This window comes from Melopsittacus undulatus, chromosome 2 (genome assembly GCF_012275295.1).
Source record: "Melopsittacus undulatus isolate bMelUnd1 chromosome 2, bMelUnd1.mat.Z, whole genome shotgun sequence".
Classification (NCBI taxonomy): domain Eukaryota; kingdom Metazoa; phylum Chordata; class Aves; order Psittaciformes; family Psittaculidae; genus Melopsittacus; species Melopsittacus undulatus.
Window position 1 is genome coordinate 24,049,394 of NC_047528.1, and position 72,089 is coordinate 24,121,482.

Sequence of the window (72,089 nt, forward strand, 5' to 3'; positions counted from 1 at the left end):
GCACTCTGGGATTTTTAAGTGGAAATATCTCCTTACTTCACCCAGGCCCCCAGAAGAAGGGCAACTTTAAAGAAAACAAAAGTCCTCAGGGAAGGCAGGTACATGAATTATTAATTTCTCAGATACAAGGGGGGCAGCATCCTCACCATTGTGCACTGTGTAGTCAAAGCACTCCTGAGTCTGTTCATAAAGAAGCAATACCTTCTCACAGCAAAACACTTGCAGTTTTGAGCACCACAATTATTTGCTTATGATTCTTTATAGAATTTTAGAATAGTTTGAATTGGAAGGGACCTTCAAAGGTCATTTAGTCCAACCCCCCCACAATGAGCATTGACACCTTTAACTAGATAAGGTTGCCCAGAATCACATCCAGCCTGGCCTTGAATATCTCCAGGGTTGGCACATCCATCACCTTTCTGAGCAGCTTGAGCCAGTGTTTTCCCACTTTCTTTGTAAAGAATTTTTTCCTCATATCCAGCCAGAATCTCCCCTCTTTTAATTTAAACCCATTACCCCTCATCCTGTTGCAACAGCCCCTGCTAAAACGTCTCTCCTCATCTTTCTTATAGGCCACTTTTAAGAATTGAAAGGGCACAATATGGTCTCTACAGAGGTTTCTGTTCTCCGGGCTGAACAACCTACTATTATCCTATCTTGGCTTCTTCATCTCATATTATTCTTTTCTCAGGGAGTGGTTCATACTTTCCTTATTTTCCTTAATTTGTGGGAAGTTTCCTATCTGCTTACCTCCACTACAAATTCAAAACATGTGAAGAGCTCTAAATATCCACTTTACTGCAAAATCATAGGAAAACCCTCACATCCTCAAATAATCTCAAAAGCAAAGAGTAAAATGTGAAATACAGAAACATAAAGACATATGCCCACTTTTCAATTGTGAAAATGCAGTATAAGAAAGAAACCAAAAGCTTTGACATGGGAACTTTGGAACCCTCACCTACTAATTTACTAATAAATTTCGTGTATTTCTGGGGTGAGGAGAGAGGTAACAGTCTAATTTAAGTGCTTAAACACATGAACTTATTTAGGGTCAGTAATATTTTTTCTGAAAGTCTCTAAAAATCATTACTTTCTTCATGCAATAAAGGACTACTCCTCTTTTTCTGGAATCCAGGGAAGCAGGACAAGCAGTCTAAGGAAGCTGCTTCAAGGGATTTAACAACGGAACTGGAGAAATTTGATTTTAAATGTATTTCCAGTCACTTTCTGCTAAAGAGAGGCAAAATACTTTCAGGATTAAACACACACAGAAAAATGTACTGGAAAATGTATTAGAAAATTATAGTCTTTCTACATCTTTTAAAACAACTTATAAATCTCAGAGTCCTGTCCAAAGCCCTTTAGTTCTGCTAGAGTAAATGAAAACTCAGGAAAGAAGAGAAATCCTCTATGCACATTATTTGTGCATAGAGTGTATGGTTATTAAATATGGATTGAACATTATAATAATTTAACATTATAATAATCTAAGTCAATATTTGTTGACTTCTCCAGGCTTTTAGGATGATTTGCACAGTCCTTATAAAACATGCCAAATTGCTTTCAACATAATTTGTTTCACTGAGATCTTTCATGTAGGAAATAATCTAGACGGGTGTATATATAAAGTTTTCAGTTGTTTTAATTTTAGTTTTCAGCATACATCAGATATAGATAGATAAATTAAAGATCAGGAGAACAGCAAATAGTTAAACAACTGTATCTTGTAGAGAAATAAGCTATACTGTGGTATGACCTGTTTTTTTCCCCATTTAAGTAAGCTCCCTAAAAGGTTGTTTCACATCAAAAATATCTGTCTGTGCTTCCTCAAGTCAGAGGAGAAACTCAAGTGCTACCAAAAGCTGGTTTGTCTGTTTGGGAGGACCTGAAGTGCTGATGAGCACTGCCTTTTTCCATCAGTACCACTGTGGCAGTTCCATGTTTTTCAGACGATTAAAGGTAAGGGTGACCGTTGCTCATGGTTGTAAACTAGTTCCTGTCTGATCACCTTTGCTCTGTTCTTTTCTGAAATCAATCTTTTAATCTGAGAGTGCATAAGAACATCTATGGTGCCAAGAAACGCATGCAACATGACCCCCTTCCACAAATAAATGCCTGTAGGCAAAAGCCAACTGCCATCAGATTCTTTAAATTTCCACCCATTTTTACATTTGCTAATTAGATAATTTGCAGCTGATTAGGTGCATTTATTGTACCCTACTCTTCACAGGGCCTCCTTTGTCTTGTGCTAGAGATTAAGAACTGTGTGATCTCCACAAAAATAACCCCAATGTCTATTTGTATTTAGGGAGTTTTAGAGGTCTTTTATCTAAGAAAAAAAGCTGTGAAACAGGAGGTGAAAAAAGAACATGATAGGAATTTTAAATAATTAAAGCCCAGATCACTTTGCTTTTCTCCCTCAGACTACACTGTGATTATGGAAGCCAACTATCACTTGATTCGCAAGGTCTCAAGTTCTGGCCATTAGGTAGCACTCTTGATTACTGACCTTTGAAACAACACTTTTATAAAGAAAACCTAATCAGCAGCTTGTCACCCCTTTCCAATTTGCAACTTTCTTGCCCTAGCAGGGCAATATATCTATGAGATTTTAAAGGTATCACCTTTGGGTGAGTGCCAAAGAATCACTTCAGTCACCCTTCCTTTTACAACAGAGATGATGTCATTTAAATATTTATTCTTCTGAGGTCATATATTCCAAAGTACATTTAGGGAACCTCATACCACTGGTTAAACATAGATTTATTTACATTACAGCATTTCCAAAGTAGAAGTGGTTGAAGTAACCCAGCGAACTCACAAACACACCACCCCAGCTCCCAAATGTCTGCTCAGACCACATCATTCAGGCTAACCTAGCAGTTAGGATTTTATCACTCTCCAACCTGATTAAGAGACATAAGCAAGCAAAGGGAACAAAATTCTCCTCTGTTAAAGGAGCCTTTCTCCCATTTCTGTTATATAGCATATTCCTAGCCCACCCAGTGTCAGAGATCCAGATCCTTTCTTTATATACTTTTACAGATACCAACTGGCTACCTAGAGCCTGGATGGCCACAGCTGTCTCTCTTTGCTCTAATGCATATTACTATACAGGAATGATAACTTCTTTACTCTTCAGTAACAGTTGTATGCTCTCAGGTTTCTAGAAATACCTGAGCAACTGCAATCTATCATTTGCTTTGTTTAAAGACAGAGTCAACAATCAATATGGGTATTTAAAAGAGAAATAAATTAAATCCACCTTGCTAACCATGAAATTACGTATGCATGTGGTTAGCTCTAAACTAGAGTGTCTTTTTAGAGTGTCTTTTATATATATTCTATATATAAGGTAGGACTGAAGCCAAACAGCCTAGTTGCATGTTCTTTAACCTTGCACATCAGTACAAGACATAGGTCTGGATGCATATGTATACCCTAGTAATATAAAGGAGAGTGACAACTTACTTGTCTTCACCATGGTCTTGTGGACTTTGTGTTTAGGATGTAATAACTGTTATCTGGCTAGACTCCAAAACCTGAATCATAACTCAGGATATGTCTCTAAATCTATTAAATTTTTTATCATCATAGAAAGCATGACTTCCCTGAATTTGTTCTCAATTCTCATTTATTAATTGATCACTCCTTCCAATAACTAAAATATGAACAAAGATGACTTCTACACCACTTTTCAAACAGAAAGGTATAAAATACCTTAATTTCTTTACATTGAATCACATAAAAATGCTAAAGACAAATTAAAGGCCACACTCATCCCTTGGGAACAACATCTGACTTTGTCAGGGCAACTGGTCTGTCATGACCTGTTTTTAGAGTGATTTTTAAAAAAGCAGCCTAAGAGCCTACATAAAAACTTGTATAATTTTATGGTACTCACAAAAGTAGAATATTACCTGACCACCTTCTCGGCTAGAAACATTGTCTGGGGGGAAAAGAAGATTATTACTGATAATAAGCTGGCTGGTGAAATAAATAAATGATGTCTGGAACAACAACTTTTAGGTCACAATTTCTTTTTACAGTACAACTGAAATAAAAAGACTATGTCTCAACTGATAGAATTTACAGCAGGTGTAAAGTTGTCGTGATTTTAAATTTAACACTGAAGAGGGAGATATTTCTTTGTTAGCACAGTAACTTCCTTTACCACTGAACAGAAATCAAACAATATATAGCACAACCTTCCTGGCTGCAATGTGTCACATAGCAGTTCCTGAATTTATTAATTCATGTAGCAGTTAACACACTGTGTAATGCAAGTCCTGTGGTACACATCAAGATACCCTATTCTGTTAGCTAATCACTATTTATGTTTACATCACATCACCATTATGGACCACCACCTTGATATTTCAGCAAATATCAGGAATTAGGAATCACAACAATTTGACTTTTAAAAATATTTTAGTAGTTGTCAGAAATGAAATTATTTCAGCACCTTAGCCTAACACATTATGGTTTTAGCACATCAGCACATCAGAGGTATTGTTACTCTGTTACCTACTGAACAAGAAACAACTCATTTATCTATTTACTTATTTATCCTGAAAGTAAAATTATTCACATTCCAATCTCTTCTGTTTCAGTTATCAAACCCCCATTTTAGAAATGAAGCCTCTTTTGACTTGCATTACTGAAAGTACTGGAATCTTAATGGAGAGGAAATAGATACTATCTTAATGGATAACAGGGAAAGACAAGGCAGTTAATTTTATGTGGTCTTCTCTTGCTAATCATGTCAATAAGAATATGCAGAAGCCTACCTCTTGAGGAACAGACAATGACAGGTTCATTTAAATACAGGTTTTGGTGCTTATTTCAGGACTCAGGATCTTGGTAGAATATAGAAATGTCAAGCAGAAGGGCTATCAACCCACCGTACTGAGAATCAGGTATCCTTGGACCATACTTGAGAGATGTTTGTTTGAATTTCTTTAAAATGCCTCAAATAAAAAAGATTCTCATCCATTCCTAGGCCATGGAAAAGGGTAGCAAGAGAATGATTTGTCTAAATATGATTAGATGGAGTCCATCTGACTTGAAGGATAGACCAGAACATGGTAGAGAAGAACACAACAAGCATGGACCAGGTTTCATTTTTCAGTCATCTAGTGCAAGACCACACTACAGAGTACACTGTACACAGGATATGTTACCTAATCATAAATGTACTCCCAGAATGGTTTGTATTCATACTAGGCTGTGGTATAGAAAGCAGCTAGCAGGTAACTACTGTAATTTCTAGGCTTGCAAGTGGTTATATATGACACATGTTCTGCTGATGCTGATGAAGCACAACCTATGTGCTAGGTACAACTGTCTCTGAAATCTTATCTGCACCTTACTTATAATCAGCAAATCAAGACACGGCATGGGAGAGATCTGCAGCAGTGCAATTAAATGTTTCAAGCGCCATAAACAAGTGGTATACAAGTGAGCAATTCTGAGATCACAGTTTTGGATAAAGTGAGGATGTGAATGCTGCAAGCACAATCCCCCTTTTGGTAATGAATGGATATTTAATGATGATGTTGAATGTTAATGATACTAATTGATTTGAATAAGTTGTTTGAGAGATAAACCCACTCATTTTTGAGCTGCAGGAGTTAGTAAACCAGGTAACACGACTATCGCCTTCAAGAGTTGTCACCAAAATGCTTAGCAGAGATTATAGCCTAACCTGTAAAGGCTGCAAGAGGACTGTTGCAAACCTATCTATATCACATACCTCGCATAATCTGGCTGTACATTAAACAGCTAAGGAAAAAAAAAATTACCTACAGCAAAATGTCAATAACTAATTGACACGGACTTAATATAGTGCTGTGCTGCTATACTGGTACAATGCCATTTAACACACCAACAGGCAGGCAACAGGAAGACAGAAGAAGGATATATGACAGCTCTTCCTAACCTGGTATGACCACAGGACACCAGCACACAGAACTGGGCACAATTAACAAAAATAAGCCCTTGTAACCCATTTGGTCTTCCCAAACACTGCAGTAAGGCCAGGGGAAATCAGTAACAGAAGAGAAAGCTGTCAGTGGTTCAGGTTTGTCTTTTGTGATGTTCAATGTCCAAACACAAATAAAGAACATAGACATGGAAGCTGATGGAAGTTGAATGAATGGATGAAGCTGATGGATGCTTGTATGAAAAGAATAAGTAAACAATGAACAGCAATGAGCAGAAAGTGTAGCTCAGGTCAATATAAATTTCTGCACAAATTTTAGAAAAATGAAAGACAAAGGGAAAAGATATTTTCTCAGGTTATATGCAATAAGGATGAAAACAAAAATTAAAGCCACAAAACAAGGACAATGCAAACAAGGAGTACCTGACTTACATCAAGGCATAAATAAAACTGAGTGTGTGGTGTGAATACTCTCTCTGGCTAATCAAGCCTGGAGACGGAAAGAGAGCTTCGTGCAAATAGGAAGTTGTTAATCAAATTTGAATGAGAAAAAATACTGCAAAAATCATTGAATCATATGTAGTGTTGCATGGGGTTGTTGTGGCCCAAATGCAGGACCCAACAGTTTGCCATGTTGAACCTCACACAATTGGCCACAGCCCATCAATCCAACCTCCTGGATCTATAGTCCAAATCCCTCTGCAGAGCCTTTCTATCCTTCAGCAGAACACTCACAGCCAACATGGTGTTGTCCGCAAATTTACTGAGGGTGCACTCAATCCCCTCATCCAGATCATCAATATTTAGCAACACTGGCCCTGATACCGAGCCCTGAGGGGTATCACTAGTGACCAGTCGCCAACTAGGTGTAATGCCACAATTTGCCAACACTCTTTGGGCTTAGCCATCCAGCCTGTTTCAAGTCCAGTGAAGAATCCCCCTATTCAGGCTATGAGCAGCCAATTTCCCCAGGAGAACACTGTGGGAGGCAGTGTCAAATGCTCCAAATAAGTCCAAATGCACAATGTTCGTGGATGACACCAAGCTATGTGGTTTGGTTGATACACTGGAGGGAAGGAATGCCATCCAGAGGGACCTTGACATGCTTGTGAGGTGGGCTGATGCCAACCTCTTGAAGTTTAACCATGCCAAGTGCAAGGTCCTACACTTGGGTCGGAGCAATCCCAGGCACAGCTACAGGTTGGGCAGAGAAGAGATTCAGAGCAGCCCTGCAGAGAAGGACTTGGGGGTGTTGGTCAATAGGAAAATGAACATGAGCCAGCTGCAGTGTGCACTTACAGCCCAGAAAGCCAACTGTATCCTGGGCTGCATCAAATGAAGCATGACCAGCAGGTTGAAGGTGGTAATCCTGCCTCTCTACTCTGCTCTCATGAGACTTCACTTGGAGTATTGAGTGCAGTTCTGGTGTCTTCAACATAAAACAGACATGGAACTGTTAGAACAAGTCCAGAGGAGGGCCACGAGGATGATGAGGGGACTGGAGCACCTTCAGTATGAAGACAGACTGAGAAAGTTGGAGCTGTTCAGCCTGGAGAAGAGAAGGCTGTGTGGAGACCTCATAGCAGCCTTCCAGTATCTGTAGGGGGCCTACAGGGATGCTGGGGAGGGACTATTCATTAGGGACTGTAGAGATAGGACAAAGGGTAATGGGTTAAAACTTAAACAGCTGAGGTTTAGATTGGATATAAGGAAGACATTCTTTACTGTGAGTGTGGTGAGGCACTGGAATGGGTTGCGCAGGGAGGTTGTGAATGCTCCATCCCTGTCAGTGCTCAAGGCCAGGTTGGACGAAGCCTTGGGTGATATGGTTTAGTGTGAGGTGTCCCTGCCCACGGCAGGGAGGTTTTAGCTTGATGATCTTAAGGTCCTTTCCAACCCTAACTATTCTGTTTCTATGATTCTATGCTCCTAGCCTTTCCCTTATCAACCAGGTGGGTCACCTTATCATAGAAGGAGATCAGGCTAGTCAAGTAAGATATAATGTATGTACTAATTTATCCTACAAGCAGCGAAGAGACTGCTCTTTTTTTACACTTCATCAATTAACAGAGCACAGTCTGCTCAGCCAGTTGGATGTTAAACCATTTACAATCTTAGTTCTGGTTAACGGAAATCCCTCATAGCAGAAAGCATGTACATAATTATTTGGATAAATAAAAGCCATATTTAAGTTAGGCAAACACACAGAAATTCAAAACACTTACAACTCAAAGTACTAGGTTTTAGCAGTTCATGGTTAACCACTGTGACTGACGAAGCAAACTTGTGTGATAATAAGCTATAGTAATTGGTAGTTGTAGAGAGCGATAAGGTACCCCCTAAGCCTTTTCTTCTCCAGACTAAACAACACCAGTTCCCTCAGTTGTTCCTTGTGGGAATGACAGAGCAAACGTGAGATAATGTCATGACCCAGGCCACAGACTGTTTGATGTCAAATCAAAAAATACCTGTTCAGGGTATTCTCTTCATTCAGCACCTCCTATAATTAGTTATTCAGGAACAGGATTTTTGATTACATAAAACAGAAAGGTGTATACGAATGTCACTGAACAGGAGTAGATGTTGGGAAATGTCTAAATTAGCTCCACCTGATACAGGGAATCACAACACAAAAATCTGCTTAGTTTTAGAGAGGAAAACAAAAAACCCTGGTAGTAACAACTAAAATAATAATAATTAGCAGGGGTCTCTAATTAACTAGAATTTATTCTTTGACTCACAACAGGAAGATACTTGCAAGAACTAGTGTTTTAAGAAAGAAAAGAATATTGTTGCTTAGTAACTCTTACCTTAGAAGATACATGCCTTCTTGTTTATAATGTCCATAACCCGAGATTTCATTTTTACTCTCCATATTCAAGACAGTGTGGGATGAGTTATAATTATGCCTTTCTTAATCTCTGAAGGGAATCTATTATCTAAAGGGAACTCAACTGTAAGAATGAAGTTGACATGGTATACAAGTAAGTCAGCTTTTGACATAGTATACAAACCTACTAGCCTTAAAACTGAGAATATTATTTGATTACAATGATGACTGCTTTTCAATTGCAAGCCTTTAGGAGCTAGAGTAAATAAAGAGAAAAAAAAGTAACTGCAAAGTGTGCTGTGCACAATTTATTGTGGTAACATCGTAAGAAAGAGCAGCAGAAATGGCAGGGGATTTTTTCCTAGTGAATAAAACCAATGAGACTTATTAGTTAGTCCTTAAATAATGATACTGCTCTTTTAATATAGATAATATTAATTTACTTTTATTTCTGCAATTTAATCCCACATCATATTCTACATAAACTATGGTGCAAAACCAGAGCTATATTTCATTGATTACTTGCTTTTATGTGAAGACTTATATCTGAAACTAATTAACAGTTTAACTTTGGAATCTCAGTTCTTTGCACATACAGAACCAGCAGACACAAGATGTAGGTGCCTGTGAAGCAGGAACACCTTGGTAGGTAGAGTTACTACAGGGGCCTTTGAAAGACTGCCAAAATCTGAGCTGCTAGGAATAAATCAATATGACAAAAAAGTGGGGTTGGGGGGTTGGGAGACTGTGAAGAAATACCTGATGAAGACAAAGAAAACTGACAGCTTAAGAGCTGCATTAATTCATAACAACTCTGAAGTTATCCCTCCTGTTGGTAATATAGGAACTATTTAGTTGCTACTGAAAACCACTAACTTTACACTGCCTTACATCAGTTACCTGATGAATTATTGATCCCTTTTGGTTGCTGAACTGGAAGATTTTTGCATCAAACAATTTCTTACCTGTGTGCTGTTATAACTCTACTACAAGTCTGCCCTGTTATTTGGCAGGCATGCAGTCCTATTCTAGAAAAAGACAAATGTTCCTTAGTTCATATGGCTTCTTAAAGCCATGTTTTCCATCAAAAAGATCCTGTTGGACACCAGTAACTGTAGTTTACACCAATATGTTGGAGGTTTAGGTGACCTCAGATATTCACGCACAGTGATAACCTTGTCTATCATGCCCTGTTTTTCTTTCACAACGAATACAGATCCAGATCCCACACCACAGCCCTTCGTCACATCCCAAAAGGAAAAGTTTGTGGCCAGAAGCACTTTTCTTCCAAACAGCATTTGGGAAGAAAGATGTGACTGATCCAGAAATAGGACTGATATTTTGAGGTATGGAATGGCTTTACAAGGACATGAGAAAAAAACAAAGCCCAACTGTGCAACACAATAGTCACAAGAATAAGGGCACCTACATTTACAACACTGATTTTTATTTAGTAACAGTGGGGTTGGGCCCTGTATTATTGCTGTGATCAAGACAAATCAACTTCCTAAAGAAAGCAAAGAAATATATCTTAGATGTATTTTAATTTCAAGGGCAAGATCTCAGTCCTGAAGAAGCCCACTTACTTAGACTCCTTGGCCATGACAAAAGCCCTATAGACTCTCCAATGAGTGCAGGCAAACAGGATGAGAAAAGGGAATTGCATTTGCTTCTGAAGAGTTGTAGCAGCAATGGCTCTTATACTACCAGAAAGCAAATATTTACAGATTCTGTGCCTGATTTCCTATGAAAGTAGAGCTGACACAATCTCATCTGTCTTATCTGTGCGTAATTTCCTGCCTTTTTATATGTTTTAAACACTGGCCAGTTTCAGTGAAAAAATCTCAAAGTTACTAAATCCCATTAATTTCATGCAAATTAACAATGTGGTGGAGGAACAGATTTGAATTAGCTAATGGACTGAGGAGAAGCCTGTCAGGTGAGCTCAGCATTATTATCAGACACTGGGGAATCCACAGGTCAAGAAGCTGTGTAGATGAAGGCAACTGTTTAGCTCTCTAGCATAGACCTGAATTAAAGCTTTAAGAGGCAGCGACTAGTGCCATGTCTATTCTGTTGTGATGCAAAATTACTGACACTTTAGACCCCAGACTGGTATATAACTAATATAATCCTCTCACACATTTTATGTAGGCTATACCTTTGTAACACATATATATATGGAGATATTACACCTACCCATGTTGAATCTAGTCTTTTTTAATATCACCTATAGTGGCCTGCAAAATTAAAGAATCCAGGTCATGCTGTTGATAAGGATAAGAGCAGGGAACAAAAAGTGTCTGAAAAGAAAATGAGATTGTCATATTCAAGAGAAGGGAGATCATTATAAAAGAGTTCTGCTCAGAAGAGAGCGTGAGATGAGAAGATTTGCCAGAACACAGAAAAAAAAGCAAGCAGAGCACTTGCCTGCTGCTCTGTGCTGTGGCTACAAGGAATTCAGAGAACTAAAGCTACTGAAGGTCTGGAGACGATTTTACACTAGTTGAAATTGTTGGCATGATTTCCTCTGTCACCATTAAGAAGATGTATGAGATACATTATGAAAATATTTTGGATTTCAGAAAAAGTGATGTCTCTTTTCCATATTCAATTGATTTAAACACTAGCAGAGGATCCAGTTTTAGCTGTAAAAGAAATTTAAAAACCCAATAGTCAGCAGAAAATGTGAAAGAATACAAATTTTAACAAAGAAGAAAAGTCAGTATAAGACTATTTGACATAGTTCAAAATTAAAGATACATAGTAATGTAGCCATGGAAAAAAGTCTCTGTATACAACCTTTTTCTCTGGTTTCTGGGGTCTAAAAAAAGCACCAAAATATTTTAGTACGGGCTGGAATGGTGTATTCACATATGCCCGTGTATTCATATTTATATATGTGTTGCTCTTCCAGCACTACACATGTGCAAACATTAATGTATATGTGATATATATACACTTGAACCCCAAAATGCAAGTATTTATAAATCATACATTAATATACTAATATATGGATATTCATTTTTTTCTTTTTGTGAAGGGGAAGCATGGTAATGGTCCAAATACAAACCAGATGTAAACCAGCAGAAGAAACACCAAACAGATTTAATCTCTTCTGAAGCCCTGGTTGATATTTGTCAGGTTTTTTGACACCTGTCTGTAGGGTTAAGAGTTACCACATGCCTTTAAGACACAATCTGCTGCTGCCCTGGTTTTATTTCTTGAGGGTGCTAGTGGGGGTAGACAGTGTTACCTGCAGGAGTTGTAGAATATGGGGTGCCTGAAAAACGTTATGAGGACATTAAGACTCTTGAAGACATTGCTGCTGGGTTAGCTGGCACTTGCATCCTTGCAGGATCAGCACAGAAACCCCTCTTCCCCTTTGTTAATTTCCTTCTTAGGTCTATATTTATCAGATTTATCAGAATCTTTTCAGCTCTGATTTGAAGTTTTTCTTAATACATCCAGAGAATGGCACAAACCATTCCTACCCCAAGAGCTCTACTAGTAACAGGCTGCTATTTAGCCTAAATGAAAAAGAAAAAAAAAATCAAAACAGAAAACAGAGTTAGGGAAAGAGAAAAAGTCACATGCACAAAAGCAATGCTTTTTCTCCCCTTGTTCAAATGGAGCTGAGAATAGTTAAGACAGAGGGGTTATCACCCCAGCTGGACCAGTAGTACCACATGAAAACCTCAGCCTGATTCCCAGGGGCTGATGGCTAAAAAAGGAAAAGGCTAAAGTGCAGATCAGTCAGTGTGCTGTATAGCAGCAAGAGTAACAGCTAATGTATAATTCAATAGTGTGTTAATTAGTAGAACATAGATTACAATCTCTGGGAAATGACAGAAGGAATAGTTTCTCTTTGAATTTAAAAGAGTTGTAAACTTGTGCCTGAGAATTATTTAACAACAGATTTCCTTCTATCAGATAATTAATAATTTATCAGTTTTAAGAACAGAAAATTTTGAAAATATTTCAGTCATGAACCCCTGACTTAACTGGGTTATTCTAAAGATCTCCACATACATACCCGCAAATAAAGATACTTTGGTTTTCATAGCAGAATAAGAAAACCATTGGGAAGAAAGGGAAAAAGGTTCACTTCAGAAGAGGATTGTCACTCTCCAGAAGGAGTTAAGCCTCAGTTTAACCACATTAGCACCAAAAAACTGGAAGAAATATTTTTGTTTTTTAACTTAACAGAATTTAGCTTGAATTTTAGTGCCTGCTGCCTGAGTTTGTCAGCAATTCTGACTGACCCCGAAATGTTAAGCACCATATTGCTGGCATGCGAGATGCCCTCTGTTTTCTATGGGCACTTCCTCGTACCTTTAGGCCACACTGAGAACAGTTTTCCCAGAAAGGTGACCCTCTGGCAGTGCTCCCTTGGCTCCAGGAGTAAAAAATACTTCCCACTTCCCTCCACCCTGCCAGCATATATTCTTTTCCTTGATGCCAAATACACCTGGTAAACATCTATACTGTCATTTTACACTAAGATGACACCATCTTAATGTAGAGGAAGCTCTTAGGGAATGCTGCTTAAGTCCACTTTCACAGCAGTTTCCAAGCATGGCTATGGCCTGGGAAGGATGCTGGCCTCCAATACAGCAGCACAGAGCACCACGAACGCTGCCCAACAGCCCACTGCAGCCCTGGGCTCAGGTAGGTAAGCAGCCCTATGCACCAGAAAAATTCTATCTCTTTGTAAGCTTGTGCCAGGGCACAGCACTGCAAAAGCAAGCAACAGCAGCAGCAGAAACTATGATGCAAAAGGCAGAGAAAAGACTTGATTGTTCCCAAAGCATGTATTGGATAAGCTGACACCTGCCAACTCCAAGACAGAGAGACCAATGCCTAAATGGAAATAGCAGTGGCAGCTCACCCCTTGGCTGGGCTTACTGTGCTCAGTAAATTGGAGATGCTGCTATTGACTGAAGAGTGCAGAGCAGGTCTTTGGGCTTTTATCAGAAGTGCAATGAATCTTTGGGAAATGCAGCTTCCCGGATGAGGGATATGGAGCAATGCTCAGCAGGGCTTTGCAAATAGTCTCAGATTACAGAACAACTTCACTATCAAGCCATGTAAATGGGTTGATAACTAAATGGCAAGAAGAGCAAGGATTAACTTTGTGCCACAATAACTTTTCGATCAAAGAAAGCAAGCCAACAAGCAAAATAAATTTAAAAAAAAGAAGAATCGTTTCATTAACAATGGATTGGAAAGAAGGAGACAGTTTAAAAAGTCTTGACACTTGTCCAGCTGATTTAATGGAGGATGAGTTTGTTCCTTTGTAAAAATAAATGCCTAAAGAAGAATTCAGCAGCACAAAAATGATGGGTTCCACTAGGGCTCACCTGTATTTTACAAAGAAATCTCCAACTCTTAAATCATGTGTGCCTCACCTCTTCCCTCCAATGCATCTTAAAAGGATTTATGGGAAACTCCTGCCTGCCCACGCCTGGCACCTCATCTGCCTTTTTCCTCCTCCTGAAACACCAACTCCACTGACGGCACATCTTTGCTGCATCAACGCTGGTCTAGTACGGTAATTCCTTCCCAAGCACAAGGACCAAACAGCACAGGGAAAAACCTAAAAATGAAAATGAAGGGCTGACATAGAATCACAAAATTGCAGAATAGTTTGGGTTGGAAGAGACTTTCAAAGGTCATCTATTCCAACACCCTGCAATAGGCAGGGACATCTTCAATTAGATCAGGCTGCCCAGAGCCACATCCAGCCTGGCCTGCTATAGTCCTCTTGGACTAACCAAACACTCATGTTGGTGCTGTTGCTCTTCAGCTTCCTTTTCCATCTACTCCCCATCTCCCTCTGATGTAATCCATCTCACTCAGGCTTGCAAAGAGCCACATGTGTCTTGGGATAAAGAAGTAATAAGTTAAGGAATGAATAACACTACCCAAAGAAGCAAAAGCTTACAGCAATGGCTATTCATTATTTATTTGTTATCATCAAATTAATCAGTGATCCTTGTCTTTCATGAGATTGCTTTATAACTGTCTGCTCTATGTCTTTTATGAAAAAATTAAGACATCCATTACAATAAAAGTGCTTGCACTTTATGTTTTCAAGACACTTTAGAAGCATTATATTAATTATGTAGTGTACATTAAACTCTTTGCAACAAATAGATTGTTGTTTTCTGACATCCGGAGTGCATGTAGCATAAGGATAATAAGAAGAGGAGGGCCACAAAGATGATCAGAGGGTTGAAGCACCTCTCCTATGAAGGCAGGCTAAGAGAGCTGGGGGTGCTCTGCCTGGAGAAGACAAGGCTCCAGGGGGACCATAGAGCAGCTTCCACTGCCTAAATAGGGTGACAAAAAAGCTGGAGAGGGACTTTTTACAAGGACAAGTAGGGATAGGACAATGAGTAATGGCTTTAAAATGAAAGAAGGCAGATTTAGATAGATGTAAGGAAGGAATTCCTTACTATGAGGGTTGTGAGGCACTGGAACAGGTTGCCCCAAGAAGCTCCATGAGGCATCCAGGTTCAGCTCCACATCTTTAGGTCCCCTCACCACCCTCCCAGTCCCCACAACTCCATTTGCTTCCCATGTGCCATCATGGTGTTCACTTGGAAGAGGGGACACAAAACCCTACTGAAGCTGCCATTTCTGCACGTGGCAGGTACCCAGGTCTTACACAGAGCACTTTGATCTATGAAACTATTAAATTACATTTTCCTGTACTTATTTATGCAGCATGCTGGGTGCAATTTAGCTTGAAGAATGTATCAATGTTAATTAGATGTTGTATTATAAGAGATGCAATTCTGTCACCAGTCCATGTTTGACTGCCACTGTCCCATTGTCATTGCTGATGTGTTTTTGATAATCAAAAGTGACAACTCTAGCCCAAAAGCCCCAAAAGTGGCTGAAAATCCTAAATGGTTTTGAGTGATTTTTTTTTCATGGCAATATGGAACTTGGTTTCTCTGAGAAGAATCAAATATCCTTCCTTTGATTTGCTTTGAATGGATGGGAGTTTATTGATTCAACTCCCTTAAAATTAATGGCTGAGTGAATGCATGTATGACTGGTAATTTTATCATCAGCTACCACCCTGCTTAGCTTTTAATAAAATAATGTTGAATGATCCTACAATCAGGCTTTGTATTGTCTCCAAACTTGGAAACACTGACAAAAGCCTAGAGTCAATATGCTGTTTATTACTTTCCTACATCTTATGCCCATTTCTGCCTACAGTGTTATCTGAAAGCCAAAAATACTCTAATTTACTATTATCTGTACAGTGGTAGTGTTTGGAGTTCATGCAGCCTCATCTCATCAGCAGGTTGGCTGCTATGTGCTTGGCCATATTCAGCCCTGGTTGTAGCTTTGCCTCACTGTGAAACCCCCATACAAAGGTTCTCAGGGCTGTTTCCAGGCTATGATTTGCTGCTTTCTCAGCACTCAATCAAGCTCAGATTGCCACTTTCTCATTGATATCCAATGTTTTAATGGAAACATCTGCTGATACATCTTGTATTACATGCATACCAGGGGACTGACCATAGCTTTGGTTTTGGGAGGCATTGAGAGCAACCAGCACTTTACAAGATTGGCAATAATAGTATCAAAACTAAAACCCAGCTCATTTTACTCCCAGTCACCTGCAGCAATCACAGGACACTTCAATTGTGATATTTTATAATTATATACAAATCTTATGTCACCCATCCTACTCTGGTACCTACTCTGCTTGTGTAAACACATTTTGCTCTACAAACTGATGAATATCAGCATTTTGTGGATGAAATTTAAGCAATAATTTTGAAAGTAGAGGCATAAATATTTATGACAGATTTAATTTGTAAAGTTTATTGAGTAAGGTTTTTATTTCTTGTAACTGATGTCACATCAGAGGAATTGATTTGATTTCTCCTGAGTTGCTGTGGATGCATACTACTACTATTGATGAGTTGATTAAAAAAGAACTTATTTTTCTTCAGTGTGCAAGACCTTGATGATGAACACCCATTGGCTAAAGCAAAATAATACATCTTTAAAATATGTATAAAATTAAAGTTCATAAACTTTATGTAAGGTTTGTTGAAATTTGCATGTATCTAGCTGATTATTGGCATTAGTCAAAGGAAAAATATCATTTGATTGTTTCAGTTACATTCAGAAGCAAATCAATCTCAGAGTTTTCAGCTACTGGAAAGAAAAACACGAGGGCTGCCATGGTTTTCAGAGACTATTCTGGCTGAAAGGAGATTGAATATACCTCAGAGAACAACAATGATATTCAATCTTAAAGTGAACCTATTTGATTAATAGTAGACAACCATATGAGACGGGTTTGATACCTCTTAATTTCAGACATAGCCTTGTTTTCCTGACACACATAACACAACACAGCAGTAAGTAACTCTGTCTTGCTCCTCCTTGCGCAAAGTTTTGGTCACTAGGGCTGTGGATGTAATTTTAGTTACCACAGTGATTAGTTTCTAAAGAATCTGCAGTCTGTAAAACAGGGCATTTCCCTCCTCTGACTTGCATGTAGTAATTTAATTTTTCTACTTAGGTGTTCGTGCTGTGCTTTTGTTTGGAGAAATGTAAATTTCATTAAGTGCCTTCAACATCTCCCAGAATAAGATTAAATGAATGAAAGAATGTTTTTAACACAGAAAAAAATGTTTTTAACACAGCTGGGAGGGATAAATGACGAGAAGAGGCATATTCGTAAATGACAATTGACTTCCTATAGAAGCAAACACACTTGGGCTCTAAGTTGGTTACTGTCTTAGCTGTAGATGGCAGCTTTAAATACTATAATTATTTCCCAAATTACGAACAGAGATGTATTACAGAAACTCAAGTATCCTGGTGAGGTTTAGGAGATAAATTCTGGCCTTATAATCCTACCGTGGGATATAGGGTAAAAAAAACCCAAAACCAAACAAACAAACAAAAAGCAAAAACAAACAAAAAATCACCAAACAAAACAAACAAACAAAAAACCAACAAAAAACCCAACCCAAACAAAACAAAACAAAAACACAAACACACACAAAAACTACCACCAAAAAACAGGGGGGAAAAGCAGAATTTTTGCATTATGAGATTTTGCAGAACTTTGGCAATGTACAGGCTTTCTCTGCTGCAGTCTTTATATGCCCACCTGTATCTTTGCAGCCCATGTAAGGGTAAGAAGTACAGGGAAGTAAGATTCTGTGATAAGGCAATGTTAAAACTGTTTTGAAATGTGTGTATCACTAGCACAGTTAATTTCTTGTACCTGGATGTTGTATAACTTGTTCTGGTTTTAGACCTCTGTCCTTTCACCAAGCAAAAAAGTGTTATTTCAGGTACATATCAACATGCAAAATTGGCAGAAATATCTGTAAATTAAAAAAAGCTAAAAACAATTATAATTCTGCTATCAGCTAACAACTTAGTGCACTCCAATGAATACGAAGCCAGGAGGCAATATCACAACCCACATGACAGAAAACAGGAACAATAATTTGATAATTTATTTTGGAGAAAATTGTAACACCTTTGCTTTAAATCAAGGGATAACTTTGAATTTTGATACACCTTTTTGTAAAGCAGTGTCTCTGGTATTTGCACAAAGATTTATGTCAAAGTAATCAAGCAAGCTCATAGGATTCCATTCGCCACAGGGTTATTGATATAGCCTGCCAAAAGTATACTGCTGCAGTTTAGAGCCACCATGCACATTTAATACTCATACATTTGTGAAGCTATTTGACATGAAAAATGTTATATTAGTCCATTTGACATGGCACAGTTGACAGATTGAGACAATCAGTTTTCTTTCAGATAAACTAGCAAATAACTAGAAAGTGGTAAAGCTGAAGACTTTGGTCATTACTGAGCTGGCCTTAATGGCAGCAAAATACCTTGCAGAAAAGTCTCCACTGTATGCCTCACATTGAATGCTTGTGAATTTTTAGAACTGATTCCAATACCTTTTGGTTTCCTAGGAGGGAAAAACAATAATTACATTCATATATTCAAATTATTTCCTAGGAATTCATTATTGATGCACAGCAACAACTAATTTGCTAATATTAACAAACTTATACAGGTTAATAGTTACTTCAACAGAAATACTAAAGCAAATCCTTCCTTTATCTGTGATGCTATTTGCTGAGGTCTTTGCACCCCTTACACTACACTATGTCTAAAACTCGTAAGGTTGACTAAATAGCATTGACATTTTCTTGCTTCCAAAAGTCAAATATTTCACAGCTCATGTAAACAGGGACATGAATTTGCTTTGCACTGATAGTCAGGTCTACATACCAAGAAACCCAGCATCTTGCTACTATGTATTCACATATGTAGGTGTATAAATGTTTTTTAGACCCAGCCAGCAACTCAGTACCATGCAGCTGTCCACTCACTCCCCTCCTTTCTTCCCCTCTGTGTAGGATGGGGAGGAGAAGTGAAAGAATGTAAACCCCCATGGGTTGAGATAAGAACAGTCCAATTAGCAAAATAAATTAAAATATAGTGATAATATGGAACTGATGGACAGGGGTAGAGCAGTTGACGCCATTTACCTGGACTTGTGCAAAGCGTTTGACACTGTCCTGTACAACAACCTTGTCTTCAAATTGGAGAGATATCAATTTGACAGATGGACCACTCAGTGGACAAAGAACTGCCTGGATGGCTGCACACAAAGAGTTGTAGTCAGTGGCTCAATGTTCAGCTGGACACCAGTAATGAATGGTGTCCCTCAGGGATCAGTGTTGGGATCGGTCTTGTTCAGCATCTTTGTTGGTGACGTGGACAGTGAGATTGAGTGTGCCCTCAACAAGTTTGCTGATGACACCAAGCTGTGTGGTTCGGTTGACACGCTGGAGGGAAGGAATGCCATCCAGAGGGACCTTGACACGCTTGTGAGGTGGGCTGATGCCAACCTCTTGAAGTTTAACCATGCCAAGTGCAAGGTCCTACACTTGGGTCGGAGCAATCTCAGGCACAGCTACAGGTTGGGCAGAGAAGAGATTCAGAGCAGCCCTGCAGAGAAGGACTTGGGGGTGTTGGTCAATGAGAAAATGAACATGAGCAAGCTTCAGTGTGCACTCACAGCCCAGAAAGCCAACCGTATCCTGGGCTGCATCAAACGAAGCATGACCAGCAGGTTGAAGGTGGTGATCCTGCCCCTCTACTCTGCTTTCGTGAGACCTCACTTGGAGTATTGTGTGCAGTTCTGGTGTCCTCAACATAAAAAGGTCATGGAACTGTTGGAACAAGTACAGAGGAGGGCCACAAAGATAATCAGGGGACTGGAGCACCTCCTGTATGAAGACAGGCTGAGAAAGTTGGGGCTGTTCAGCCTGGAGAAGAGAAGACTGCGTGGAGACCTCATAGCAGCCTTCCCGTATCTGAAGGGGGCCTACAAGGATGCTGGGAAGGGACTCTTCATTAAGGATGTAGTGACAGGACAAGGGGTAATGGGTTAAAACTTAAACAGGGGCAGTTTAGATTGGATATAAGGAGGAAGTTCTTTACTGTGAGAGTGGTGAGGCAGTGGAATGGGTTGCTCAGGGAAGCTGTGAATGCTCCATCCCTGGCAGTTTTCAAGGCCAGCTTGGACAGAACCCTGGGTGACATGGTTTAGTGTGAGGTGTTTAACAGAAAACACAAGTAATGCACAACACAATTGCTTGGCAGCCTGATCTGAGCAATGATCTGGGCCTTTCAAGTAGCTCCCCTCAATTTATATACTGGGCATGATGTGCTGTGGTATGGAGTACCCCGTTGGCTAGTTTGGGTCAGGTGTCCTGTCTCTTCTTCCTCCTGGCTTCTTGTGCCCTTACTCACTGGCAGAACATGAGTCTGAGAAGTCCTTCATCAGGATAGGTACTACTGAGCAACAAATAAAACATTGGTGTGTTATCAGCATTGGTCTCAGATAAAGTTAAAACACAGCACTGCAACAGCTATTAGGAAGAAAAATAACTGTTACAGCTGAAACCAGAACAGTAAATTACAAGAGAGTAACAAATAAATGTGTCATTAAAAAAGCTAGTGGAATAGCAATTCCATGAAAAATCAGATTCTAAAATCAGATTGGCAGAGGGTTGGAACTTGATGATCTTAAGGTCCTTTCCAACCCTAACTATTCTATGATTCTAAGTAGTAATGGTTTTGTTCTTGTGGTAGAGGGCGAAAAATGCACCAGCCGAATGCCTTCAATTAGTTACGAAGGACAACTTGGAACAGAAATTTTAAACCAAATAACAAATTCAGTTTCTGAAGCTTTTCTGCTAACAGTAAGAAACAGCTACGAAATTGAATAATTTTATGGATTTCAGTATTGGGAACCTGGCTCAGGAAAACTATCTTCCAGATGGAGCAATGAGAATAAATCAGTCAAGCATCCTATAGGGGGTGACTGCTTGTATAAGGCTTGGTCTCTCTTGCCACTCACGTGAATCACTGGTACCCCTCGAACTGCACATGCATAAAATTATATTAGAAGTGAATCATCTACAGCATGCAGCTATTAGCCCACCATCCTGAACTGCTAAATCATCTTTCTCAATAATCCCCTGAGTCTTCTCAACAGTGAAGTGTTTAGTTTTGTTCCATTTTATTGTCTAATACCAAATCTTCAGGAAACAAAATCTTTTTTATAACATCTTCCTTTGGAAGAGCTTTCAATTAGCTTAGCACACCAGAAAGGACATTGGTGAACGGGATGAAGAGTTCTCATCAGAGACGTCAATACAGGTCTTGCCCTCCAAATGCTGCCTGTGTCTCCCCCTACAGAAGTGTCCCTCCATACAGCTTGGGTGATTTTTGAAAATAAGAGTAAGGTTTTCCAAGCTAGCAAAACCTGAAAACAAGGAGTCTAAGACTAAATTCAATCAGACTAACAAACTACAGAACATTGTATTAATGACAGAATTCACATATGGCTAAGAGCTGTGTTACTCTTTCTATGTTGCCTTGGATAATAGGCTTGATTGTATTTGGCATGAGCCTGGACTGGAAAGAATATCCCAGAAATCTGATATATAATCTGCCTTTCATGAACAAATCTATCCCTCCAAATGGCTGGATCAGGCATCTTCTCTCACTGTTCCAATTTATACTTCAGCAGAGCTTTGAGCTTTCAGGCCTCAAAGGTGCAACATAGGAAGAACTTGTCTGTTAGGCTTCCTCTGATCTGAAATACAGTCAAAAAGCAATAGCAAAAAAGAATTACATTTGGATAAATGCACATAAAATTGAGTGAGAAAGCATGACTATCCATATCCTGAGTTTTCTGTTTAAAACCTGGGGAGAGACTATAAAGGAGAATCTAAAGAAGCAGGAACAATGAGAATTGCAGTTTGTAAGTAGTTTAAAGCATGGCTGCACAATATAGTATATATTATATGTTTGCTTTAGGGTAGGAGCGTAGAAAACTGCAAAGCTCCTTTTTCTACAAGGAGATAAGCACTTCCAGCTTCTCTGTCAGTCTCTAACTGTCAGAAGCTTATGCTAGAAGCTTCTCTATCAGTTTTATGCTTTAGCATCCTTGACTGCAGTCAAGGGTCTGATGTCAATGTCAATGAAGGACTCTCATCATGAATTACCACATGCATAATTAGTGCTCCTCAGAATCAGATCAAACTTATCTAAACACTGTCTCAATCAAAAAGCCTGTGACAATTGCACTTGCCATTATCGTAACTGAGTTTTGGGGGGAAAAAACAGCTTTTGCGCCTTTTCTGCATCTTTGGTGTCTCTGGACAAAGCTAACCTGTGATTATTTGCCTTTGATATTATCAGACCCTGAACCAGTAGGGAATGCACTTCTTTTTTTCCTGGCATTTCATACGTGAACAGACCACAGAAAAAGGCAGGAACAGCTGCTATTTCTTCATTCTTGGTTAGTAGTAGGAACCGCATTTCATTACAGGGCTGAGTTGAAAAGCCAATCTTAGAGTGTATGTTCCTAGGCTGGCATGTATAGATGCACTTAGAAGCTGATACGTTATCAGAATTTTTCTATCCCAGTGTTGATGTCATAGCATTTTATGTTACCATTTCTCTGAAAAATTACCTAAGGTTATCACACAGTTTATAGCTTTCCTCTGATTCTGATGAAACAGGGACACTGCTGGGAAAGGCAATGCTAACCTTCAGGGACAAAATAAAAGCAGCAGGCATTGACCTTTGAGATGGTAAAATTATAAAAAAAAAGCCTCCCACTTCTCTGAAGTATAATGAACTTTCTTCCTTTACTCTGATTTAGGTTTTCCTCAGCTCAGAATCTATTGCTGAATAAAAATTTGGCATTTTTGAGTTTCTGAAGCAGGTCCAGAAAAGGGCAACAAAGCTGGTGAAGGGTCTGGAGAACAAGTCTTATGAGGACTAGATGAGGGAACTGAGGTTGTTTAGTCTGGAGAAGAGAAGGCTCAGGGGTGACTTTATTACTCTCTACAAGTACTTGAAGGGAGGTTGTAGTGAGGTGCAGATCAATCTCTTCTTCCAAGTAACAAGTGATAGCACAAGAGGTAATGGCCTCAAGCTACACCAGGGGAGGTTTGGATTGGATATTAGGAAAAATTTCTTAACTGAGAGAATAATCAGGCATTGGAACAGGCTGTCTAGGGAAGTGGTGGAGCCACCATCCCTGGAAGTGTTCAGAAAGTGTGTATATGAGGCCCTCAGTGGTATGGTTTAGTGGTGGTTTTGGCAGTCCTGGTGTAATGGTTGCCTTTTCCAACCTAGTCAGTTCTATGATTCTATGCATACACATGCTACATTATAATTGCTCTGCCTAGCAAATCTTCTTGCATCTTTATTAAGACCAGAGGTCATTAGCCACAAGACAAGAATCTCCAAGAAAACAAGTTTTTGCAGTTCCAGTGCTTGCAGTACTGTATATTCCCCATAAGGTATATATGAATTTCATGGCCTTTAAAATCAAGTGCGGCTTTCTCATCTGGCTCTATATTACAAGATTTATTGTTGCCTATTTATGCACCCCAATTCCCAGAAGAAGCAGCAGTGCTTAGACATGAGAAGACACCACTGACTGGCCTTGGGCATTATCTGTGTACTTAATGTACTTCTCCGTAGGTATGTTCCAGACAAAGAGCTGACTTACAAACATTTAAGAAAATCCACAATAAATGTTAACTATTAACAAAGGTGATACATGTCAGTGTTTCATATGAATAAGGTGCTTGTCCTTTTATTAGCATGTGAATATATTAATGTTATACAAGTGACACCTAGGGAAATGAATAGTCTATTATACCACAGGGCTCTCATTAAAGATAACCTTTCCTGAGGTTGCTCAATGGTGAAGCTCCTAGGTGGATTAGTAGGAAGCATGAAGAGAATGAATGAACTTCGTAGTGACTACTTTTAATAAAGACTGCAGGTAATTAACAAGACTAAAGGCATCTGGAGAATTGTAAGTCTAATAATGTTCTAACAGTATTTTTAAAAACATCTAATGATTGAGTCAATTGAGCTTTACAAATCATTTAGCTGGTCCTGGCATTAAGAAGTAGCTTTTATGTGATGGAGGAATTAGAAGTTAAATATTGGCTCAATAAGACTTTTCTTATTTGCAGTGTTGGCCTTTATTAAATCATAAAATTTATGTAAATTGTAGTGCAGAAGTCTTTTCAGTATCAGAAAACACTACCTTGCAAATTCATTGGCTTTCAGCCACTGTGTTCATAAAAAAGTACAAAACAAAATATGCACTGAAGGCATCTGAGCACAAATCCAGGCACTAAGGGGACATTCAGGGTCAGGAAGGCATTGTAACTTGCTGCCTTCCCCTGGAGCTCAGAGAGGAAAGCCAGTATTTCTGGGGAAAGGACTATCTGTCCAAACAGCAGAGAATATCTTGGCTCTTAGTAGACCTGTGTTCTCTGTATGTAAATGTTTAGAGTGAAGATTCAAGTGGACAGATGAGGATCTGGATTTTCCAGGGTGGGATTTAATTCATTCAGCTGTTCTGTGCCTATATCTTCCTAGAAATGTAATGAAGCAACCCTTTCTGATGAAGTCCCTAAGTTCCCTAGATATTCAAAAGGAGAAAGACAAATGGCTTTAAGGCCATCAGAAAAGGTCGTGTACACCTAATTCACGTGCTCAAACTTAGATGAGTAAGAACTCCCTCTGGAGGTTTTCACAGTCACCTACTGCTTTTTATTGACAACAAAGTGAATTTAAGCATTTCAGAAATACTGATCTTCAAAGCCTTAAAATACAGCTCTGTTTGATGCATAATTGGGGTGAACTGCATCCAACCATGCACTTCAATAAAAAATTACAGTATCTTGGTGAGGACAAAACAGCCAATACAGATTCTAACTATTAAATTAAAGGGATAAATTTTGATATAAAATTTCTTTGTTGACTGATTTCATAACAACAGAAAAAGTTCTGCATTTCACATTATAGAAGTTCACAGAAGGCTGGGATTGTATTGGCTTCTCCAGTCAAAGTTCCCCAAGCTGTGGCATACCTAGAAGGAATGATAAAGCAGAAAATACATAGCAAAGCCAAGCAGACATCATGGATATAGCAACTGTTGGCAGACACTCCAGCAGACTGCGGGAATTAAGAAACTGTTTCCTTACTTCACTGCCTAATGAATCTGATCAGGTATATAATAATAATAATAATACAGTATTTCCCATATTTTTCTGTATTCTAGGGCAGAAAAGCCATTAAATCTACTAAGGCTGTACCATCTCATAGACAGCCTAGCAGCAGCAGGAACAACACTGAGCTCTGGAGGCCCAAGTGGAGCAGGCATCAGTCAAGCCATATTTCCTCAATGTTCATGCCTTTTCCAGGCAAGACCCTCAGAGGCAACCATACCCATCTAGAGCACTCTCCAGACTTTCAACCTGCTGCTCTGACTCCAAGGCAAAGTCAGTATTTGGCTGGCTGTAGCTGCACTTAAAATTAAATAAAATAAAATAAAGTGGCTTTGTAAGGACTTTGTGTTCTCACCATCTGAAAACTCTTCATGCATTCTGCTTTGCTGTTCCTTCATCCTTCTTTCAAACCTTCTCTGGAAAGATGTGTCTTCCTGTTCCTCTTCTTTTGTTTACTGCCATTAGTGGAACATCTTAACTTTACAAAACATTTTAAGATTCACTTTGCATGAAAGACACTGTCCTGAGGAAAGACCAGCTCATATTGTGCTATTTGCACAGAAAGCAAGAAAGGGCAACAAAAAGCAACTTAATTACTTTGGAGCTTCAGTGCTTTCCACTACCATGGCCTCTGCATGAGATCCTGACGCAGCCACCAGCATTGACTGTAAGAGGCAGGACCTTGCTGACAACTCCTCCGGTGCTGCTTTAACCAATGTCACTGAGCAGCTCACAGCAAATGAACGAGCTGCCACAAAGAGCAGCAGGACATCAATGATGTAATGCAAGCTACATAAACATCAGGAAATATCAGTGACCTCCAAAAATCATAAAAGCTTTTCTGCATCCTTTTCCTCTGTTGAGCAAAAGTGTACCTTCTTCCAGAAGTGCTGTTCACCTCCTCTCAAGAGGTGCTTTATTCAGGAAAAGAGTGAAGAATCAGAGCACAGCTGCAAAAATTGAATTCCCACTCATTGCCTAAGTACTGATATCTTTTTGTAGCTACACAAGCTAGGATCATGTAGCTACATTATATAGGTCAAAATTGTGAGTCACACTGGATAGACCTGGATCTGACTTCTGAGTTTCCCTCAGAGCCCAGGATTGCTAGTGACTATGCCTGATGCTGTGGGGTAAGCGCATTCATCAGTAGGAAGCACTTAGGATTTTCTTAATTCTTCAATGGATTAGGTTTTGAACTAAAATCCACCAAAGTGAGAAAAATCCAAGAGATCACAATTTATCTTTAGAAAGCACTGATTTATTTTTGGCCAGTGCTAGCAACTGCATACCTGGCTTACCAGCCACTTCAGTATTTGCCTTTCCTTCCTTTCTTCCTCCTGCTTGACCTTAGGGGGAAATTCTTGCTGCCTGTTCTAGCTTGTAATTCCACCGGTGGAATAACGGGGCTATAAAAGAAGCATTTCTCATGGGTTCTTTTTTAAAAGATGTAAACATTTGCATTTACCGTTTTTGCTTCTCCCATCTCCTTAGAATTTTGCACCTGGACCCCTATATATATGACAAAATCAATGTTGAGAACTTTAATTCACCATCTGTTTATACCCAGTGACATCCCAGGCACAGGACTCACACCAAAGAGACCCCTAGTCTGAGTACACAAATAAGAGAGAACATAGCAAAATGTCAGCTCTTTTTTTTTCTTTTTGGTGTGGTTTCTGCAGGATCCTTCCCCTCTAATCTAGTCATTGACAGTTCTGTAGTAGAAATCTACAATATTTCCTTCCTCACAGTTTCAACAGACTATGTGTGTTATTGCCACAACAGCTCTTGCACTCAGCAAGTCCACTACCAAATGTGCCCTTTTCTGCAGTGGCTGCAGGTTGAACTGAGCCACGTTAGGGATATAATAACACTAACTGATACTCTATTCTTCTTGAGTTCATACACCATACGTGTCTTTCCAACCCAAGAAGAAAAACCTAAAAAAAACCCAACAAAACCCACAAAAACACTGGCTTTCTTTTTCACAGGTGAAATATGGAAAGGGGACTTTCGCCACTTGAAAGCCAAACCCATATCATACATATCTCACTGCATTCACAGGTTACTATCAGGGAGAAATAAGGTTCAACCACTGACATGTTTTAGAGGTGGACTTGGCAGACCTGGGGTAACAGTTGGACTTGATTTTAAAGGTCTTTTCCAACCTAGTTGATTGTACAATTCTGTGATTCTATGATCCCTTGTGAATGACTTTCCCTTTAAGATTTGCCTTTTATTTATTTATTCATATGACTTTTTCCTCCAAAACTTCGTTTCATGACATCCCAAGTTACTCTTCTACTGAAACCACATAGAACTGTATCAAAAAGAGCACATCCCACAGAAGTGCCTCTGCAGCACATTATGAACTGTGTAGCTCCCAAAGAGCAATTTTAAATGAAGAACCTTTTCCAACATCCTTTTCAGAACTGCACATGGACATTAGCCAGACAGAAGACTGAGCTGCAGAGGGTGTATTAAACTCTCCATCTGCTCTTCACAGGGCTCATCATTGATTTCTAACCCACGGTAAAGTCATTTGGCCAAAAAAATATCATAGTGAATGAGACAAGTGCACCAGAAGCCAGCTGATCCTTTCCTTACACGGTGTCTTGGGAAGGAAATGCATCCAAGCCAGCCAACATTTTCCCATTATTTGATTCCAGAGTATGTGATAGCTGTAGGTAAGCCACTCCCCAAATGAACTAGCGAAGCCAGATTATGTTCTCATTTGAACTGCTTTATAAGCATTATCTCGGTCTTGGCATGACTATTAATTCACTCCCGTGTAAACGATGTCGAAGTATCCTCAAGGGCCTCAGCAGCTGTCCTGAAAACTTGGAAGAGTTTTCAGAAAGACACCTGCAAGTTTCCAAGTCCCAGAGAGGTTGTTTTTCCAACTCATTCCTTTATTGTGCCCAGCTCCGGGTTGTGGTCCTACAATTTGCGCCCCCGCAGACTCTCTACAGCAAAGGATCCTCCATTACCCATGGGCTGCCCTGCCCAGCTACATGTAGGCTCCGGATGCTCTCTGTAAATGGACCAGCCTGGGGAGCTGTGGAGCCACACCGTTCACCGGTATAGGACAGCCGTGGGGCGGCAAGAGTCGGATGTCAGTGCGGGTTTGTATGATACCCGCTAAATCTCAGTGACTTCCATCCTGGCAACGCCAGCGAGGCGGAGGGATTTCGCCCCTCTGCAAGGGAGCGAAGCTCCCTGTCCGTACTCGGCCGCAGGGCCGGCAGCGTGTGTCCCACCGCCCGCGCACAGCCACTGCAGACCCGCGGCAGGGGTCGGGGCCGGCGGGCGGTGGCAGGGACGGGCGAGGGGAGGGCAGTGGGCGGTGCTCCCGCCTGGGCCGCTCGGGACAGCGGCGGGAGGGGAGCCTGAGAGGGAGCCGGGTAGCGGGAACGGGAGAGGGAGCTGGAGCTGCAGCCGGAGCCGGGCGCGGTGAGCGGAGCGCGGGTGTCTGCGGGCAGGAGGGTGCCTCACTGCCGGTTCCGCTTAAGACGAACCGTTCCGGAGCGGTCTGGCTGTGTCTTTTTTGAAAGGTGGTCCGCACTTCGGGCTCGGGTGCTGTTTCTCCCTCTGCCGAAATCTCGGTGTGCTTCGTCCGGTCGAGCCTCGCTCAGCCGGACAGCTGAGAATTGTTGCTCGCTGCAATTTGTGCAGCACCGGCACCCGTTCCGCTCGATGCCCGGTGCGAGCGGTGCCTTACCGAGGGTAGCGCCTGCCCTCCGTGCCTCACTGACTGCTACTGCTGCGGGGTTCCTCCCCGTGCTCGGTCCCCCGTGTAACCAAGGGCATTCGTTGGGTTTTCACATGCCTTTCGCCTAGGTGTATGTTAGGCCTGTGTTTGCTTGTTCCCAAATGCTTTTTGGAAAGAACCTTTGTCCTTACTTCGTGGGTCGTCAGAGTGCTTGGATGGAATTGAACGCTTCCTCGTTCCAGAGAAACTGCTTGTGCTGGAGGCAGAGAGGGGGGCGTAGGGACAGCGGCTGGGCTGTTCTGCTTCTGGCGGGAGGGATGCCGAGAGAAGGGAGGCACGGGTTGATTTCCATGTGTGAAGGATATTGCAGACTGGGGGTTTGGTATTGCAGACCGTTGGGTCGCCACTGTACATTTCTGACTATAAGCATAGATTGCCATCCGTGAGCTCTTTCACATTGTTTGTGGGAAGATGACGGGAAAGGAATTGCTCCCTCTGCAAATAAATTGTAAATGCCCATCCAGTGTACTGGGAGCTGAGCTTAGACAGCACAGTGTAGAAAAATAAAGCAGGGTGGATACAAAAAAAAACCGTGCCCTTTCCAAACTCTTTGTGTCTAGCTAAAAGCTGCAGGCTGTTACAGCTCTTAGTAGAGGTAATAAAGTTTGGGATAGAAAGAAAGTGAAACAAACTCTTCTTACACTTGCAAATGCTAAACAATTAGAGGGAATTTGTGAAAATAGTGGTAAAGGGCTGAGCATTTGCTACACTGATTAACATTTATGTAAGCAAAGACAATTAGGAATGCACCCTCGGTATTATTGAATTTAATTCTCAGGTGATTATAGCAGAATGGGAGAAAGATAAATAGAAGAAATTTATAAAATCTGGACAGTATAGGATGCGGGTAGTTTTATTCTGGTAAGTCATCCAGGTGGAGAGCTGTTGTCTGTTCCCTTGTAATTTTGCTTTTTACAGTCATTTTGCCCCATTCTAATGTTTTTTGTGCCTGAACAGGCAGAAACAAAGGGCAGCCTGAAACCACCAGCCCCTTCTCCCTGCTCTAAAGCCTAGAAGCGCTTTTCCTCCTTAGGGGTGGTTGCAGATGCTTGTAGCTGGGTACTGGCTGTGTTTCTTCCCCACCTCATCCTCAGACTGGGTCATCCATATCACCTGAAGTGTTTGGAAGAGAGTTAAGAATGTCACCCTCGCCTCCCTCATGTTTCCCTTTCTTTCCACTACTCTGTTGTGCAGGCTTGCGTGCCTGCAGACTGCTGCTTGCTGTATCGAGTACGTGTGCATTGCTGTTAACAGGAGAGAAATGCTGTAGGACCTTCAGATGAGGGAAAGGGTTCCTGGGTTATTTCAGCATCCAAATCTACTCTAGTACTATCACCAAGTAGGTGGGTGTATGTATATGAATATATTTGGTTTGGGAAACTATTGCTGCTCGCATTTTGTTAACATTTTCAGATGTAAAAGGCTGACTGGTATAGCTTGTGTCTGCCAAGTATCTTGGTTCATAACTGGGTCTTACTGTTGCAGCACAAATCATAAATTGTATTCCATAAATTCCACATCTGAGGCAGGAAACAGTGCCATTTTCCCCCCAGCCTCATCTATGCAAAAGCAAAAGAGGAATCAGCTCAATGATAGAGTACATCCAGGAGTTACTGAAAAGTCTGGTGTTTCTGATCGGTTTGAGACTTGGAATTTAAATACCAGAAAGTCAAGACATTTTCACGTCTACCTCTACTCTCTTGCAAGCACTCGTCCCCTTGTGTTTTCATGACTGCGGTTACCTCCTTTTCCTGGTTTGCACAGAGGAAATCCTGTTACGGCATAGTCGATCCATGGCGCTGCTGCAAAACCCCACCTTTTAGCCTGCATTTCCCCACTTCTGCTGCTCCCCCTTCTCCCCTGCATTGGACATGTCAGTCGTAGGCTTCACTTTCAAGTGCCCTCAATAGCCTCCCCATATGTCATGTACCACCTCTCCTGCTTTACCAAGACATACCCCTGGGCTTTGATCAGCCTGTGCTCTCATCATCTGTCTCCCTCAACGCAAAGGTTATAGCTTTCACCGAGCTTCATCTTGTAGCTTTATAGAGGTACCCTGGCCATTATTTCATTAATTTCCTTGATATATCCCAGCACATTCACTTTTGCTGTGATGCCTTCATCAGCTGTCTGGTGAGGTACTGAGACAAGCCCTTGCCTGTGCTGCCACCATCCCTGTCACTGGAGTTAGTCTAGCTCTGGATATGAGCACAATAGCATCTTTTAAAGCAAGGACACCTGAGAGGCAGTGTCACGCAGAACACTATCTAGCACCAGCAGAAGCTCTCCTTCCATAGTCTACACTATCCTCACTTGCTCTTTTTGGCATTTCAGGTGCAACCCTGCCCCCTTATGCTTACACGTTACAACGTTGCACTGCAACTCCCTTTGCAAGAAAGAGTGTTGTCCCTTTGCATAAGTCATTGCAGACTGTTTTGCAAACAGTGACAATATGACAATATTATGCACACAAATACAAATATGATAATGCCAGTTTCTTTGTCAAGGGAGAGCATGCAGCCTGCATTGTAAAATAAGGGATGGTGTGAGGATGGAGAGCTTTTCTGTTATACCATTGAGAGGAAAGAGAATTGAAGGTTTTCCTATGTCTGTCTGGGTAAAGCAGGCTGAGACACCTGAGTTGTGAAGCAGAGTTACAGCAAGCAGAGTTACTGTGATAGCACATCTTTGCATAATATTCCTTTGACATTTAAGTTCATGGTACATAGCTGGTACTGCATGTGCTTTTTTGGTTTCTGAAACATGATGATGCATTAACAGAACCAAGTGAACAAAATTGTCATGGCTTTATGTTGTGTCAGGATTTCTAAGGAGGTTAACATGAAATCTGCTTGACATTTTTGGGTTTGATGTGGACCATATACTTTATTCCTATAAAATACATTGAAGCCAGTGTTTCAGCTGAATTTTATTATAGGAAAGTGTTTTCTTATTACCCTGGATTCCACTTAGTGGGTCACAACTTCATTAATTAAGGACTAATAACCCTATTGACTAGAAAGCTAAGGGCCACTTACTGTTCAGCAGAGCCCCTTGCTGATACCTGCAGGGAGGGCTCCCGAAATGGGTTGGATGTGCTGTCGGACATTCTGAGCGGCAAAGACTCTCAGCTATGCTCTTGTGTATAGCCACCTCATCTGGCATCAGGCAGGACACTGTGCCACAGCACTGAAGGGGACAATAGCGACCTTAAATCTATTCACTTCCAGATTTAGCTACATTTTATCCTAAAAATGTATTCCTGATAGGTGAAGGGGTCTGTGCCTGATATTTCTGATGGTTTTACCCCTTTACCTGAAGGGATGCTGAACCTGAGGGTCTGAACCCTGCAAATTGTTAGCTTCACTTGTGTGTGCGATGGAAAAGGAAAGCAAGCTCTGATAACAAGGACTGCTTGCCCTGGCGCTTGATACGTTGTAGATTTTGCTCTGAGAAAAGGATGTGGAGAAGCTGGAGCACTGCCCTGTGAGAAGTCCGTGCAGCTTCAGGAAGGGCAGACACAGCACACAGCCCTCCCACTGCAGTGTTCATTTGACCCAAAGTTTGGAGCCCAGTGCTGGTCTGCTTGATTGAATACAAAAGGTGGTTATTGGGAGCCCATGTTAAGAGTCAGGCACAAGCTAACAAAGCTTAATTAACTGTTGTTTGTTCTGAGATTAATTGCATCACCACCCCCCATGTGCTGGGAGGCATCTTCTCAGAGCCTTATCAGTGTCAGTGGGATGCTCCAGGCAGCCACTTGCAGCCTTGGCAAGGACGGGTAGCAGGAATGGGGTGACTTAACCATGAAAGGACATGGCAAGACAGAAGTGGCTGAAATATTTTCATATACTTATTTTGTTGAGGAAAATGGGCTTTAACTGAATTTTTCTCTTTACCTTCCTTTTTTTTTTTTCCCTGTGGAAAAGTAAATCTCTAGTTAAACAGCCATTCCACCCTGCACTAAATTTCCTATTCAAACAAAACTTTAAAATCTGGGGTTGTAAGAAATCAAATGAGACATCGTTCCACAAAACACAGAAATGAAGGAATCCTGATACTCTGCGGTTTCTCCCTCTTTCCTGGCTAGCCTTACCCTGGGCCTCCTTTCCTGCTGTGCATCCGTGGTCTATTACTTTGACAGTGACATCTTAACAGCTGTTTTGGCTGTAGAAGTCAATTACTGAGATCTAAAGCTATTAGGGGGAACCAAATGGTGTGTGAAACTTTGTGTCCCCTCTTCCTGATCATCTGCTGTCATTAAACTTCAGGAGCACAACTGTCATTGAGGTGTCTGCCCGAGATTGGATTTGGTTGAGAGTGGCCAACAGGAACAAAAGTTATTTGGAGTGGGAATAAAAGGAATAAATCTGGGACTGGACAGCAAGAAATGAAATATGACCTGTCATTATGGACAACAGAAAGTGGGCTTTTGAGTTTTGTGGTGGGTTTTTTTCAGCAACCTGTATATTTTCACAGGAAATTCTCAACAAAATTGTGAAATAAATATTTTTAGCAAACTAGCACAGGAAGGAGACCGGTTTCCTCAGTGACTGAGATGCAGGCTCACACTCCCATGAGAGGCAGGACCAGGAGGGCCCCATTACTCCTTCTGAGGTCCCAAATGTAAATCAGTGAGACTCTTCCCCATTCATATCCAGAGACAAAGTGGGAACAGAAAAGTCCCTGCTCCCCATATATGTTATTGGCGATGAGAGTGAATACAGTGTTGAGGCCAAATCCTGCTGTGCCAGAACATGGTCAGCACAAACCTCAGCTGTGGGCTACTGCTGCAGCTGAGACCATGAAAATAGCTGTGAAGAGCATTAGACTCATGCAAGAGGGATGAAGGACTGTGGGATAGAAATGTGTGTGCCAAGAGGTCTTCTGTAGCTAATCTTGATGTTCTGGTCCAAATATTTCTGTGTTCTTCAAAGGTAATTAAAAGCTCAGACCTCACCAGCTCACTGTGTATGCTTGCCATTTGAATATGAATGCATGCATTTAAAGAGCCTTGAAGATGTATTGTGTTTTACACTGCATCACCAGAGTGTTTAATCAGCTCAAATTATGGTGGCTCTGTTCCCTTGCCTTGCTGGGGATTCGGTTGTTGTATTGAATGAAAGGCTAAGTGGGCAAGAGCAGTGCTCTGTGCGTTAGGAGGGAGAGGAATAAAGAAGATTCTGCAGAGACAAAAGAGAGATGGAAAAGGAGCAAAATATTTTCTGTTTGCCTTGTTTGAAAATACAGTCCCCATTTCAGAGATCTGTGCCTCTTTCTCTCAGAGAGCTGTTCTGAAAGAAACAAAGAGAAGGGAAAGGCTCTCTGCTACAAGCAGACAAAACTGAGGGACATAGGATCGAGCTGTTTGTTACATGAGGCAGATTTGCCAGAGAAAAGGTACCTGGGGACTGTTGCATTCCCCTCTCCATCCCAGTACCACTGCCTGCCTCAGCCTGTGTGCTTCTGGGCAAGGTGACAGGGTGCATGCCCTTGCATCCAGAAGATGTGCTGCGTGCATCCCTGGGGAAGCTGACTTCGGGTTCACCTGCAGCCCCCCCACCTCTTCTTCTGCATGGGGAGGTGATCAGGAAGCTGTCTAACTCCCTTTGGGTGGAACAGTAGTATACGCAATGTTATCATAACATTTGGATTTCAACAATGCTGACTTTTAACAGCTGCACTAGATAATTTTCTTTATTGAACTTGGACAGGCTTAAACCATAAGTGATTCAGTGACTGAAGGGATGAAAGTAATACAACAATGCATTAACATTCATCCCCAGAGGTCTGCTTCTCTAGTGCAGTTTAAACCAAACGTGCTGAAAGGGTAGAGCTCTGAGATGTGTAATGAGCATCTTTTCTTTCCCAGGGGGGGAGGATCTTTCTGAAAGTGGCCCTACTTTTGCTTTAATCTGCGTCATCTGGTATTTTTTCTTCATATACAATCAATTTAATTTGTTTTATTAAAAACAGTTCAGGGGCCACAATTTATTTTAGGTATTGAATTAATGTAGCACACAAAATTCTGCTAGCTATCCTTGTGTGTATATAGTATTCAGTTTGGGGATTTCAGGTAAGTGAACTTGAACTGCAGATTGCCTGAAATAAAGAGAATAAATAAATAGTAGTGTGTAATCCAGAAAGACTGATTCCCAGTAGGAGTCTTTAGGGGGTAATGTGAAATGGATTGGACTGCAGATACAGTGCTCTGCTGCTTAAAGAAGTGTCAGGGGACAACAGGCTGTCTTGGTCCTGGAGCACTCTGCAAAAGAGGAGGAGGCAGGTGTTGCTCTAGAATATGGCTGTAGAGCAGAGATCAGGATCGCGGTGTTGATGTTATACTTGCAGTGCTGTAACTGGACAGAAGAAAGACGTGTCTAGCAGAAATAAAACAGAAGCCAGGATTCCAGTCATTTTGTTTTTTTCTGAAACTTCTGGCATAGAGAGGAGTCAAATCATCACTTTTCCTCCCTGTTTTATTTCTCAATGTCATTATTACTAAACTCTTTAGCTTTGATGTGCTTTTTTATAGGGGCTTTTCTCAGTATGCAGTCCTTTTAGATCTGGGCGTGATAACTAATCACATCCTGCACATTGGACACTTGGCTTTCATCTCCATATATTCCTGCTTGTAAGTATTTTATTCATTCTCCTTGCTTGCTTTTATCTTACTTTTAAAGAACAGGTTCAGCTGACGGGCTCTGGATCTGATCCCAGGTTATGATGGCTTTGCTTTACATTGATATAAATAACTCTGTAAACTGCAGATTCATGGGAAATGTAAATGATAAAAGCATTTGAGCCTATCTGAATTAATCTAAGTATCCTTATGGCTTTGAGGATTTCCTTTTTGCAGCCCCACACAAAACCCTAAATAAAATATGACTTGATTTTCACCTGCTACTAAGCCATCTGGGCACTTGTCTTCTTAGATTTTGAAAGTCATAAATTTAAATCTCATAAAATCATAATTAAAAAAAATGAAATTAGACCATACATTAAAAGAGGACTTTGCTTGTGGCAGCAAATAATTTTTCCTTTTCATTGAGTGCGCTGTTTTATTGAATTGGTTGGTGACTGGTTCTGTTTCCCAGGCAAAGTGGTGAAGGGATTCTCTGCTCCTGGAGGATCCATCTGTAACAGGAAAAAGAAGCATCCTACTTACTTGTGCCTTTTGATTGCTAAAGGCATACATACAAGAATAAGAATTAAGGATCATATTCTTGCTAAACTCCAAATAAACATTCTTTACCTTTGCTACCTGTGTTTTCAATTGAATAAAATGTTGGTCGCTTTTTTTTTTTTTTGCCTAGATTTACTGTCTAGTTTGGTTGCATGTTAAATTGCTACATTTTTCCAGTCTAGAGCAAATTGCTTTTCAAGGCTGAAGAATTCCCTATGTATAACTCTCATTCAGTCCTTTAGTATGAGCATGCAAATATATTTTTATTGGCATTAATGCTTTGTGTTACATATTAACTGGAAGAACATTATGTGGTGATATAGTCCTATATGTTACAGGAAATAAACATAGAAAATGAAGGTGGTGAGAAGGAAGATGAAAGAATTAAACCAGAAGCTCACTGGCCTTTGTACATATATTGCATTAACAAGGGTTATGAGATATTTTAATCTTTTTAATAGACCTAGTGAAAACTTGTTGCCAGCTTTTGGAAGTAATCACTGATAACAGAATTTGGGGAGCGACACGCTTTTAGGGATGAGGTTTCATCCTGGTACTGGCATCACTGTGCTGGCTGGGAACCTTCATAATCCTCCTCCTACTCATCCTGCCCTGGTGCTGAATGAAGAGAGGGTTTGCTTTCAGGTCATAAGGGATGATGTCATTATTTGCTCACTCCTGTCTTTAACTTTCCAAAAGGGCAAAAGAGAGCAGAGAACACACTTGTGAGTTCTTTAACAATTGGTGTCAGCTTTAATGAATGTCCTCTGCCTCCACTCTCCTACTCAAAGAGCTGTCTGCCTCTGTTTTAGGACAGACCCCAGACTACCATCTTGCAGCTCATCTCCCTAGCCTAGCCATTTCCTAGCTAGATAAGTGGACAGTAATTTTAGTTCCATTTGGTTCTGCTAACCACCAGATCCTCCCCATAAGAGGGACAGTCCCAAGTCTTCCATTGAGATCACATTGTTTCATTAGTGTGGGTATGCTTCTTTCACCCTTGTCTCCATGTCCCCTGGGACATGTGCAAGCATGGGAACTGGCTCCATGGGAGGACAGTGGGTGCAAGATGATGAAGCCTCATGGCCAGAGGCTCCTTCTGCCAGGATCCATGGACATCTGACATGGGCGAGTTTCTCAAGCTGTCCTGCAGTGGGTCAGTAAGCAACTCTCTGCCCTGCAGAAGAAAAGGGGGTATTTTAACAAAACCTCTGTTTTAAAGATGATAGAAATCTAACCCTTCTGCTGCAATCATCCTCTGCCTTTCTGTACACATTGGGCTGAAATAGACAAAAGGGTTTTACGTTATTAGGGAAGGAAGGCAGAGTCAATTAACAGCATATTGATGTCTGATGGGATGAAGGACCTCACTATTGTACCTATGGTAAAGGCAAGTTAAGCTCTCCTTTGTAAGGAGCTGTTTACAATATGGGCTTTTTAGAATACCTCCTCCTTGTAAAGAAAGAGTTGATGGGAGACTGTGACAAAAATGCTAGTTTGTGTGTTTGTGCATAAAAATGCTGCTTTTCTTTGGTGTCAATTTGTCTCTGCCTGAACATTTTGAAACCTCTGAAACAGCCAAGGTATTTCTCATCTTGTAGTCACAAAAGCCAGGAAGAACCAAGAAAGCAAAGTGCTTCTCTGGCTGATAAATTTTCAAGAAAATGAGTCAGATTTGCCTGTTCTTCCTGTTTCTCAATTTTTAGGGCTTCAGTGGTTGTGAGTATGTTATATTAAGTTGTAGTTCACTGAGCCTGGAGAAATAGAGTTGTTGCATCAAGATTTGCAGAGAAATACAATACAGGCAACTGGATGGTGAAGGATTTATGACATTGGGACTATGAAAAAGCTCTCTGTTTACTACATGCCATTCTGGAGTGTGCTGAGGTCTCGTTTATCATTCACCTTAGACTGAACTGGGAGATGACTAGTCTCAGCAATGCTCAAGATTGAATTACATATACTACATATAATTTGGCACCTAGGGCATATGCTAATTGATGAGGTCTCTGCTCCTGAGCACGTTTCCATTTTCTGAAAAGAAATAGGTTTTATAACAGGTGCCATCAAAGTTTCAGACAGTGGATAGCTTTGGCATGGCTACCCAGACTGATGCTACTCATTCATTACCTGGGATTTACCTCTTACGTAGTCATGGTTCACTTAATCCCTTAGCAGTTTGCCCTGCTTTTGGTGAATTCCAGTTTGCCTGTCTCCTTCTTATGTAGGATAAAAGAGAAAATTAAAAACTCCAATTGAGGCTGCCTACAGTATCTTCTAGGTAGCCCTACCCTTGGAATAAGGGTGGTTGTCCTCACCTGTGAAAACTGATTTATACTGAGGACATGAATGGAGGAAAAATGCACAGCTGGAAGAAAATACAATAGTGCTTCTGGCAGAAAAGTGAGGATGTACAAATGACACCATGTGTGTAGCAGGGCCTCTGCTTGTGTGCCAGCTGTCATATTTGGGGACTAAAGAAGCAGGACAAGGTTTTGCACTCTTGCACATCTAAACCCAGAAGAGTGTGGAGGTGGAGTCTGTGCCACCTTGGTACAGTGAGTTGTTTTACTGAAGTGTATGAATCTATTTCTAAGCAGTTTGCCCATCAGAGCAGCAAGGCTGAGTAATGGAATAACAGCAGCAAGAAAACTCATCCCATGTCAGAAAGGCAGATCATGATCTGGGACTTTAAGCAGTGGGGTTGGACTTGATAACTCAGGAAGTCTCAAGTTGTGCATCCCTGTCTTGGAATTGCAGAGGTGTCTCTGAGAAAGATACAGCTCTCTAATGCAGATCCAGCTACACCACAAAACCTGAGTCTCCAAGAGTCTACAGGATTGGCTTTGGGAAGCCTTCTCCCCTCAGATTTCCTCTCCACCTCCAGTCATTTCGCAACAGCACTTTAAATTCAGTCTTCACCTTAGACCAATTCAGCTTTCCAACAACAGATGAGTGAAAGGTACAGGTTACTATAGAATTTGAAAGCTTTGGCTCCTCAGTTGAATTCCTTTATCAGTTTATGGCTCCTAGAAAGACAATGGATTTATTGTAGTTACCCACTTTGTTTTGCCATTATACTTCGAAGTCAGTGACAAAATTCCCAGTCATTTTCTGGGACCAGGCTTGGGCTAGATGTTATGATGTTGTTCTGTTTAGTTTTCACAAAACCAATTCCCAAAAAAAGAAGGTAAGGCTGACATCTGGCTTTACTGGGGTATATTCCTTTGGGAGGATTAGGATAAGAGAGAGAAATGATTCATGCTACTTACCTTCTCCCAGCAGAAGCAGGAGCCTGAGCCAAAGAATAGCAATGGTCCACTGAACAAAACTACTTGTGGATCCCACTCTTAAAAGCTGAGAGATTTGATTTGCAGCATGGCAGAGGCTGATGCAGCCCTAGGACTTTGTAGTGGAATTTTGGTCCAGAATAGCATTTACACCCTTACCCCACATCACTGGCTGAGCTACCCTGGCTGCTCTCCATCAGGATTGAAGTGTTAAAACAGCACCAGGGAACATCATCATGATCGGATCCATTTTATTTCTGTATGTGTTTTGTACTTTCCCTATGAATACTGCTCAGATGTCAGGACCAGATATGTTCACACTCTTTATGATTTTGCTGTTTACTCCAACAGGGTACAGATGGTTGGTAAAAAACCTTTTAAAATGAGTAGAACCTTACACTTTAGGTCCGTATTTTTAGATGTGTGATTAAAACATCACAGATTTTTTTTTATCTTCCTTAAAATATTACGCTAAGAGCCACTTTAGCTGAAGCTACATTTTGTGGTGAGATTCATTTACACCTCATGTCAGTACACACTGTGAGTGAGGCAACTAGGATCTGGACTATAGTAATTTGGAATCGGAGTTTTAGTGTCTCTATTCTCAATACAAAATACTTGGTTAAAAATAGCCCTGTTGACATTGTAAGACCTGCAAAGGCTCTCATCTAGCAAAACACATCTCTGCTTAACTGTGAGGTTCTGATTAGTTCTATTTAAGACCATAAATTTCCCACTGACTTCAAAGAAAGACCCACACTGAAATTCTTCCTTGTACTAGGTCCAAAACTGTTAATGGGAAAAGGAGAACTTAGCAGATTTCAAATTTGTGAAGAATTTAAAGGCTTTTAACTTCTGCCATGTTAAAGAATTTATGTGAATTAATTCCTTAAGTTATTATAGAGCAATTCAATTAATAATGGGTCTGCTTTTCATTATGATGAGTAATCAAGGATAAGCATCTTCTATATCAAAGCTTATCTTTTAGAAAGGATAAATTAGCTATAATGCACTTAACTACTTCCAGAACATGAAATGAACATGTATTGTTCCATTAGTTAATTTTGGGTCACTGAATTAAAGACAGTTCAAAAGGAATATAATCTCATAAGGATCTCTTTGTTCAGTCTGTTGTGACTTACTTCACAAGGTACAATAAATACTGTTTCTTGTGGGGCTAAATACTATTAGGGTTATAAAATGGTTTTGGTTTAGTATATTTTCTGCATCAGTATGAGTTACCACAACAGTAAGAATTTTTTTATCTGGTATATGTAGATGGAGTTTTGTACTCTTGCGTATCTTGTAGGCTGTCAGGGTGGTTGATTAACCAAAAGCTCCACAGTAAAACAATCAATGCAATTAATAAAAAATAGAAACAACATCTGGAATATAACCTTTTATCCATTAAAACATTACAGATGGGTGTGTGCTAGTAAATTAATCCAGGCCAAGGCATAAGCCTGTCTGTCTTCATCTCTCCTGTTGAATTAGCAAGCGCACTTCCTGCCATGGTTTTGGCCAGCAAGCATCCTCCAAGCAATGCCTGGACATAGCTGGGGTTATGACTGGCTATTATTCATCCCCAAAGGGAGCTGTGATTTGGCCAGCTTGTCCATGGGGATGAAAGGGAGTTTAGTCATCTTGATGTAGCACAGGTTGTCCTCAAGATCAGAAAATAGCCTTGACCTGTTTTATGCAGTAGTATAGATGTAGTTCTGAGGTATAGAAAGTAAAAATAGGGTTTAAAAATGTAGAATCAGGTTCTACATACCACTTAATGTAGTCCTTGTTTCCTCAGGCACTTTGGGCTTTTTGTGGCATATAGCATAACATCCTAAATTTAAATTACAGTGCAAAAGTACAGTGGATAGCTATGCAATTTCAGTGGCTGCAAAGCAAACTTCTCATCTTTTTTCTCAGGGTGTCTTCAAGGCTTTTGTGTTCACAGAGGAGAAACAGTACCAGCAGAAAAGTACCTTATCCTTCTTAAGCATCTTGAGTTGGGCCTTTTATAGTTACATCATATGTCAGAAGGTGTCAGCCTCTTGAAGAAAGAAGTTAGCAGAGGTAGCATGTTTAAAGGAAAAATTGTAAGCAGACCATTGCCAGGAACAGTGCCGAGAAACTCACAGAGAGATATTTGAGCAGTTGTGTGACACAAAAGGAGAGACCCCAGACTGTCGCATCATTACTTCCAAGTGCCTGATTTTGTCTCTGGCTGATGCTGACATTGTTTGCTTTCTCTATCAACATAAAAATCAGTGTGATTTTCCTCAAAGCTTCTAATGATGAGTTAGAGACAATTGTATTGAACTGGGACCACAAGATGAGGCTGAAAGCAAGGTCAGGATGAGAGGGACCACACTGGGAATGGATATTGACTTCATTGTAGGGGGAAAGCTCACTGGCTTTCCTTGTGGTGCCTGAGTATCTGCAGTTAGAGGTTGGCCATGGATGGATGGATCGAAAGATTGTATGTGAATGATTATATGCAGAAAATTAGCTTCATTTCCTACCCACTTGCACCTTGAATTATCTGTTTTCTATCAAAACAAGGCAAGGGATTGCACCATATAATTCAACTACAGCATGTCAGCTTTTTACAAGCAGTTCCCCATCATCAAGCCTTCTCTTACTCTTCCAGGCTGCATCTGGGGACTGACTACATTTTTAAGCAAAATACAAAGCAGCTTAGTATACCATGATCTTTCGAGGTCCCTTCCAACCCTCGGGATTCTGTGATTCTGTGATTCTGTGATCTGCTTGTCCTGTGCCACTTTGACCTTTGCCAGCACCTGAGCTTCCAGATCCCAACACAAAGTGGCTGGAGGCAAAACTTTTTCACAGATGGGATCTCTTCCCCAGTTGCTGCCCTTAGGTAGTCCTCTTGCATATGTTGAGCTGCCAGAGCTGTCCATTTCCTTGGGATTTAGGTCTCAGCAGCTGCAACACTTTGTTGAAACATGCCTGCCATTGAGATCCCCACAGCAGCATTACAGCAAGATGTATTTTGATCTTTAAAACCATTTGACCCATTTTATAAATATATGGCAAGAAAGCAGGTCTGGCAGACATTATGGAGTAAGTGGCTAATGGATTTGTCATTCATCATGGTGTTGATCAGCCTTGCTCATCTAGGTTGAAAAGCCCGGAGTGAATATAATCATTAGAAAGGCAGCTGTTCAGTGCCAAAGAGAATTTTTATTCCTTGACTAGGTTTTTTCCACAAGATAGATTTGGATTCCAATATGTCTGTCCCATATAAAGTATATTTTTATTGTGCCATTCCTCAGTTAAACAACTTGTGGTGGGGAATTTTAACTCATTGGTGGGTAAGATTTCTCCTAATCCCTGCATTTTGGAAAATAGAGATATAAAGATACTTGTTACCTAATGCTTTAAGAATTGCAGCTTAATGTTAAGGAATAACTTGTAACTTAAGAGCTAGATTGTATCAGATACACATTAAATCGTTATCTGCTAGTAAATTAATCTTGGTATTTTATTTTATTTTTTCTCTCCCTTGCAGTTCTGAAGGATACAATCTCACATTGTCCTGGACTGGAGCAGTAAAGGATAAATCTGATCACTGGCTGACTTGTCATCTCTTTGTAGTGATGGACAAATGGTCGCCTAAAACAACCCTTTTGTTATGCTGCTAAAACTACCTTTGAATCCAAGATCTGTTGTGATTTTTGAAACACAAACCCAAAAATGTCAGAACCCGACCCTTCATCTGGATTTATAGAAAACATGGAAAATGGGACTTTTCTGGAGCTATATCCCACATCCCTTTCAACTTCAGTGGATTCATCACCTGGCCGTTTATCCAATGTCTATGTCTATGTTTCAATATTCCTTAGTCTCTTAGCTTTTCTCCTTTTGCTATTGATCATTGCACTTCAGAGGCTGAAAAACATAATTTCTTCCAGTTCCTCCTACCCAGAATATAATAGTGATGCTGGAAGCTCTTTCACTAATTTAGAGGTTTGTAGTATTTCTTCCCAGCGCTCTGCTCTCTCAAACCTTTCTTCATGAAACTAAATGGAAGGAAACATACAGTGAACGGAAAAGCTTTGCCCAGTTTCTTGGAAAGGTAGTGCATGCAACATTTGCCTTAGAAGACAATTATGAGGAGGTGGCTTTCAAAGTTTCCGTAGGGTTTCTTTTCTTTCTTTTTCTAGTGTGCATTTCCCCTTTTACTAATGTTCTTTTTCATTCTGGACAATGGATAATGACATTTGTTCATCGTTTTATGCCTGCAGTAGTGATGCTGTCTTTTTCTCACACATATATAGTGTTCATTAAAAGTATTCCTGCCAAACTGTAATACAGTTCTAACTGAATGTGTCATTTTTCTGCTGTAGTTGTGACCCCCTTTGCTGGTTTTGTATCAGTAACATGGTCACTACTTTTCTTTTTCCTTTTTTAATTAGATAAGGACTTCTGGATGAAATCCCTATTGCAAAAGTATAAGAAAAAACACTGCTTAAATTATAAATATTAGGACAATTTAAAGTTGTTGGTATTTGTTTAGTTTGGCTTTCATTTTCAAGTCTTTTACAGTATTTATTGATGTTTTAAAAATCCATTTCTTGAATGTTACTTTTGTTTATTCATATCCCTAACTCACTGTGTATAAAGTCTCTGTATTTCAGTTTTTGAACCTCTGGTTAACTTAGTAAAGCAAGTGCAATAATGATGCTCACTGCTGAATGTGTGGAGGTATTCTTGGACCCTGTTGTGTGTCATTTGCCTAATGACTTGTTCCTCCAGGGGGCAGCTTTTGCTGCTGAATCATAAATATCACACAACTCGTTCACATCCTTCACTGAATCTGTAGCTTGTTCTTACTGGATACCAGTACAAACCAGTGTTTTCTTTTAAGAGGTCTGCATATGACACCTGCAGCTAGCAACTGAATAGCTCCTAAACTGTCCTTTATGCACAAAATGTTTTTTACTTAAGTGATCAGTGCCAGCAGGGACAGAAATTGCTTATGCTTGGTGAGGACTTCCTCAGCCAGATTTTGTCCTGTAGTTTCACATACTGGGATGGAGGGGGAAACATGAGGATCTGTGTAATGGCAAGGCAAACCTGTGCTCTGACCCTCAGGAGGCAGAGGGTAGGAAGAGATGGGAATGGAAAAGGCAGTGGCTTTCCTCCTGCTCAAAATGTAGCCCAACACTCATTTTCTGCAGTACAATAACTAGCAGCACTGTAAACAGGACACTGTGGGCAGCTGAGAATTAAATCAAATCCAAACAATCAAAGAAATTACTTGAATGGCCAAATGTGACCTGCTAGGACTGCAGTTCCACATTTGGAAAACCTGGTGTGAATATAATCATTAGAAAGGCACCTGCTCAGTGCCAAACAACACACAGATGATGCTGGAGTTGGTGTTCACTATTTTTAAAAGTGAACCTACACATGGTAGGTGTAATGACTTATGGTGGTGAATAGCTCTTCACAAAGGTTAAAGAGCTTGCTGACTAACACAGACCTTAAGCCTGCAGGTTCTTCAAGCCAAACTGGTTTGAGCAATATATTTAGTCCCTGGGATATTTTATTTATCTAGATAAAAATTTCTTGCAAGTCACTTTTCACTGTAATTGATGAGAAGTGTGAAAAGAGTTAACTATATAAAATGGATCAGAAAAAATTGTTTCATTTCTGAAAGCTCTTACAAATACCAAACCTGTAGCAGAATGTATTTGTGTGTTGACTGGTAGATACATGATTTGTTGCAAAGTAGACCTGGAAATCTATAGAAGAAGAATACCAATAAACCATGGGTAATGAAAGAACAGAAGGAATTTCCGGATCACACTGTCTATCCCTGTAGTACTCTGGCAAAGCTGAATCCCCATGGAGCATCGTGCTCTACTGTACTTGAGCTTTTTCCCTTTAGAGTCTTTTATTTTCAGTGGGATCACTGGGAAGACATCTGCACGGGAAGGTTATTTAGGTACTGTGTATACCTCTCATTCTTGTTGACGGGACAATTTTTTGTTGCATCTGTTACAGTTGTCTAAGGAAACATTGTGAATGGCAGCCCAGCTGCTTCCCCAGCTGAATGACCTTTTCATAGCCACAGCCACTTGTATGCTCCGAAAGACAATGGCCCTGCTCTGTGGTGACAGCCAAAGATTGCATGCCCCAAACGGAGGCTGCAAAAGTAGCCTGAAGTCCTTTTTTCTTTTTTCTCCAAGAGACATGGACTTACTCTTGCCTATGTCTTTAGCATAGAACAGCCCACAAGCTGCTTTACACTAAATGAACCTCGTGATGCCAGTCAGTCTGATGTGTAAATGGGACTCATCTAAAATCACAGACCCACTCTCACACCACAGCTCCATAAAGCTTCTGGCTCAGTGAGACCATCTGTAAGTGGAGTGATCGAAACTGACCAAGAGGGTGTTCCAGGCTGGAGCTTGGCCAGTGACTCTTTATTGATACCCAAGGAAGGTGTTTTCAGAGCTCCTCCCAGCACTGTGCTTTGGCGATAAAAGCAGTATCCGCCACCTGCATATTCCCCTCCAAGGCCATGTAAGCATGTTGGTGTAACAGTGGTAATCATCACACAGGCAACAGCGAAGCAGGACTAGGTGAGATGATCTCTTTTTCACTTCTGTTTTCTTTGGTTTAGACCAGTGGGAGCTGATCACCCACTGTAAATCTGAAAATCCCAGCAGAAACCCTATCAGTATGTCTAGGATCTCCACAAACCTTTAGGAAACTGGACTGGGCCTCTTTGCATGATTTAAGTTCACCTTCTCTTCCTTGTGGACACACAATGGGTGCATGTGTTTTGATGCCAAAAGATGCAGATTTAATAGAATTAACCTCCGTGAACAGCTTCAGTTAAAAATTAGGAGCAAAACAAGTCTAGGGTTTTTTAAGTATAATCTAATTATAATATTTTACAAACAAACTTCCAAAGTTTTCTTTGGAAAAGTGATTTTTTTTCCCAAATATTTGTCTCTAAAGAATAATGAAAAAACCTATTTGGTTCAATGATTTAAAATGGAACATTTTATTCCAGCTGTGCTGACAAGTATTTTTGCCTATATATTTTTCTAGGTAAAACATTCTACTGTTCAAAGGGGCATATAATTACTCTGTCCATTTATTTTTCTGCCTTATCCTCAGTACACAAATGTAGGTATCAGAATAATCTTGCCACATATATTTTCTTAAGAAGCTGCACTTGTAATACCACATACTGACTTGCTCACACAGACCAGGGCCTGCAATATATTTACATCTCTTTTTTTGGTCACAAACTATGATTACTTTGGTAATACTATGAATAGTAAAGTATAAGATGGAGACGAAGCTGTTAGCTAATGAATTCTGCTTTCATTGCCCCTTCAACACAGATCAGTTTGTCTTTTGTCTTACAATATTAGTTACAGCCCATAAATCATTTGCATGGCTCTATACTGAGCTTGGGCTCAGCAGTTGCTGACAAGTAAGAAATAAATACAAAGGACATATTTATGTCAGAGGTTCCATGCAGAGGGCAAATCTTGCTCTGGCTCCCTGCATGCTGAGGTATCCTCATGACTGTGCTCTTTTTCCCAAACCAGTTCATCAGGATGCAGAACATGGAAGTAAACACAGAGGCTTGCAGATGATATTAAAATAGGACAAGCTGCAAACACCTGCCAGGACAAAGGAATGATACAAAGGCAGCCAGTGAGAACAGAAGCGTGGAAGGGAGCAAAACGAGATGCAGCCTGAAAAGCATGCAAATTAATGAGTCTGAGGCACAAGTAAACTGAAAAAGGAGCACTGGTGGTGAGAGAAACATGGGCAGCAGTGACAGAACAGCATCTTGTGATGAGAGGGGTGGTGAATTTGCCACAAATAGGCACTACTGCAGTGCCCAGTGCGGAGCAGTGGCTTTTATGGGGAAGCATGACTTCAACAAGCACAGATGGTACTGATGATGTGAGCTGATAGGTACCTTCTCATCCGGAGACACTGAGTTGGTGTTTCCCATCCTACCACCTGCCAGTACCCCAGCTTTTGCACTACATAGCTACACACTCAGAACATGTGGAACTAATTGTTCTTCAAAAACTGTTCTCTGCATATTCAGAGAGGGCTTTTTGATGACAAATACCTCATCCTCACAGTAGCTTTGCTTGTTAGTATAACATTGTTGGAAAGTCCATAGGACTCTGCCTAGTCTCTACAGTAAGAAGTCTGAAGAATGAGTAACATGATTTTTCAGTCATTTCTTCAAAACAAAAGCTGCTTCATTGTTGTCAGCTTCCATTCATGCTTTAAGAGATTGGTTTTATTCAGAAAGTAACTCTGGGATGAACATGTCATTGTATCTCTCCAGGAATAGTTTCCCTTCATTATTTTTTTTATATTTGAGGAACTTGTAAAGACACAATTCCAGCTTACACCCCTATATTATGCTCATTAAGAGATGGCCAGATACAATTTCAGCCATCAGAATAAAAACAAGCACTTGTGGGAAAAAAGGTTAATGCCAGTATCTGATCCCAACAGTGAGTTAAAGCCTCGGTTAGATTTGGCCATTTTGTTAGGCCCAGGTGGTCCCAATTTCATGGTTTTTCTTAGAGGTGTGGAAGAAGCTTCCAGCCCTGCTGATGCTGTGCTTTGTGTTGGGTGAGGTAAGCGCCTGTGTTTCCATCCTCACCCAGGATGGGTATCTAGCACCCAGGCTCACTCCCACACTGCCACATTCTCCCACATCCTCTGCTTTTGCACAAGCTGGTGGCACAGGGCAGACCTGGTCCTTGCATAGATGCCCTAGAATGACTGTGCCTGGGATCATGGCTTGGGCAAGTCCATGCTGCAGGTTTTGGTGTAACTCCAGTAACCTCCTAAATAAACTCAACCAGTGCCATAGGTGTGTTTTCTACTTCCATGTGTTTCAAAACAGTAAACCCAATGAAATGCCCCTTCAGCAAATATTACACACCTTTGCCCAAGCTCCGTTCTCAGTTACCAACATGAAGGCAGCAAAGTTGTTCTGGAGGTATACAACCAAGAACAAGAGAAACATCTCATCCTCTGGTATTTCTTATAACCGAACCCACACCACACATCTACAAGCTCAGCTGCTGTCTTCCAGTGGTTTCCTGTGGCTGCTGGCATGTAAGGACAAATGTTACTGACTAGAAGACTGCCATCTCCATTTTAATCTTTGTTTTCTTATCCAGAATGCAGCGATTTCTTCTGTTTTCCATATCATAAAATCTGCAACCTACATTATCAGGTAGGTAAACATGTTAATCCATTGATAAACACTTTAGCTGGCCTTAGTAGCTCAAGCTACATGGATGCATTGAAAAGGGATCCAGCAGCTCTATGTACCAATCAACCCCATTCCCCAGATAAACTTCCAGGAAAAAAAAACACTGGTAAACTTCATAGTACTAGAAAATATTGTATCTCATGTTGAAGGTAAATGAGATTGGACTGACAGATTTATAATTGCTTTGATCTACTGAGAATTCAGAACAAGGCAAGCTGTTTGACCAAAGGCACTTTCTAGTGTCTAACTCATCAGTATTCATTAAGCGGAAATGCAGGCTGCTGCAATGATGATACAGTAACTTGAACTTCAGCAAGATGAAAAGCAATTAGTTATGTACTAGAATCAGAGTGCTTCATTTGAAGTGGAAGAGAAGACTGCAAAGAAACAAAGCTTTGCATGATTTTGCATTACAAAAGATGATTACTGTGAGGGTGGTGAGGTACTGGAATGGGTTGCCCAGGGAGGTTGTGAATGCTCCACCCGTGGCAGTGTTCAAGGCCAGGCTGGACATAGCCTTGGCCGGCATGGTTTAGTGTGAGGTGTCCCTGCCCATGGAAGGGGGGTTGGAACTTGGTGATCTTAAGGTCCTTTCCAAGCCTAACCTATGATCTGTAATTGTAACTTTATATTATAAGGGTGGTTACAGAACACCCTTATATTATAAGGGTGGTTACAGTTGCTCTTTACGAGCAACAAGACTGGCTCATAAATGCCTTTGCCCAGCTTGGATCCTCCTATTTTATGCCGTCTGGATTTGTTCAAAAAGGCAGAGCTCCACTGTTGCTTTCTCCCATGCCATAGTCTGTCTGAGTAGATGTCCTCTTTAAGTAACCTTTCTGGAATAATCTTCTATCTTCCACTTTTTGTGTTTGTTTCCCCAAAGATAGATCCCAGCAGAGAAAAAAGCTGAAAGCAAAAACCAAGAAAGTTTGAATAAGAACAGACCTGATATATAAATAAACAGATATACAAATAAGTACATATAAAATAAGAAAAGGGAATTGGAAAGGGTGTGTAGGTAGAGAGACAAAAGAGGTGCAAATTCAGTTCAAATTCTATCCTCCAAAGTCAAGAGATGGATGCAGAAGAACAAGAGGGGGAAAATAGAATAAAATACTGCTTTTGTAACAAACCATCCACCAGCCACTTACTATTTACAACTAGAAACCCACCGTGCAAAATAGATAAATGAAAGGGTAATTAGGAAAAGAGATATGATTGTTTGGGAGCATGTGTTCAGCTCCTCCAGGAAATGTGCCAGAGAGAATGGAGAAAAGGAGTCATCACTGCAGACAAGAAATAGTGGGCAGGTGGACTCTGCCTTCAGTAATGCTGTGACCCATGAGCTCTGAGTGGGCTTTGGGCAAGTTGGGATCTACTCTTCGTTGCTTCCCCCTATACCCCTTCCAGCCAGCCTCAGGCACGTCCCAGCAGCTTCGGGTGCCATGGCCACTGCCTCCCCTCTCCCCAGCAGCCAAGACACTGAAAGAGCTGGTGTGAGATGATAGTGTGAATGTCTGCATGCTAACTAGTTATAAATGCCTTAGGATAGCTTAACAATCACCTAAAGCGGCTATCTGGTCTATCTCTTCTCTGAAAAAACATGATTCTATATCCTTTTATACTTTTGCTGTTCGGTCATTTGGTTTTGTTTTTTTTAAGCTAAGACATAAAAAAGTACCTTAGAAAAGCAGAACTCAGTTGTATCTAAAGATACTTACTTCTGTGAAATTGGAATTTTCTAATACTACTAATATTTTGACTGTGGCAAAGGGAATAAAGAAATAAAAGTAGAATGAGAGAGTACAGAAGTGAAGGTCTGACTTTGCCATACATCATTTCAGAGCATCTGAGGATTTACAGTTGATTTAATCTCTTCTTTTTTCAAAACTAAAATTGTAAATAAATATTGCTAGAAGCAACCCAGCTGTTTCCCCCATCCCTCACCAGAGTTGTGTTAGCCCACACAGTTGTGTCTGCACAAGAGGATGACACAGGGTTGTGCCTGCTCCCAAGCCTATAAGCCAATAAGCCTATATAACCTAGTCTAGAGCAGACCTCCTATTGTCCACCTAGCTCAAAGTATCATCAAGAAAAGGTCATAAATATCCATATCTATCACTTCAGGCACATGCTTTCAATCCTATTTCTGTTGCAGTGGTAAATAACATCAGCCAATAAATTATAGGCTCATAATACAGAGATTGTGGAAACACCATCCCTGGAGATACTCAAAACTCACATGGGGAAGGCCCTGGGCAGCCTGCTCCAGCTTTGAAGTTTCCTTGCTGTGAATGGGGAGTTGGACTAAATGAGCGCTATAGGTCCCTTCCAATTTAATATTTCTACAATTCCATGATATAGGTTAATCTGAGACCAACACTGAATAAGGAGAGAAGAAATTAATGTAGAAGTACAAAGCTTGTCCATTGTTATTGGCTGTAACCCAGCATTTACACTAAGTAATATCTAGTTTGGTGTAAATCATACTACAGATACCATTATGATTTGAGTAGTTTCTGTGGTTATCCTTGATATTCTCATTTCATAATTCTTCAAAAGTCCTATTGAAAGCAGAAGCCATGCTAGTTCATACATGTCTTCTACAGCAAATTGAGGAAAGTGATGATTCCAAGCCTGTGAAGGAGACCACCATAATTCCTGGAGCCCTGAAAACCTCTGGCCCTAAAGTAACTCCAACCCTTCAGTGCAGAAGCGGATTTTTGATGTGACAGTACTCTGGTTCCTGAGGTGGGAAACCAACACAGCCTCCCATAGCCTACCACTTTGCTTGTTCTCATTTCCAAAAGGTGTTTTGCAGAAGTATTAATGCACCAGTCTGTGTCTTTGCATATTGCAGCTGAGAGAGGCAGGAAATAAGTAACGCTGTGAGCATGACTTTAAATGACATTTTTTTCCAGTTAAATTATTAGCTTTCACTGCCTTCATTACCTTTGTAACTTGTATTATAGTAGTTCTTGGTGACTGATGCCATACTGTTATGGGCATCCTGAAACAAAGATGGGGCTCAGCTGATCCCCACATCACCCTCAAAAAAATTATTTTCATTTAAGTTATGTTCATGTCTCAAATCCATTTAAAATCTGTCAATAGCAACTGTGCCTTTCAGTCATTATTTCCATTGGAAATTCCTAAAACTTAAAATTTCTATGCTTAAAACAATGCAGCAACTTGGAAAGTATGGTAGGAAGCATTGCTTTCAGCAGAAAGAGATTAAATACTTGCTATGTGCCTGAAACAAATGATGTGCAGGCAGTGGACAATGATTCTAGTGGAATTTAACCTGCAAGCAGCAAAACCTGCAGTGGAGTCCTGTGCAGATATTTCCTATCTTATTTATTCCATCTCTGTTCACTGAAAATTACAGGTTTCACTTTAATGTAATGAGCTTCCTGCATTTCTGGTAAAACTGTTTGGATTAAATAACATTATAAATTGAAATGTTTTATTACAAGATTTCTAAAACAAGCACTCTTCTCAAATAAGATTGTTTTGAACTACATTTTAAAATGTTTCAGATATCTTTGATTTTAAAAGAACTACCCAAAGCATATCTGTACAGATTAAACAATTTTGGTTAACCTAAAAGCAGATATTCTATTTTCTTCATCTTTTTTTCAAAACCAAGCTTGTGTTTTTGTGAAGAAAATTTACTTCAGATTGACCTGTGATTAATTTTTTCAGTTATTATATTAATCAGGGAAAGAAAAAAAACCCAACCAACCAAAAAGTCAGTTATTTATAAAACCTTAATCTAATTCTCTTTCATGACTTGATCCTAATGCATTTTTGCACATAGACCTCTTGTTGACCTCCATGGAAGATATGCATCTAAAGGGAATGCAGAACCAGACTCAGCAGACAAAATTAGTATTTTTCTAATTGCTTTAATTGGTGTTTAATTTTTCCGCTGCTTAGAGCCCAAGTTACTGACTTTTAATGGGAAAAGCAATGTATGCTGCAATGAGAATGTAATCAGATAAGGAAAATGGCTAACATTATATTAGAGCCCCAGAAACAGCACAATTGGTAAATGTGAATGTTTTCTTTCGAGTTACAAACAGCACCAATTGCCACTTCAGCTAATTTGTATTCAGAAAACCACATCCCTGAAAATGTGCAAAACATCTGCTTTGAGAAACTGAATGTCAATAACTAAACGCGCATCATTGTACAGAGACTTCTGGAGCTGTAAGGAGGAAGACTACATCCTCTCCATTAAGGACAGTGATTTGCAGATTGCCCACAGGATGGGTCTAACCACATTATTCATTAATTCAGCCTGTTGGGGGGGGAGGGAAGGGAGAGAAGCAAGGCTAAATCATCAGCATGACACAGAGAAAATATGTTGTTTTTTCCAGATGAAACATAAAAATGTCTTTAGCTGGTTTGATTGTATGCAGGTTACTTCAGTAATCCACTTTTGGCCTATTTTCTTTAGTTTTTCTAAGGTTACTGCTTGTTGTATGTCCATGGCAGTTTATGCTAAGCAATCTGACACCCTCTAGTGCAGTAACTAGGTGTGACTTCCCCTCCCTCTGATTTACTGAGACCAGAAAACCTTCGCAATAAAACCTCCAGTGAAACAGTAGTAATGACAGCGGTGAAGGATACATGCCTATCCCCTCTCAAGCATACTTTTACCAATGCCCTTTTAGTGAATATTACCAACTCTGTTTAGCATGCAACACAGGCCTTTTGCTGATAATAGGTACCATCTGCTTTAGCTCAGAGGGGTAGAGTGCAAGTAGTTCTTGCAGGCAGGCTCTGCTCATCCTGCTTGTCTGTAGCAAATTTTAAGTGGAGCTGGTGTATAACAAAAATCACAGCTGACAACAGGTCTTTTTAACCACATGCCTCTCATCTGGGTATCAATATACAGCATCTCCAAGCATCTCCAAAGTCCTAATAAATTCAGTGAGATTACCTGTTGAGCATATAATGTGAAAAGTCTCTAAAGTTAAATAAGGAAGGATACTTGCTAGGTAAGATAAAGACCAATTACTTTCAGTGCTTAAAGCTGGTGCTGCCACAATTCTAAGCCCTCATATGAAAATGTTCTTATCACTGCTACATGTTCTCTCACCATTTACTGGTACCATTTAATTTCTCCAGTTCTACACTAATCATTACTAAATTCAGCTAGATTTCCCAGGGTGGCAGCTGCAAAGAAATATATTCAGCCCTGAGTATATACAGGGCAGTTTTCCTATAGAAGGGCACCATGAAGGATATATAATTAAATGTGGGATTCACAGAAACTGGCAGCTTACTTCTCTGTCTGGAAGTAGAGATGGAGAATTCTCCCCATCCCTGACCTAAGTGTTGGAAAACCTGTGCTAGCATGTAGGGAAGCAACAGATTTCTCTTTTGGTTTACAGCTATGAACTCAGAGCTAGAGAGGCACTTTTTCACTTAGACACCAAAACTGGATCCAACCTTCCTTTCAAAGGATTGCCCACTGTGCCATGAGGCCTGGTGTCTGGTGTCACAGCAAAGCTGGCAGCCAGGAGAAGGAACTGCCAGGCAAATACAGCTCAGCATTTTGAGCCTCATGATGAAGGCACTGACTTGTTCTACTGAATGTCCCATAGGCATTAATGTCAGCACATGCAGGCTTGCATAGTACAGGAAGACTTCAAGGAGTGAGTTCGCCTAGTTCTAGCCAGCCCACAATAAATCAAGATGTGCCTTAAAACTTGCTGAAACCTTGTTAAAATTTCATAGGAAAACTCAAAAGGACCATCCAAAATTCATGACCTAGTACATGAAGGCATAGAAAAAAAAAATCTAAAAACAGAATTTGGGAAATAGTAATGCATTCTTTCCTCTTTTCATATTTTTTTCTCTTGAAATGCAGAAAAAGAATCAGTTCAGTTGGACACTGAGGAAAGAACTCTTAGCCTAAAGAAATACAATCTGGCAACACAGCAGTAAGCATAAATAGGATTTTGCAATGAAAATCTTTGTTATTTACATTAATAATAATTTGGTGCTATATCAGATGCATCTTCGTAGAAGTTTTACAACATAATCCTAGTAAAGTACAGGATGATGAAATGATTAACAGATCATAGTTGAAGTATTGGAGTATGCTTACCATACATTAACACTTGAGAAAACAATAGTCTTGGTTCCTTCAGAGCATTAAGGCTTTTTGAGACTTTTCTACTGGACAGATCTGTCAGTGATTTCTATGAAACATCTGCCTTCATAATCTAAAAGTAAAAAATTGAGTAATTTGTATCTCTGGGCTAAAGTCCAGTGAAGAAATTATTAAGTCACTTCAAAAGCAATTTCCCTTAGTACAGGATGTCCTTGAATTTTAATAGGTCATAAGTACACAGTAGCAAGGATTTTGTTTCATGGTATGGTTTTCCTTCTCTGAAATTAAATCATTGCCAAATATACTCAAAGGCACATTAATACACTTATTTGTAATTTAAATTAATTCCTAAAAGCCAGCCTTTTGGAATAGCATCACCTCAGAGAAAATTCTTTCTCTTAAAACAGTACTGGTGTTATTCTAGAATATGCATTTTGAAAACATTCTTTTCTAAGTTATTTCAGATACTTTCTATTTTGTTTTCATAAACCCCCCATCTGCATAGTTAGACCTCTACACCACTGCAATGTGGTTTCCTGGAAGTCCCCAAAGATTTATGGTTTTGCAGGACTGAATTGCAATATTTTAATTAGCAAATCAACTTTATTATTTAGGGATTATTTTGCTCCCCTGCAAAATCCAGTAGTAAAATCTGGATTAAAATAATTTAAAAAAAAAAACAGTTTCATTACAGGTTTTAGGACTCTTCAAGGCTAAGATTTCACAAAACTGTGGACCAAAAGAAGCCTCCCAGTGATGATTTTCAGATGTATGAAACACAGATTTTTCTGACATCCTGCAAATGTTTGTTGGCAATGCCAAATGAGTTCATTTTATTTCTCTCACTCTCACATACACATCTATACATCTGTGTGTTTGTGTACATGCCACTAAACTCCTCCATCCTCCCATTTTTGTCATTCTCTGAATAAATCAGTCACTTCTGGGAAGATGCTCAGCATCCTACACAGTGTTGCATCTCCTCTCACCCCACAGGCATGGAGAGTGTTTGCTGGATTCCTGCTTTGCAAGGCATGACTTTGCATAAACAACCCCAAATTTGCCATATAATGTGGGCACCTCATATTTAATATTTTTTTGTTCCTCATCACACTAAACCTTGTTGCCCTGGTTTCATGCTCCTACTGGGAATCGGTGCCTCAGCTGGGCTTTCCATATGCTGTCTTACCTTTTTCGAGTATGAACTTCATTTTGTTTTGTTCTTCCCATGTTTTTCACAAATCACTGCTATTTATTTGCCTGTGGTGCTGTAAGGCCACAAAGAGATATTGTCTGGGGCCTTCTCTGTGTTGCACTCAATATTTGAAATGTTTCAAATTAAGTAGAATTGGAGGAATAAATGCAGTTACCAGTGGTGTAGCCCATGGATATACAAGGTACAGAGAAACCATTGTCCCTATGCTCCAAAGCATCTGTATGAGGTTGAAATCAATCAGCACCACTGAAAGCCTGGCAGAGGGAAGCTGTGCATGATGTAATCAGAAAACCAAATCCTGGTCCCCTCCATTAACCCCAAAGCCATCCTTTCCCTTTACATCTTGACATCAGTTCTTCACCTCCACTGTGCTCACCTTGCCTCATTGCCTTTGGGATTTCTTCTAATACTCTGTTTATTCCTTCATCCAGATCATTAAATAAGATGCTAAATAAGCCTGAATGTAACACTAGCAGTAAGCCATCAAACACCAACTTGATGCATTAACATTTATCATTACCCTTTGTTTACAATTCAGGGAGTTTTCATCCCAAAGTACCTATCAAGACAATTATGAGAGTAATATTTCATAAGCAACCCTGGTGCATTACTAAAACAATTATATTAGTGTAAATTGTCAGAGCTATCAATATAATCTGGCATGCTAGAATATCTGCTGCTGTTACCTCCTCTCTTTCCTTCTCCCCAGTTTGCCTGTTTGGGGCAGAGCCAAAGTCTAGGAGCAACAGGGGAGCTTGGGCAGTGCATGCACAGGGCCATGAGATGCTGTGGAGAAGATACAGTTGAGAGACTTACAGGCTCTACGCTGAATGGGGAAAGTCTATCCCTGCTTTCCTCTCACAGATCTCTAGGGTTTTCCTCCCTCAGCATTTTCTCCTTTGCATAATGAAGGATGTGAGCTTAGCCGCATCCAAATGTAACTACTAGGATCATCCCTGCCTTCCAGAGAAATCTAACTACATTTCCTCTTCTTGTTCACATAAGCAGGGCACGAGCTGCTTCCTGAGGTAAATTCCACCAAGTAACAAAATCCCTGTAAGAGACTTCCCCTTCAAGAAAGATACATGGAGTGCCAGTGATTTGAAGATTTGAACCATTTGAAGATTTGAACCCTGGTTCAAATCTTAGACAACCACTGCAGTCTCTTGCAAACTGTAACTATTCTGCCTTGTCTCAACAGCAGCTGGTCTTTGGCTGGGAAACACATCCAGCTCCAGGCCCACCACTGAAGGTACTTGAGATTGATGGCTTCTCCCAGGCACCATCTCTGCTTTCTTGTGCTCCACAGGAACTGGCAAAATGGCCGTTCCCAATTAAACCCTACATTTGCTGCATAAATACCACAATCCCCACATGACCTGAATCCACTGACTTTTTTTATATTTTCCGGGACTCCATGTCTGGTTTAGCAATTAACAAGTCTTTTATTAGATCTCCTTTGTTTCCTAAATGCTCTCCTTTTTCTTTCTCATTACAGACATTACCTTTTTAGAGCCAGATAAAACCCTTCTTGTGTGAATTTAGTCCCCTCGCTGATTTCTGGATGTTTTCCTTTCAGGCAGCCTTATACAAGCAAGCATCCTTCATTAAAATGTGTTATAGTTTTCATTTGTCCTTTGAGCACTTCCAATTACATTTCTACTGGCTTCTATTCATACCTTTTCCTTAAAAGCCTTAGCCAATTATCTTTCTATTTTGTTCTGTTGTTGTAGATTTTCATGAATCTCAGTTCTTCTGTACAGCTCATTAATCTAGACCCAAAGGTGAGGATGGTGGAAAAGAAGTAAAATAGAAAGCATTGCTAAGATCCTGGCAGTAAGCATGAAATTAAACACTTCAGAAAAGAAGCAGCGCCTTTTGGTATGGATTGCTTAGCAGTCCTACAGATAACATTACTCCTAGCCACTGAAAGCACTAGGCTTCCCAGCCAGTGGCATGCAGCTTTTGAGCATGACAGTATCAGAGCATAATACACACCTCAGCTTTTAGTCAGAGGGATTAATTGATGAAATTGCTATTAAACAGCTAAAGGTCCCCCACAGAGGGACCTTATTTTCTGCATAATCGCAAACTCAATCTCATCACTTCCAAGGTGTTAGATTTGTTTTCTACAGTAAATTCTGTCCTACCTAAGTTGACAATGAAAATAAATACCTCAAGGTATTCCATCATCTGAGAGACATGTGCCTTACCACAAGATGCCCTGCCCTTGAGGTAGCAGAGTACAGCAGTATCGTGTTCTACTTTCCTTAGGTTTAAACATGAAGATTTTGACAGACTACTACCTAAAATAAGGAGTGTCTGAGTCTCCCTAAAGGAAAAGTTAACAAGGCCCTAGATACCACATTTCAAGCCTCACTGCATTATTCAGGTGGCAGAAAAAAAGCTTTAGTTTTCTTTTAAAGGACTCAAAGTTGTGTTTTCAGATAGATGGCTCATCATTTCTTCATCTCAGTAGTCAACTACAGTATCCTCTGCAGTGACTTGCAAAGCTACTTCTTAAAAGAAATAGATGATTTTAAATTGAAGCAGATATATGAAATAGTAATAAAAGCAAAATCTTCTTGAAAGGACTTTTGAAATATTGAGACCCAGTTTGGGTCTCAGTGTGGATCTGAGGTATAAATATATCTACATAAATGAAAAAGAAATGTGTGAAGGTCACTGAGCTTACAGATGTGTTGGGTCTACTGCACAAACTGAGGGACTTTGTGAAAGCATTATTTTTGCAGTCTCTTTTCCTGCCCATCCATTTCAGAAAGTGCTGTGGAAAGGACTCAGTCAGAGACCAATATGATCAGACAAAAAGCCATTTATTGCAAAGCATTAACTCCTTATAAACTATTGCTTACACACACCTACAGCAATTTGGCATATCATGATTGGATACTTGTCTTGAAGACCCTTAGTGACTAACATATAATTGGTTAAGCACAGGTGTGAGAACTTGACCTCGAACGCTTGCCAACAGTCTACAGCTCTCATAACTCTGTGAATTCCAGCTTCTTCTTATCTTGCTTGCTTAAGCTTCCTCGGGCCTCCCACGCCCTTGCTGTATCCCTCGGAGTTATTCAGAGCTCATGTGCCAAATATCCATTCTCCTGTAAGAACACTGCCTCCACAGGAAAGCAATAGTTTCTTATGATGTTGAAGGTCCCTCCTGCTGCAATCAGCCTGAAAAGCCATAGTATCCAATCTGCTGAGACACTGTTAGGCAAGTCACCAGCTTTCAGCAGTCACAGTTAAACTTGCCATAAGATATACTAGACCAGGATATCTTTGCAATGCATTTCAATGGAGATATCCTTGCCTCTGCTTTTTTGTTCACAAGCACCACCCCTGAAACAGACTTTTGGACATGTTTTATCATACTTGCAGCCCAAAATGAACTTGCAATAGTGCACAGGGTAATCCTTGCCCAAAGTATGCCCAACCTAAACACAACAATGGGGAAAAAAACTAGCTATTTTTCTCCTTTACAGATAACTGATTAGGTTGTTCAAGTGGAATGTTAAACATCTTTTCCAAAGTCATATTAGAGGTGCATGGCAAATCTGAGAATGAACCTCAGTATCACAGATCCTCAGCCAGGGTCCCACATAGAAGACTCTTCCTCTTTGAATGTTCAGTTAGAGGGTAGACATGCGTTCTGTCTCTCAGCTCTCTGACTAACACAGCAACCAAAAGCTACATACAGTAAGCGCTAAGTGACAGTATCTTTTATACATCAGCTGATAAAATGTGACAAAACTTCAAAGTGATAAAAGAAGCTCGAGATGTGCATCTGTACTATCAAAATGACTTTGAAGTATTTCAATCTTCATTATCTCAGGGATGTTTTTTTGTTTGGTTGGTTTTGGTTTTGTGGGCTTTTTTTTGTTACTACTAGTTAATTCAGAGACAATAAGCACTTCCTACTGAAAGTGAGATATAGGTAAATACACACAGTGGAGCTATTTATCTAAACATAAACACTTTTGCATATGATCAGCTAAGTAGCTCTTCAGGTTTCATCAATAGCACTAAGCAGATTTGGAGCAGCTAGAATGGTTACCAAAGTAGTGGAACATTTCTATTACATACTTACATGTAAAGATCCTTTACCTGCAAGCTGAATCCCACCTGAATTATCTATAATGCAGATACCCACTTCTGAGGCAGCTAATCCAGACTCCTGGAAATTTAATAGAGGGAAACAGGGTTAATGGAACAAAACCTTCCAAGATTTGAAGTACATGACTTGTTTCAGATATCTGTTTTCTGATGTGCTGTTTCACGAATTAGAACTGATTTTTGGCAGTAGAGGGAGACTAGACTGATAAGCAGTGTTGCCACTGCAGAGGTTTACCCTAGGGCATATGATTTCCTTTGCTCTATGAAGACCTTGCCTGCAAAACGATCACAGGCAACATGTAATGCACTGGCTTTGTATCTCCCTTTTCCGAACATAGCAAACTCTTCCAAATAGAGATCGAAGACTTCTCTTCTTGCACAATAGCTGACAACATTAGTGTAGACAAAGTCTGAGATTTGTTTTTTTTTAAATCCATTTACTCTACAGCTTCTCTATCAATGGATGATGGAGCAAGTTTTATTCACTCATACAAACTGGAAATTAGGCAGTAGCTGATTTGAAAATAACAAGCCTCTTCAGAAAAGCAGTGTTCCCTTGTGTTACTGTCCACTGCCCAAATAATGTAACATGGCAAAACTATCCAGCTCTTACAATTTAAACCAAATAAAGATTGAAGCAGTTCCTTGATTTGTTAATGACACATAACTGCAGAACATTTGCAATCTATATCAGTAGTACAACAGAAAAACCTTATTTCCTGCAGGCAATAAAGGCCCCTCCACAAGTCCCCTTATGAATACATTGGGTGTGGGTACCCACCTGTTGCACCCTATAATGTCATGTCACTCGCTGAGCACAAGCTTCATGAGGTGCCCCACGGGGATGATATTCTTTTTGATGTATGAGGAGGACGCAGTGATGGCACAGCACCTTCTGGCAGTGTCAAACCAGATCTGACTATTGCTGGTTACCCTTCAACATGTCTCTCTCCCTCTCCTCCAGTTTTCACACTTCTTTCATACTTCTTTTCAGGCTGACTTCCTTTTTTTTTCAAAGCTCTCTTTGAAGCTCCCCAGGTACTGTTTTATCCATAATGGTCTCTCTTCCCCTTCAACACCAACAGTTGGGGGCTGATGGTTTCCATCATCTTTAAAGTGATCAGTTAACATTAACAAATGCCCTCCAGACAGTTCTGTGTATTCAACAAGGGTTGCCAAGCACCTCCACAGTTATTTTAAGAGTGTTGTGAATATTCATCTCTTCCTTGGTTATTTTTTTATTGTTTAATGTAATGTACAGTTTCATTTGGTACCTTTGTGGATGCTGAAAGTTATGCACTCATTTCTCGTTTAAGCAAAATTATTGGCATTGCCATGGCATTAAAGGTTACATATTGTTGCTTCTGATAATTATACAAGGAAAACCAACTGTGAAAAAAGCAGTGGACATCCTCATGCCACTATAGAAATCCATGGTTTACCTGTATCATGAAAACTGTGCAGCTCTGCTCCTTTCATTGCCAAAAGGTTTCAGTAGGGCAGAAAGAAGACAGAAGGATATTCAAAGGTATGAAATAGTATTTATCCAATGTAGGTAAAACTCTCCGGGCTGAAAAAGAGAAAGTGTATAAAACCATTGTTCATGGAGAGAATGTATGGGGATCAACTGTTAATTCTCTTATGCAGTGCAAGGATGAGGGAGCAGCAAATAAAGCTAGTAGGAGCCAGACAAAAGACAAAGCAGAGAAGCTGGTCCCTCATGCAAAGGGTAGTTGATAAAATGTGTGGATGCTGAAAGTTTAAATGTTTAAAGTTTCTAAATAAATAAAACCTGCATCTGGCTCAGGATTTCTGTGACCTGAAAATGGTTGGCAGTTGAGAAGAATATCAGAAGAAATTGTACCAGTTTTCCTAATTTTATGTTCTTTCCTAGGTACTTAGGACTACTGCTGGAGATAAGATATTAGACACAAAGGATTCCTGCTGTGACGCAGTTCGTGTATCACTTTCATTTATGTCCTAGGGAAGATTCAGGCACTGTTGGGTGGATGAAGAGAAGTAGGGTTATGAAATAGTGGATGTTTCAACATGATAACCCAGCCAGAACTGGGGTGCTGAGAAGCATACAATTAATTCTATGTTTATAATTTAAAATACATGTCTACAAAGAGTCTGAGTGCATCCTCCCACTTTTCTACCACAAAGCATAGCACAGCACAGGTTACTGGAAATGTGAAATAAAAGCAGGTTCACCTTTCTAAAACGTAACAGATTTAACAGCGTAATTAATTTTTGGTACCACTTAAGCTCTGGGAATGAAACTTGACACCAAAAAATACAAAAATTAAGAAAGAAGGACTGCCTTTCAGGATGTTAGTTTAGATTGGATATAAGGAAGAAGTTCTGTCCTGTGAGGGTGCTGAGACACTGGAATAGGTTGGCCAAGGAAGCTGTGAACGCTCCATCCCTGGCAGTGTTCAAGGACAGGTTGGACAGAGTCTTGGGTGGCCCTGCCCATGGCAGGGGGGTTGGAACTAGATGATCTTAAGGTCCTTTCCAACCCTAACTATTCTATGATTCTGTGGTCCTATGTATTTTGCAACTTTAAGTATAGGGCTGGTGTAAAAATAATAGGCAATGATAATTAAAAAATTTATAACAAGCAGTGCAGTAATTATTTTCTGAGAATGCTATAAAATTGGCAGCATGGGGTTCCAGGTGTGTTATTATAAGGAATTCTTTCTACAAGGAGATTATCTTACATAGAGCTAGGATATGCTCAGCATTGCAAATCAGATCTTCTCTTCAGCTATATCCTCCTGCAGTTAAATTATTGCTTCTCTGCAGCAGAAATTTTCTCCAAAGTAAATTTTCATCATTCAAAACAGATATCCCAGAGGCATGTGGGCTGTAGGTGGGCCCTACACACGACAGAATTCTCCCTAGGGCCTATATTGGAATATATATAACAAAAGATTAGGTTGAAGCTACCCAAATTCTGGGACTTTGTGAACAAGCACAAAACATTCATGACCTTAGCTGACAGAGATGATTTTCAATATTCATATTATAAATCCTCTTGAGCTTAGGAGAAAATATTTAGGAGAAAATAAGGATTATCTAATAAAAATGCTTGTGTATGAAAATCATACTTTCACAGTGTGATTTTATGGAACTACCAGTATCAAATGTTCACATTAACTATATTTTTGGAGTGTGATACAGCTGTATTTTCTGCTTTCTGACCCCAGGAACGTTTCATTCAACATCACTCTCCAGTATTGAAAAAAACTAAATAAATTATATTTACTGCTGTTCCCAGCAGGATGGCATCCCTGCAGGATGACTTCTACAGGGGCTGTAGTACAGGAAGCGCCCAAGGACTGTGCTAAAGGAAGAACCTTTCTGCAATGTAACTGCAAAAGAGGAACATTCTAGAAGATACTTTCAGCTCTCCTGTTGCTGTGCCAAAAGGAGTGTTTCAAGTCTTCATTGGTCTCTGATGACAGTATAGGAAATCCACATTTATTTTACTCTTCCAGGAAACCCAGATCCATCCCAGCTAACTTCAGACACCCAGCCAGAGCACTTACATTCCTAGTAAATCAGAACAGCAACTGATCAGCAGTCAGTTCATTCATCCAAGGTACAGATGGTTTCATTTTGCTGTTCTGCCTGAGCTGTAAGAAGTAACTGAACTGAAGCATGTAATTTGCCGAATAAGTGTGAAGAAGGTTAGGGTAGTATATAAACAAGATAAACTTGCTTTCTCCCCCTGTTTTGGAAAAGAGTACTTGCTGGCACTTCATTTTGGGTCTTATCTGGGAAGGATACGAAAAATGTATCATGGATTCATGGAATCATAGAATCAGAATCACAGAATGGTTTGGGTTGGAAGGGACCTTAAAGCTCATCCAGTTCCAACCCCCTGCCATGGACAGGGGCACCTTCCACTAGACGAGGTTGCTTAAAGTGCTGTCCAACATGGCCTTGAACACTGCGAGGGATGGGGCAGACACAACTTCTGTGGGCAAATTATTCTCTGTATCCTCAGTGATAGTGTCACCTGAAATTACAACGTTTATTGGCTCATGAGAAATTGCCTAGTATGTGACTTCTTAGAAAGGGGGGAACTTGTTTGTAAATTATCACAGTATCACTTTCCATTCTAACATCAAACTTTCATATGTTTTCATATTACTTTAAGTTGAAATGGTCCTGTAAACCTAGTAACAATGACTGAATTGTACCCACAGTTGATGACAGACTGAAAATTATAAGGTTATATGAATATATAAAGAAATGAACATGATTAAGAGTGAAACAAGGCTGTTGCACGATAAAATGTAACATTGGACAACTACAGCTGAATTTTACAGTGTTGTTTGAAAATGAAAACTGACACAAAATGACATTATAGGATTCCATGTTTGTTATATCTTTGTTACTTTCAGATCCAACCCATTCCCTTTATCAATGAGAGATGTGCTCAGTCAGCCCTAGAAATTCTGCCTGCCTTCTAAAACCCAGATTAACTTATCTTCTCATTATGTCTGCTTCAATGCCTATAGAAAGTTGACCTGTGAATTCACTCAAGTCATCAGCCCTAAGATCTTCCAGCTTTGCTTTTCTAAAATTTGTGCACATCTCCATGACCCCAGGTTTGATGATTACCATATTGAGAATATCCTTGAGGAATTCAACACATTCAGTTTTAATGGCATTATGTATACAAGGTGCTTGCAGAACTGAAACACAAAACAATATTTCTATCACAAAATAGGCAGATATGACTGTATGCACACAGGGAAGGGATCTGTTGATTAAGAAGATGGAATTTTTACATATCCATTTTCCTGGGTATGACTACACTAAAATTATCCTTGACAATACATTAGACTAATGTACTCTGATGTGTTCTGTAAAATTAATGAAGCCATAGTAATGGCAGGTAGAGCAGCAGCACTTTGCTGTTAGATCCTTAGTGAGTGGTTAATTATAGAATTAGGGACATTATAGCAAGAACCTGTCCATTCTCCTGGTAGTTCAAGTAGAGTTTCAAGGGCTTTGAAAAAAAAGATTTGTGGGTTTATGAATTATACATTTCTAAAAAATAAAATAAAATAAAATAAACTACTAAGGTTTCTCTGTATTAAAAGATGGCAGATCTTTTATAGAGAGCGACATATTCTGTTCAAAGAATCAGTATGTGTATACCTGCTGATTTGTTTGCTGTGACCTGCTTCATTAAATGCCAGCTATTTTGTTCTGTGTGATGGTAGTCACAAGCCATGCAGTCATTTTAACTCCTTCACAGATTGCTAAGGGCTGTTTTTTTAAACCAAGAATGAGTTTTCTTACAAGAAAGCATGAAAAGTGAGCAACACTTTAGTCACTGTAAGTCTAGAAATAAAGCAAATTGAATGTTCCTTTTCTTGTTGGATGCTCTCAATCCAGGAAGCAATGTTTATTCCATCTTCCTTAATTAATAAATTTCTTTCTAAATGGAGAAGCATCTAGTTTTGCCTTCTAAGTCCCTGAGGGTTTTGTTAAGGGGTAATAATTTCTGAAAATACATGGAGAGTTAAGGTAAACCCTATATCGACTCGCTGGGAACCAAAACTGAGATCTATCTGGAGTGCTGAATGGTTGAAACACTAAGCAGATGGCTTTGCAACCTAGCAGACTGTAGGTTTGTAGTCCGTTAGTCTACCATCATAAGATTTTAAACCTTATGCTAACTTTACCAAAAGACAGCAGATAAACATCAACATAAAATATTAACATATCTTCAATGTATTCTAGTAGTAGAGTCACTTTGAATTAGATATTTGACACTAACAGAAGATAAATCACACTAGTACCTTCTGGGTAGGCCAAAAATTCACTATTTCTTTTGCAGAGTTTTGTTGTCTACATCTCTGCATAATTCTGCAACTTTGCACAATTAGGCTGAGTCAGTCCTACATACATGCTTAGCTTTAAGCTTGCCTGTTGACTTCCCCAGGACTGAACATGCTTCCAGGTATGCTTTAACACTACTATTGCATTGACTTCACCAGAAAAGCTTACAGTCTACACTGGCAAGCTTGTTTAGAACTCTCTGCAAGAGAAGGCAGGAGATTGCTGGCTGTATTGCTGACTTCTAAGTGAAGAAGAATCCTTGCATTAAAGTTGACAATCCACAGGCAAATCAGAGTAAGCAGAAACAGAATCTTAAGACTTTAAGAGATGCTTAATTGGTGTGATACTTCCCAACACTTTGTCACTCAAAGCTGTATTCTTAAAAGTAACACCTTTACCAGCAGGGTTATGAGAAACAGCTGGTGAGATAGGAAAAAATCAGTTAATCATATTCTCACACTGTAAGAACAAATAAATAATAAGTTCCATTTAGTCCTATCATTTAATGTATCTTCCAACTAAGCAGATGTGGGAAAATGGGGGAAATTAGAGACCATCTCTCCACAGACCCCCAAAGTCAAACACTAGGGGTTGAGAAAATCTCCCCCCCCTTTCACATGACAGCAGATAAAAACCTTTGGCAAGACTACAATACCTACATCTTCTTACTTTTTACCAGCTGGCAACAAAAACAAGACACAGAAATCTAGTGATGGAAAACTTACAGATTTGTGTCTACATTTCTTTTTCACTTCTATAATGTAGCATGAAAAAAAAATTAGAGTTCTTCTGTCTTGTAAACAAGCAGAACATCTTAATTTCCACTGTAACAGCTCTCATCAACTGTGTTGTTAACAGAGATGAGAAACCTGTCACTGAAGTGAACTTAGTTATGGGCTAGTGAGAAAGAAATGGGCCTATTGCTGATGAAGGTTGTCAACACTTCCTTTGTGTAGGAAGTTGCCAGCTTCTGTTAAGGAAATTACAGTACCATGGCTACTCAGAATGTACCTTTGTGCAGATCCTCACTGACTCTTTGTTGCACTTTCTAACTTTCTGTTTAACTTCCTGTTTCCATTAAAACTACTGGGGAGGTAGGTCAGTATGAGAAGAGCTTCAAGTTCATCAGTTGCCTCAAATATCCTCTGATCTTGTCAGCGTGGCCATCGCACGAATTCCAGACTCAGCCAGCAAAAGCCAGGAGAAATCTTTGAACCTGAGGCCTCAGATAGTCATGATGATTTTTTAAAACTACTTTTGGATCTTCAGGGCATAAAACAGCCTCTTTTTGCTCAGATACCTAAAGGGCATGCTAAAGACCAGCAAAGTATCTTCTTAATAGGATTAGGGGTTCTAAATCGATTTGCACCCAGGAAAGCCCTGTGAATCTGTGTCAGTTCCTTTGAGGGGGACATGGTGATGCAGAATTTAACAAAATGCCAGTTCAATATACTATACTATGTCTAAAGGCTCGAGCCACTTTGGGATTGACACTTGTCAGGCAAGCATCTCTAGTCCTGCTCCATTCAGTTTTCATTGCTTTTTAATGCCTCTTTGTGCAAAAAGTTTGGATAAGACAAAAAAGTCAGTATGTATACCTTTAAATTCTTTAGACCAAACTATCTCCTGTCATGGGTTTCATGCTGACTTACCACAGCTAAAAGCAAAACAAGATCCTGACAAAGAACATTCTATCCTTCAGTGATGGAACAGGTACTAGAAGCCTACTGATAAGACCTATTTCATTAAATCCATTTCAGGAAGAAAAAAAAAAGTAATAAAAGTTTCAGTACAAAAAGTAATAAAACTTTCAGTACACAGTGGTCACGAAAACTCATGACAGCCTCCCATTTTTATTTTAAAAGACCATTCAAAACAGGCACCACAGTCTTTACACCATTCAAATTACAGAGCAGGATACCAAAGTTCTCTGATTTTCATCCAAATATTCCTAGGATTTCATCAACCAAAAATAAGTCCAAACTCACTCTTATTTTCTTCTCATATCAGAATAAATTAGCACTTTAAAATATTAATAATTTACAAGGGAGACTACATGGACAAAGTGATCAAAGCAATACAACAACTCCTCCATTGTAATTAATTTCCTGAAGCAACTCTGCATCCTTGGGCTTTTAATATCCCTTTCAGAGGTTTTCTGAGCCAAATCCTGATACCATTACTCAGTATTTCTACAATCAGAAAGGATTTAGTGGGTTTTCCTCAGAAGAACTTCCCAAGTCAAACACTGCTCTCCCTAACGTTCTCCCTTCCCACAGCCTGAGGCTCACTCTCCCAGTTTTGTTAGTGGACTGGCACAAGACATGAACAAAGGTGTAACTTTCTGAATTTGTATTAAGCTTGATCTAGTTCCTTATTGCATTCATGGCATATCCTCACAAACAGCCTTGCCAGCACCACTGTGGGGGAACTGCCTGGTAATGCATAGGGAAGGGATGGGGAAGATGGCAGTACCTTGAGGCATCACTGAACCACAGCCTCAGACACATGCCCTTTGCCCAGAGAGGTCTTTAATTAACAGCTTTGACTGCTAGTTCTGTAAGTTATGATGATATATGCAAACAACTCAATGAATTGACTACTGGGTCATGTAAAAGTAAGTTGGGTGTATTTACTGACTTAAGAGTACAAGGTAGTTAGAAACTACTGCAAGTAGTCTACAGTTTGTCAGACTCATTGAAAGCAGTTACCAGTGCTCCTCAGACAAAAAAACAGATTCCTCTGTCCAATAAATATTTTTGATGCCAAATAAAGCAAAGTACTGCATACTGAAAGAATCAAGAGCCTGTTTAATTCTGGTAGATAGAAGTAGCGGCATTACTTCTGGAAAACAGATCTTCTATTAGCATCACTTTAATGTCAACAGCAAAATCTCAATGTGAAATTAAATATAACTGCCAAGTACATCTAACATTTTGTTGCTGCTGAAATGGGGAGTTTTGGCTTCTCCTTCTTTCCTGTGCATGACCCATTGAGGGTCTCATTTCCAGGGGGTATGGTTGCCTGTGCTCCTGGTCAGCTTTGATACCAGACAGATGATCAGCCTTGAAGAGAAAGTGAGAAAGTGCTGCAAAGTACCTCTTTGGAGACAAGTGCCCTTTGCTCAGGTGAGGCTTTTAAGGTGATGCTCTTGGCCTTGGTCCTTCCCAGAGCTCCACTGCAGCCATGCCTGTGTCTGGCAATGCATCTCACTGACATGGCCATGGTCTAAGGACTTAACTGCTTGGCTTCATCTCAGGCTCTGCCTGACACCATGGACTTGTCCAGTAATCTGGGCCCTTGGCTGAATGCAGCAACCATCACAGGGTCTGTTAAGCTCACCTCCCTCAGGTACTGTGGGACAGGGCTGTGAGGTCTCTGCCCTGCAGTCATCCTGGCCCCTGGCTCCTCTTCCCTTGTGCCACAGCCACATTGCTGCTCCCTGACTGTCCCACTTAACTGAAGGACTCACTGCTCTGGCATTAAGCTATTAATCTTTGTCAGGACAGTTCTCTGCAAAATATTGTTGTTACAGCATATTATTATCATAGAATATTACATAACATTGATGACACAACACATAAAGTTAATGGCCACACGTGTGCATAACCTGGCTTTCCTCTGATGTTCCAAGATTCAGGGTGATATCTGTGGTGGCATTAGATGCACTGCTGGTGTTAGGACAACTCAAACCTGAGCTGCTTCTGCCACAGACGATGCTAAGGACCCTTTTAGGAAGGGTCCTGCAACAAATCCAATAGCCCAGTGTAGCCAGCAGGCTATTTGAAAAGGGGAGTCAGATAAGGCAAGTCAAACCTGCTAACAAATTTATAACCAAAAACACCTGAAAGATAGTACAACTATGCCACATTGCACCATAACATACACCTCTGTTTTTCACCCTTCTGACTACTTGAGTTGATATTCAGCCAATGATTAATCATATACTTTGTCACCTTGATAACATCTTAAACTGTGGGTTTAGTAACTGGGCTATACAATAGTAAAAAAATAGAATGACCTAATGATGTGTTTCTACATTCAAGATGTCTTCAGTTTTTATGTAAATTAAAATTTGTATTAATTTTGCTTAAGGAAGTAGCCATGTTCCCCTAGAAAATTAACCTTTTCTGAAGGACCTCACACCAGGATACCAGCACAGTGAAATGAATGCACCTGCAGCAAGAACCTTCCCTCTCCTTTTTCTTCAGTTACAAGAAGAAAAAACATTTGCCATTTTCCCTGCTGTGGTTGGTCATATGGCTTTCTCAGCCTTTAAAGCAAAAGGAGAGTTACCTAGAGAGCATGATTATCTCTCCACAGCAAAGGGGCCCAAAAAAGCAGCAATTGCTTATAGTATGTTTGTCCCTTCATCAGCTAGAGTGCTAACCAGAGCCTTCCCAGGAAGGAGTGATGTTAGAGCAGCATAAAAGCTAGTACCAGGAAGGACTAGGTAGATGCCTAGTGAAGCTGTAATGCCAGAATTCATGAGAGGGTTTGAAGACAACAAAACCAGTGTGGGATGATGGAAAAAAACCCACTAATCTGTAGTGCAAAGCTGTGGAGTTGGTCTTGTCTTACCTTGTGCACTAGGAATCTACTTCAGAGTACTAAGGGCTGCCTTTACATTCAGTGATGAAACACTGTGCTGTGAGGGCATGCAATATTTGACAATGGTCAGATATTTTAGATACCTATTTTACAATTTTTACACTTATTTACTTTGCTAACAGAAAGGGAATACTAAAGTGACAGATATAAGTATCCTAACCATTATCTCTTGCATATTCACAAATACCCTTTAAATAGCTAGGAGGCTCGGTGGCAGATTCAAACCGGCTATCATCGGCCACTCTCGATCAGTTGCTGAGGTGAGAAGCTTCAAAGAGAACGCCTGCAACACTGGAGCGGAGCGGGGGGAGATCAGCGTCCAGAAGCCTCACCACAGAGTGACAAGAGCCACTGAGGAGGGAGCCTCAAGTCCTCGACAGGACTTGCCCAAGAGCCGTCAGCTCAGCTCCCGTGAGGAGGTGACTCACCGGGGGCGGAGACAGGAGGAGCGGCACCAGCTGTGAGTGGTTAAAAACCTACCCAGGGAGTCCGGCGAACAGAGCGGGTCGAGGCAGTTTGAGCGGCAGTTCGCGCGGGTAGGTAAGCCGGCTGGCAAGCGGGCTAATCACCTCATTAAGAGGACTCAGCTGGAGCTCAGGAGGGGAAGGAGTGCTTGTTTGTGTGGAGAGATGTAGACGGATCAATCGACCAGAGAGATCATGGTTACAACACGATCAAAAGCTGTAGTGAATAATAATGTGGGTATCCAGACTGAGCCTTCCTGCTGACATGTGGCTGTGCAGGTCTCTGGCTGCAGCAAATGCTTGAGCCCGGCACTTGTATTGAAGGGAGCCAGTGACACTAATTGTGTTCACTGTGAGCAAATAAATGATCTGCTCAGGCAGGTGGTTGAGCTGACGGAGGAGGTAGAAAGGTTGAGAGCCATCAGGGAAGGCAAAAGTGAAATAAATTGATGGAGCCACACCCTAAGGCAAGGGCACAGGGAAGTGGTTGAACAAGTGATGGATCCCCTTCCCTCCTACCATCAGACAGAAGGAGAGAACTTAAGGGACAAGGATGTATGGAGGGAGGTCCCTTCTTGGAGAAGTAAGCAAAAACCCTCACAATCCCTTACTCCCTCCTAGTTGCCCATGAATAACAGGTATGAGGTCTTGGAACTACAGGGCAAGGTAAATGAAGATGGAGAGGTAAATTTAT

At 40.3% G+C, this 72,089-nt stretch overlaps 1 protein-coding gene across 1 annotated transcript; it reads left to right on the plus strand.

Moving 5' to 3' along the window:
- Nucleotides 1–28,828: 28,828 nt before the first annotated feature.
- SERTM1 (serine rich and transmembrane domain containing 1) lies at nucleotides 28,829–43,844 on the plus strand. Its single transcript, XM_005147626.2, has 3 exons — nucleotides 28,829–28,873; nucleotides 35,728–35,826; nucleotides 43,201–43,844. The coding sequence occupies exon 3, from the start codon at nucleotides 43,386–43,388 to the stop codon at nucleotides 43,707–43,709; it is 324 nt and encodes a 107-aa protein (XP_005147683.1). The 5' UTR covers nucleotides 28,829–28,873; nucleotides 35,728–35,826; nucleotides 43,201–43,385; the 3' UTR covers nucleotides 43,710–43,844.
- The last annotated feature ends 28,245 nt before the right edge of the window (nucleotides 43,845–72,089 follow it).

Coding starts and splice junctions, on each gene's coding strand:
- SERTM1 (XM_005147626.2), top strand. CDS start 43,386: ATGTCAGAACCCGACCCTTCATCTGGATTTATAGAAAACATGGAAAAT.